The sequence below is a fragment of the Passer montanus genome, unplaced genomic scaffold, assembly GCF_014805655.1.
Source record: "Passer montanus isolate IOZ18808 unplaced genomic scaffold, ASM1480565v1 scaffold30, whole genome shotgun sequence".
NCBI classification, from domain to species: domain Eukaryota; kingdom Metazoa; phylum Chordata; class Aves; order Passeriformes; family Passeridae; genus Passer; species Passer montanus.
The window spans coordinates 4224636-4296724 of NW_024367708.1; the positions used below are offsets into that span (position 1 = coordinate 4224636).

The 72089-nt window shown below is 36.5% G+C and overlaps 2 pseudogenes; both read right to left on the bottom strand.

Annotated features, from left to right (window-relative positions):
• Nucleotides 1-19750: 19750 nt before the first annotated feature.
• LOC120504776 lies at nucleotides 19751-28826 on the bottom strand (annotated as a pseudogene).
• A 579-nt stretch (nucleotides 28827-29405) lies between these two features.
• On the bottom strand, nucleotides 29406-60427 carry LOC120504777 (annotated as a pseudogene).
• Between the last annotated feature and the right edge of the window lie 11662 nt (nucleotides 60428-72089).

The following is a 72089-nucleotide window of genomic DNA, read 5'->3' on the forward strand; positions in this document are numbered from 1 at the left end:
TCCTGGAAAGACAGAGAACCTGCCTGCCCATGGGAAGTGGTGAATGAACTTGTTTTGCTTTGCTTGCGTGCACGGCTTTTGATTTACGTATTAAACTGTCTTTACCTCATGAGTTGTCTCATTATTTCTCTTCCACTTCTCTCCCCTGTGCTGCCACAGGAGAGTGAGCGAGTGGCTGTGTGGGGCTGAGTTGCTGGGCAGGGTTAAATCATGGCACCCAAAGTGTTTCTGTTTCACCTCTTTTCTTTCTGTTAGTAAGAACAAACATACTTGAAAAATCTGTCTTCCAAATAAGAGTTTTTCATGGTGCCCCAAAAGGACATTTTGTGTTTTATACTGGTACCTCCTGGCAACCATGTACATTGTAGCAGACTAATCATAAATGCTTTATCTCAAATGTTTTTTAACTTTTCCCTGCAAAAAATGTGTGTCACTAAGGACTTCAGCTGTGCATCATAGGTGAAGATCAGGCAGATGGTAATGTTGAGTGTTGCAGACTTGCAAGCAGGTTTTGATGGTGGGACCATATTATGAAGTGTTTCCATTACAACAAAAACAGGCCCATGAGGAAGGGCTGTTATTAGGTACTGAATATATTAAAAATTATGAATCACAGAACTGAGTTTAGATGCTATTCCTTTCCCTCCTACTTATTTCTGCTACTTTTTCATCGCAATAGCTTTTTCAGTGGTCTCATAAGATGGCCTCTGAGATGTGGTTGTCTCAGAACAGTCACATGCTTTGTGAAAAAATGAAGTACTTCAAGTTCTGAATTTCAAAATATTTAAGAGATTATGTCATTGGGCCTAGGGGAAGTGGAGATGACTCAACATGATAAGCAATCTTTTCCTGACTTTAAAATTTATTTTTTTTTTTTGTTTAGTAGACTCACAAGTCTCTGAGTCAGTGTAATTTAAGCTAATGAAGAGTTCAAGAGGATAGCAACAAAATGAACAGGGCATCAACAAATAGCAATAAAAATTATTAAGTCAGTTTAGTCTCAAGAAAACACAAAGCCATGATGACAACTGTACTTTATACAACCTATACAATATGCCAGATACAGGACATGTCATGGGGCAAGTTCAAAGGCAAAATATGAAGCACATAGATGCAGTTCTGATGTGAGTTTTGCTTCCCAAAGTATTACAGTTCTCTAGAAGTATTACATACATTGCTATCAGTTGAGATATCAGCTGAGGTACTTGAAGGAGCCCTCGTCTACAAGACAGAAAAAATATATTTAAAAATCAAAAAGAAAGATTGATCTCTTTTGTCTTTTTTTTTTTTAGATTTAATCTTGTTTTAACTTAGGGAATAAAAATGAAAGACAAATAGTCATCTTCAATCCAAAATATCTTATTAAGGATTGAGAAGCTGCTCCAGCTTGGAGATCTGTGAGTGGTTTTTTTTGTTTTACTTGAGCAACTGTATCTTAGGGCCTAAGCAATTAAACTTTTCATAGCTTTGGTTTCTTGATCTGAAAAAATTGGATGCCACTTGTGAGAGGAGGTGTAGGCGTTCATATCTTCTTGGATCTTATTTCAGACTTCTTAAGGTAACCATCTAAAATAATTTGAATGAATCATGGGGTTTTTTGCAACTATTTTTCTCTATTGTTTATACAGGGAGCCTAGGAAACTGGCTTAGGCTACGTGACTACATTTAGACAGTGGAAGAGATATGTCAGGATAGATGCTTAGCTTTAAATGGCCAAAGATATATGAAAGGAATATGTGCCTAAATGTTCATTTAGTCAGCAAGTTGGTGAGGGGAGTAATCTCTTTAGCTGGAAAATAAAGACATGTTACTTTTAAGTCCAGAAGCTTATTGACACAAGACTTTAAGCAGAGGAAGATACTGTAAATAATAACTATGGAGATATGCAGTTCTGTAACGTCTAGCAGTTGTAGAAATAAATTTATTTGTTGGACAGCAATAAATACAAATGGAATTGGGAGGAGATAAAATTATGCAAATGGCCTCCATAAGCAGCAACTGTATCTAATGTGAAACTTGGCAAGAACCATTATCAAAGAGATTGTTTCTAAAGCCAAACACTTTAAATTAGGTACTATTTTGTTAAATCTCCTAAGTAATTCTTGTCTTTTCCAGAGGTCATTTAATTTAGAAGCTTAAGATATAATAGACAATATATCTTGTATTTTTTCTAAGTATTGTCTCAGAGTATCTAATTCTTTTCCTGAGGGCAGAGTCCCAACAGCTCGGCTATCTGGTCTTACTGACTTGCATACCATCCCAGTGCACTATTTTAGACACTAACACACTTTAACAGGAGTGATAAGGGGACCCTGTTCTGAAATACGAAGCTTGAATTCCTTTTACAGGAGGCAGCTCAGGTTGTCACAGTTGTGCTGAACCTGAGTTAAAGGGAGTAATGAAGCAGAGTCTCTGCTAAATAGAAGTCAGCCTGGGAATGACCCATGGACCAGGCTGAAGGGATCTGCTGTGGTAATGTTCCTGAAGGCTGACTCCACCTTAGACACACTTTTTTTGAAATGGACAAGGTGAAGCCCTCTGAAAAAAATCCAGGGAATAAACTAGCAATTAAACAATATAAATAAACAGGGACCAGTGCTTCAGAATGCTCTCCAGTCTTCTTTTATTTTATCAGTGTAGACATACAAAGTAAGCTCTCATCAACATTAATAAATTATTAGCAGTGCATCACTCTCCTTTCTACCTCTAATTTTGGGATCACAGTACTGAAACATCCATTCTGGCTAGCACAGGATCAGCTGAAATGATACGAGCTTGTTTCATTTCTCTGTCATATGAAGGATACTTGACTCTTTTTGGACCTAAGCTGGCTTTGGCAGCAGCATAATCATATTTGCGTTTGCGCCTGAGCTAATAAATCCAGCCAGATCCATGCTGTCCCTGAGCAGAGTCAGCCAGAGTTGTGGCAGTTCACAGCAGGGCTAGTCCATAAAGCAGATACCTGAACCATGGCTGTGAGTGTAAGAAAAAAAATGCTTGTGCCTTCTGGACTTGCATTGCATTATTACTTTACAGGCTGCAATTTTTGCTTGCAAAGGACAAAAGAGCCCCACCCTGAGATGAGAACACTTGATTTCCGAGAATAAACATAATTACTGCTGTGTATTTTAGACAACAGTAAATTAAAAACAGCACATTTATATCTCACAGGAGAATTCTGTCTTTTACAGTACAAATGATGATTATGTACACCCCAGGTATTTAAAAACATAGTTTGTATAGTGTGAAAGAAAAAACCATTTCTATACTTAGCAGAGTGGGCTGCACACTACATTAAGGAGTTGTATGATTTCACTCTTGAGTCTTTGATAATCTCCAGATAAACTTATTTTACAAAGTGGCAGAGTATATTGCCATGGGGGTATCTAAAAACTTCATAATACAGTTATTATATAAATAGTAGCTATGAGAAATCAGTCAAGTTTCCAGAGTGACACATGAGATTCAGCAGGCTTATGGTCCACAGAATTTAAATTAAGGCAATTCAAATTCTGGCCTTTGTGCTAGTTCCACAAAAGGATGACAGGGATTTTTATTTGTCTTGGGACTTTCCCCAGCTTTGCCTTGTGTCCAGTCACAAAAAACTTTTTCAGGTAAAGTCTACCTTTAGCAGATCTAAACTGAAAGCAGAGCATTGGCATCTGCAGGAGCAAGAAAGAAAAGGAGCAAGGGCAGCTGAAGGACAGTTTGGAATTGGAAGCAACAAGTTGACAGGGATGAAAAAGGAAAAGTGCCTGAAATTGACTCCAAAGGTGAGCACAAACCCTGGCAGTGCCCAAGTAAACCTTCTTGCACTGGCAGTCTCTGGCTGCAGTGGTTAGAGGTGAGAAGGTGCCAGTGTGTTCTGGCAGAGAGGGCAGACACTGCTCAGCAAAAAGGCCATGATCCTGCCTTGCTGTGTTTTCTCTTGTGTGTTACTTCTTTCAGTAAAGACCTGCTGTTTTGGCTATGGCTTTAAAAATGTCAGCAGGTCCCCGAAATTCCTTGTTTTCCACTGATAGTCTTACCTGACTTCAGGGAAAGAGATCAAGCTCTGCTGGAGACCAAAAACTTCTTAAATTCCTTAAAAAGAAAATACATGAAATTATGTGAATCCTGATATAAGGTGTGAGAGGGGAAAACAGGGCAAAATTTATAAAAAAAGCACAAAACAAGAAAACTACATATAAAGATAAGAATTATTACTTATTTAACAAAGCATTGTTTTTTCCCTGTCTCTCCTTCTGTGAAGTAAGAATGGTTAGTTCAATTAACATGAATAAAGAAGTGAAAAGAGAGAGCTAAAAATGTTGCGGGTATATAATGTAGGTCCCTGTACTGCATAAGGAAAATGGAAATTTCTTTTCAGATGGTGATTTTTCCTCTCTTGAAAGACTTCTGCAAAGCAAAATCAAAATCACACATTGAACAAGAACATTGAAACTCACAGCATTTCTTATAATTAATAATTACCAAAACATACAAAGTACAGAGTGCACTGTGTCTCTTACAGTAGAAAATAGAGTTTCATAAAAAGGGAAATTTCAATAACAATCTCAAAACTTTAAAATTTTACAGTGCTACTTTCCTCAGGAATTCAAGCCATTATGTTGTCTCAACTCTAAACTCCAACAAAATCACTTTAATTTAAACTTCGATCTTGTGAATGACAAACATGTAAGATTGGTAAGGCACACACAGAGAGATACTAATGAGAGTGTTAAAGTTTCCAGCAAATTATCCTAAAGATATTTTATTATACATGGAAGCATTCTGCTAACATGTAATGATATCTTGGAAGAGCACTTTTTAGATTCCTGAAAACAAAACAGCAGCTGAAAAACTAGAAAGCCTAAAAAGTATTACAGTTCATCATAAAGCAGACTTGGATAAAATAGGTTAGCTCGTAAATCAGAGTTATAGAATTGACTGCAGTATAACTAAAACAGCGGAAGCAGTACTATTTGCAAAGGAACTACAACTCCAAACAATGCATCTAACCAATAGAAAACAAACACATTAAAAGAAAGGAAATTAGTGAAGTCATTACACAAACCCAGCTGGGAACCCAGCTGTTTAAAGATGAAGCAAGCACTCCAATTCTTGATCTTTGGGAGTGTCTAATTAGAAAACAAACTAAAAAGTTTTTCTCCAAGACAGTATTAAAATAAAAATAAAAAGAAAGCTTCCTTTCAGAATCAATCTGCTGTGACAGTGTGCAGGATTTTGGAAAGCTGAATAACCAAGCAAAAGATCACCTTACTACTGCAGAGTTATGGAATCAGTCATGCTTAAATAAGGGCTTCAATCTCCTCAAGCATAATTCCATGACGTACTTATGAGCAGCATTTGTTTTGCAACTTACCTGTTGTGCTTTTAGTCCACTGATTAAAATATTAAATTAATAATTTGGAAGCATACAGTGTTAATCACTCTGCTTGAACAAACCAATCAGGGAAGTACTGCACTGCAGAGGACACAATGGCAAATTGTACTCCAGACCCCAGGCCATGCACCTCTGTCCAGAGCCACCGTTCCTGCAGGAGATGCAGCAAAGCATGTTTGTTTTATTATAGAATTACAATCCCAACTTTGCACTCCATTTTCATGACTCTACTGCATTGATGTTGATGAACTTTAACACACAAAGGAATAAGAAGGTTATTGCAAGCATGGGGATTGACCGAAACAGGCAACAGAGGATAAAGGAGACTGGATTTGAAATAGTACAGATAAGGATAAGTGTAACATTACTTCTGACCATATGCATCTAGCAGCTTTAAGATTTCCAAGAAGATTAATGTGAAGATAAAGAGATTTTCTGAAAGAGATGACCTATGTAATCACTCTTCTATTTTGAGATAATTGCCATTAGACTCAGTGAGAAAACGGAAGGAATTTGAGACCCTTTTCTCAGCTGATTTAAAAACATACCTCAATTTGTCTTCACAATTCTCTGAAACAGAATTTTCTTTAACTTTCTTTTTTCCAAATTATTACATCACTACTTATGATCCTTACAACTTCAACATGTCTTCACTGTTGTTAGCACTCTTACCTACTGTTGTTATTACCTTATCTACTATAATTTATGTCAATGTAATGGTCGTGTTTTAGCTGCAGTAATAAAACAATTTCCCCAGTATAATTTAGTTCTAGGGTACCATCCACAGAAATGCTAATACTGTCAGCCAGAATCCAGTAGCAGACAGGTGAGGTTTAAATTTTCTGAGGATTTAGTGCAAGGAAAGGGTCTTGAGGCATCAAGAATGGTATAAAAAATTACATGAAGCAAGACTGTGCAGTGAAATTGTTTTAATGTGTACTGACTTTTTAAGAATGTTATGCGTATGCTGAATATTAAGCCAATACTTGAAGTTATTGGTGTTAATTTTTTGAAGAGTACCTCTATTTATATTAATAAAACTTTAAATTGCTATAATAAAAGAAGCATGTGGGTTCATTTTTACAAAAATGTATTGTCCATCACTAACCAGTTATTCTGCAGGCTAAATTAATTGAAGCTATTTTATTAAAAATACCTTACCAGTATGGAGTATTTTCATCCCTCCATTGGTTCAGCCGTTCATTAAATTAAAATCTATCTTCCTTCTGAGTTTTCAGCCTACCCTCTCATCTGGATTGCAGCCTCATGACAAAGATTTAAGTCTGGAGAAAGTCTTCTAGCATCCAAAGATGTGACAGTGTGCTACTTTCCTTTTCTGTAATATCTGCAGTGTTTAAGTTGTTTAGCTTGCTTTTTCAGTTCACCCCTGAGCAGATGCCTGGTCATCTTCCCTGTCAGGAGACATGATACACAAATAACCTTCCTAGCAGTTAGACAGATGCCTATGATTGTGTAGTGGCTATTTTCCAAATTTCAAGATGAATAATTACGAGCAAGAAAGACATTTTGGAAGAACTCAGGCAAAATCTCTCCTGAGATGTCCCATCACAGAACAGTCTGCCTGAAGGTCCTCCAGAAGCAGTTCAGTCAAGGAAGGTTTCACTCTGAGCCTTACCTTTTCAAATCTCTCCTGAGCAATCCTGTTAAATGCACAGATTTAGAAATATTGACATTACGATGTAGAGGATTGCTACTTGGGGGTTTTAAAAAGTGTTGGTCATTAACTAAAATTAATTAACATCACTTACAATAAGCAGTGAACTTGGTGAACAGCTGATAGGAGACCTATCTTGACAATGTTCTAGCAAAGAGCTGTGTTTCTGTTTTGAATCCATTCACCTCTTCTTTGAAAGAACTCAATGGTCCACAGAAAAAACAATTTGGAATGTAAACCCACATATAAATATTTAGTATGTACACAGACAATGACTGCTCAAGTATTTGATATTTTATTTGGATGAAGATCAGCTCTTCTTGTAAGCTTTCAATCAACTTTTTAAGATAACTGATTCCACCAGGTGGAAAATAAAATATGTCATCTCAAAATATTTTGTAAACTTTAATGTGTTGTTAAAAAATTAATTTTCTTAGCAATTATGTAGTTCAAGGGACACAAGTGCACTTGGAATTTAGGCAACGTGTACAGGGTTTCAGTACAATTCTGCACAAGCAAGCAATCTTGTGACTGAATATGATTCCCAGATTATACCTTCAACTTGCTATTCCATCTTTTCCCCCCACCTTTACAGTCTTTGGTTTTAAATACCTCAGCTTTTCTATTTTCTTTCCTTCTACCTGTTTTAACTTGCCTTGCATTTGTTTGTCATGTCTTATTAAGAATGAAATCTCTCCAGGACAGGGAACTTGTCTTATTTATTTCTATAGAATTCAGAACAAATATATGGTATTATGTAAATTATTTTAATTAAAAATGAATAATAGTTTCCTATCAAGTCTCATTTTGAGGTCTGTGCTCAATTTTTCTCTAACATGCTTCTTATATTTTTGCCAAGTTAAGTATTTTCTCATGCATATTTAAATACTTACCTTTCCTTATTGAGTGCCAGAATTAATTTACTTTACTTAAGCAGCTGGTTTTCCTATGAGAAATCCCAGTTTCAGGGGGCAAATTCATAGACCCACTGGAGGTAATAAGAATTTTAGCATTTATCTCACTGGTGACAAGATTTCCACTAAACCTCAGCTGGCAGGGTTCCCTGCACCATGAACTGCTTTTAAACTGACTGCAAGGTAAACTCTGATTCCAGCTGCAACTGAATGGGGGAGAAAATACAAATTATTTCCCCTTTCACTCATTTCATTGTGTAAAACACTTTCTGAGTGATACTCAGTATCATTTTCTTTGACTTTTATTTTCCTTTATGGTATCCTCCCTCGACTTTGGTTGTGCTCACTCGAAGGTTGTTTTTGCATGATGTTCACCCTTCAGCAAATGAACATATATTGATGCTCTGAGCTCCACTTTTCTTATGCCTTCTTTACCCTCTGTTTTTTTTGGGTTGTGTTTCCCCTTCCTTTTTAGTGAGCTTTTCCCCTTTTAGTGAGCTCACTCTTTTCCAAAATTTTTCTTTTTTTCCAGTCTAGCTCTTCCATGTCTACTGGCTCCACATTGTCTAATAATAGCATACTCTTTCTTTACATTCACTAGTGAAAAGCAAAATCTCATCTACTGAAGAAGCTAAATATTGTTATTATTATTATTACCCTTACTTTCCAAACAGGAAAGCAAAACAGAAAGGCACTGAATAGACAAAAAACAAGAGAATGATTCCGTGTTTAGGTGTGGGATTAGCACACAGAAAGCAATATGCAATTTGTCTCATGGTTGAGATTTTCTCCCAGTATTGAGATATTCATCTCGTGGCCTGCTAAACTGAAGCAGGCAACAGCCACACTGTCATTTTGCAGCAGCTTGGGCTGCTTCCACTGTTTGCAGCTCACAGAAGAGCCCCTGTGAAATTGAGAATTAAGTATAAATTACACTGAATAGGCTGAATTTAGTTTTGGGAGTCACAGCATCCTGAAACTCCAGAGGGCCCAAGCTTTACAGACATAGGAATGTGTCTTTGATAGATAGATCTAACACTTAATGTGCCCTGGAAGCCTCTGCACACACTGTATTGTGTCATTCTTTGAGAGAAAAAAACCAACTCCAACCTCAAGCAGAAATAAATAACAAAAATAAAACCATTCTCCTAAGCAATTTCTTAGTGAGTGATTGCTTATGAGAATATTTTCACTCTGTTTTGTTAATTCTTGAAATGAGTGCTAAAGTACTTCTACTGGCAATGGATTTACTTTATACTAGCACAAGGAAAAAGAAAGGTGAATTTTAATAAAACTGCAGAATAATCAGTGAATGTGTTTGTTTCTTTTAAACATTTACAACAGCTGTTGCAAAGTTGGCAAAGATGCATGCCAGAGAGCTACATATCTGATACTACAAACTGTTTGTTTCACACTTTATTCAGTAACAGCTGGTAAAATGGTATTTAAGAAGAGTTTTGATTTAATCTAATGAGAAACTATGTTGCAATGTACTGTTCTGCCTGCGGAAAATAATAGGGCAAACATTGATTTTTATGTTGCTATAATAGTTTCGTTTTCGATAAATAGGAATTTATATGCATAGTTATTTGCTATCATTTCTCTCTCCATATACAGGCTACCAAACGAAACCAAACAGTCTTGGAATGAAGTTTAGCCACTTGAGAACTGCCAGAACAGGAAAAGATCTCCCTTAAAATTTGTTTTATGTTCCACTGACATAAGACCAAGCTGGTGTCAAAGGGAACCAGACGGTGGGACCTAGAGAGAGGCAGAAAGGAATTGGGGCACACCAATACCAACACCAACATGAAAGGAGCATAAACAGAAAACAGAGCCTGGATAGTAGCATACACTTAAGTCCAGTTTCGTATATACACCAATATTTGAATTATTAAATATCTTATTTATGTATTTTAAGAATGACATAGTTCTTAAATACACTAAGACAAGACAGCAGACAAAATGTAGCATCTACAAGAGCTCTGACTCAAAGCAGCTTTTTTCTTCCATTAATATGAATACTATTAGAATTTTGCTCATTTTACATCAGTGTTAATCAAGGTCACAATCAGGTCTAAAAGTATGTGTTTATGGTAAAATGAAGCAAGCAATGAGCTGGACACCCAATAATTTACACTAATTAAGTGTTACTTACCTTATCATTTTGCACTACAACTACCTCTGTCAGAGGCAGGGCACATATCTGAAAGTAAGTCACTCAGCAGACCTTACCTCAATGTCCAAACCACACAAGATATTATCCCTTCTCCCCCAACAGCCTCCTACTTTGTCCCAAGAGACTTTTAATTCCTGAACACCCTCACTATCTTCAGCCACACAATTCCCCTCAGCTTTATGTTATTAGATTATACATCTTTAATCTTGTAAATGGAAACACAAGCCCTCACATCAATTCAGACCCTTAGAACTGAAAATACACACACACACAAATTAAAATATAGTATAAGAGTCACAGAGAGACCTTCTAGGGAAGAAATGTGGCCAGCCAATTGGGCGCCATCAGAGAAACGGGCCCAAAGCAATGTGGTGGTGAATCAGTATGTATCTCTTGAGCTGGTTGTCAAGGGTCACTCTGTAGATCCTTGCCATGTAGGCATGGGTGCCACCAAGAAGACAAAGTTCTCCTTTGAGTTCTAAATGGAAGTGCAATTGCCAATGAAGCAGTCATTGGCCTGAGAAGACCAGGGTGTTATGTGGTTCATCTGAGACTGATTTAAACCTGTTCATATTCCAGAATTTCTTGGAAGTTATTTTGCAGAGGCTGGATTAATGATGCACACCATCAGCCATTTCTAAACAGTTTTACATATTTCCAAGCAGAATTTTTTTCCACATATTAAGAATGAGCCCTGTCAAGTAGACATCCTTTGGATGATTACAACTTCAATTTAAGTTTATTGGGACTTTTGAGTATGACTTTAATACAGGATGAAAAGCACTCATGACATCTGATACCTATTAATTTGGGAATTCACAATTTAATACCTTCAGTGGTATGAGTGTCTTACTTATTTGCAAATACATTTCAAAGTGTGTTTACTTGTGCTTATAATGACATTATGCTGAGAATATTTCCTCCTCAAAGGAATTTATCATATTTTGTTTGCTATTACTAACATGTTTTTTGAGCTGTTAGTCTGAAACAAATATTTAGACAAGTGAAGGAAGTAGTATTATTATTTCTCCCACTGCACATTAGTAAAATGTAAAGTACTGTGCACCTAGATTGTTATCTGTTTCTGATGAAGCTTGTGATTATATTTTCTGGGTTTAGTTTGAAAGCTAAGACATCTGTTTATCTGGTGCATACAGAATAACTCTCATGTCTCTTCATCTCTTAAATTTTCAAAGGCTTTCATTCTGTTTTAAATCCTTTGAAGAAGCAGTAATCAAAGACAAAAATTATCAGAGGTACATTTTTGTTTTCCAAACAATGAAAATAACAACGCTCATCATACTCCGATTTCAGGCACTTGCAATGAAACTTCAAACCTGGAGATTTGCCACAGAAATCAAAAGTAATATGGGTAGCAGCAAACTCCAAAGTGCTGGCTGGATTACAGTTAATATGGGTATACCCCCCCTAGACTTCAATTCATCATATAAATTTAAACCAGGCATTTAAATAATAAAGACCAATAAGGCAATGCAAAGACATCAAAAAGCATATCCCATCACAGCATGACAATGCATCAAAGTTTTTTTCTTCTCCTTTTTTTATTCAGATAAAGAAACCAGGGAGAATAACGGTGAAATGCCTTTGTAGCACAAAAGCATACTGAAAACAGAACATTGAACAAACAATATTTTGCCATTCAAAACTGATTTTGAGTTTCAGAACTTAGATTGAAGCAATATTTTACAAAGAGGAATCAATATATCTCTGTGAAGAAATTGGCATTGCAGTTGAACACTTTTCTTGCCAAATCTATCCAAATTACAGTTTTACTTAGCACTTGAGAGGAAAACTAATAGAGGTCTTTCCTAAAAACCTGGAAAGTTTTCTATGTATTCATTTATTTATTACCTCCACATACACCTCCACTATGATCATGTCATTTGGAATAATCTTTGGGCAGAAGAATTAGCAGATTTAGTCAAGTTAAGAATAGAGGGAATATGGGAAATGGTTTTTTCAAAAACTTTAATTAATTTGTGGCAGATTTGAATGCCAGGGGTAAGCCCGCACAAACTTGAAGTCAAACATGGTCTTTAAAGATTTGCCTATTATCTTTTGTTTTATTAGAGATTAGCATGATGAAGATGATTGTTAAGAACGAATTCTGTACTCAGTGATAGCATTCCTGCTGCCCAGATTTAGATCCCTGTGCTGTAACTGCCGACTTTATTAATCATCCTTTACAACCAATGCAAAGAAACACATTTTGCTGGTGTCCCACTCACCTGACCTATCATGGACTTCTGCTTCAATATGAAGTGAATTGCAGCCCAGAAACATCTAATAACAGGAGCTTGAATGACCAATTCACTGGATACATATCCGTGTTTGGTGAAAAGGATTTCATGCATTTCCTTCCCTTTGTGACAAGTCCTTGGTCGTCCCACATATGAACTGCAGGGAAGGAAGGAAGTGGCAGAAGGAAGGAAGGAAGTGGCGGAAGGAAGGAAGGAAGGAATTAACTTTTCTGAACTGGGCATAATTTTCACCTTAAAAACATATTCCTCATCTGACTCATCAGTATTCCTACAGCTGCCCCGCCCCTGAAATTGGGCTGAAGACATATGGGAAGAAGAGAAAGAATGTAATACAGTCTCATTCTGGTCCTCAGCCTTCACTCTGGAGTGTGGAGCAGACATCACACAGGGTCAGAATCCTGCAGGTTCCTCAGGTTCAGCTCTGCACTCTACTCAGTGGCATGTAATGGGACTCTGGTGGGTTAGTGTGCCAAGACTGTGCAGCTTTGTCATGCCTCTCACTATTTTGAACACCAGTTGTACAAATAGCATGCAAATTCTCTCTTCACAGATGCATTGAACAGGAGGAGATAACTGAAGGTATTTTTTGCTGTGCTGGAAAGCAGAGATGAACTTTCAAAATGACAAGGTTTTTGACAAGGGATGTTTGCTTGGTTTGTTACTGATGTTTAGCACACAGATACCTAGCATGGAGAAAAAAAACCACAATTGTCTATCACTCAAAAGTAGATAGGAAACTATATTCATGTATATTTCTTTTGACAACATTGGTTTCCCTTATCCCTACACTCTCTTTTTAAACAAGTGTAGTTTGATTAGATCAGTAATGATCAAAATAAGCTTCAACAGAAGCAACTTTCTGTTCCTTTAATAACTATGACACCTGAGTCCTTTGCCCCTCAAAACACACAGACACACAAACACACAAACATAAAAAAGAAAGACTAAAATTGAAAAAAACATGGGATTTTTCTAATTTTAATAAATTGAAATAGTTGTTCTCATTTGTTTTAAAAGCCCCTTTTGCTGTCACAATTAATCATTGAGATTACAATTTAGTTTATATTAGTTTGACTAGTCTTAAAATAACTGCAGCAAGTGCTAAAAGTGGAAGCTTTCCTCCATGTTATACTAGGACTACATATTTGCTGTCTGTGAAGAGCAGTGCTGGCTTTCAGTCCTGTTGGCTCAGGGCTGCACTCACAGCCCCGTGAGCAACTCAGACTGAGTTGCAATGGCTTTGAGATGACTTAAACCCAAACTACTACTGAAAGTGCTAATTCCCCCAGTTCTTCCTCTGCCCACATGTTCCACTCCCACACTTCCCATTAGCATTTATGCAAAAGGAACTGGTCCAAGTGAAAAGTTTTAGTACTTTGGAAGCTGGGTGTTGGACCAATTCCCAGATCTCTCTAACAAGGTAGCCATCAGATCTCACGTGCTGGCACAAAGGAAATGGTGGGAACAGGGAGACAGAGAGGAGAGGTTGGAGAGAGCATCTTCTTTCGCTGCCTTTTTTTACTTAAGTTAAATTAAAGTGTTCATGAAAGCACAGCCTAATTTAATTCACATTTCCAAGTTACTCAGTATTTCCAAGATAGATGAGTGACTGTCACACTCTCTGATTCTCAGTTCTACCTCCCTCCCCTCCATCTGGGAGCAACCTCAAGGTGCTATCATCACAGCAGCAAAAGAGCCCTCAAAAGCATATTTGGCTGTCAGCTGGGTAGTTGACTTCAATTAGAAGTGTGAGGACTTTTGTTCTGTAGGTCGCAGGTAGATTTTCCTAGCCAGATTGGGTTGCTTAACAAATCTATTCGGGTCCTTTGCCTTCACCTGCATGGCTTGATTTTTTGGCAAAGGGAAATAACAATAGGGTCAGCTATATATGTCTTATGATCTTGATCGAAATGGAAAACACAGAATTAAAGTAAAAACCTAAGCAATTATTATGAGGAAAATTAAGATTTTCAAACTGTATTAAAAAAAACCCGATCAGTAGAAAAGGTGAGAGAAATCAAAAGTAAAGAAAGAAAGAAAGAAAACTAAATATATAGTAATTTTGATAAACTAGCATAGTGAAAATGGTGTAATGAAACATTGAAAATATATTGGCCTTCTGTCTCAAATGGACAGATATTCTTTTAAAACCCATGAATATTGTGTCTTAATAAAACTCATTTCAATGTAAATTTCAAAAATATTAAGAGAGCAACTTTTGAAATATTGAAAGCCCATCTGTTGTAAACCAATATGCTATGAAGCATTTCAAAAGTGACACAGAAAAAGACCCAAACAACTGATGCCTTTGTTGAATATAAGTCTAAGATGGTACATGGCTTAATGATTTTCTTTTTACACAGAAAATTATCATATTGCCTCTTGGTTTTCAGCAGGTCTTGCTCCCCCTTCTGCCCTGGATATTTGCTCTCCTCCCCAGCTGGAAGAATACATCCCACTGCTCAGTGACAATGCACGTGTATAAATCATTGCCCCGAATACCAAGTCAGGTGTACTTGGCCACTCTTTAAGGAACAGAATGCCTGGACTGTAAGATAAGGTAAGACAGGTATTTTTAAAAATTATTTTTAAAAAGTAGAAGGGGTTGTGTAGAAGACAGAGTTAACAAGCAATATCTAGAACAGATTTAGGACCCTACACCTGAGAGAACTTTGAAGTGTAATCTATCCTGCCTCTTATCCTCTCTACCAATTCTAAATGAGCCTTCTCAGGAAGGGAAAGCCCAATTTGTTTAAGCATCCCCCAGTGTTAATCATTTGGTGTTAATAAATCATCTCATTGCATACAGTGTCTGTCAGCAGCAGGCTTTCCTGAAATGCTACTGAACAACACTGAACTGCGTATGGAGGTCAAGAAAAGGCATTTTCAGCAATGGGCTTGCATGCATATGGGGTTAAATCCTATTCTGAAGCAGGCAGATGAAAATGAAGAAAGAATTCAACTCCTTAATGTATCTGGTGTAATTTTAAATGCCTTAGGCTCTGTCTGCATCAGGAGGTCCTGAAGTCCAAGAGGAGCACTCTTGCAGTGCTCAAGACTCCATGTCCACACCACTTTCATCTCACATTTTTTAATTTTGGACTATTTGTAGTCTGGTCTGGGAGGGTGAACTTGGTGTGTTCACGTGGAAAGCATTCTCCAGTTTAGTTTAGACTCCCCCAAACCTGGTTCACTGGCTTTGGAACCACTTTCTAATGTGAACCACAGCTTAGAAAAAGGAACTTGTCAGAGATGTTTCAGAAATGCACTCCTGATGCAAACATCTGCAAGGCATCTGAGGCATTTAGCCAATCAGATAGACCAGAGATTGTGGAAGGCCTGTGCCTTTTTGGAGGAATATTTTGAAGGTAGGCAAGACACTACTTTGTCTAAAACAGCAGTAATACCTCTGGCACTCCCTAAGGGGAAAGAGAATTGGATTAATACCTCTCATGGCAAAATGAAAGCAAATATGAGCCCTGTACATATTCTGACCAAAGCAAACAATCCCCTTAATTTTCCCATCTGTGAACACAGACCTCTGTGACAGTAAATGAGGTATTTATATATATTTGCACAGAATCTTTTTCTTTTATCTTCTCTGTTTGTATAGTGCTATGAACCTCTGACAATTATCTGTATTTATCTGCCTGATTCCTCCCATTTGGTTTTGTATCTCTTCGGTTCTATCTTTTCTTTATTTCCAGAAGTCCACATGGCAGCTTTCCAATTGTATTTATCCACTCCAACTAATTGAGTCACATAAATGTAAGTAATTTGAAATATTATTGTGAGAGATTTCTGTTTGCCTCTTTAATTAAGCAGTTGTTCACAGGTGCATACAGTTACAACAAAATTAATTGATAGCTTTATATTGCAGTTCTTGAGTCTGCTGCTCTATGGTGTTTGCAAACAGTGCCATTACATATGTCTTACATTGTTCATTTCTCATTTTCCTTCAGAAAAGGTTAGGACAGATTGACCTATATATTGGAAAATCTATGCAAGCAGTAAAGGTAATTTTCCTAAGAAGGAAACTGAGCAAATGTTTATTTGTGGAATAGTTTATTACCAATGTGAAGAGCTGCAACCCTGCCCTATTTTTCTGCAACCTTAGAAAGTATCTTGAATGCCAAAAATCGTTGCTAGGGGCAGCTAATCACTTGTTGTGGAATTGTGGGCACCTTATTTATTGTTTCCATAGACTTCATTACCTTAATCATACAGGATTATTACAGGACTATTAATAAAATTTATTTTAAGTGGTCCATAAACATTAAAATCAGTACATGCAAAAGGATTTTAGCAACAATGTGGGAAAACTTTAGAAGAGTAAGCAAGTCAGTCTGATCATGTATAACTCTCAGACCTAACTTCAGGCTACCAGTAGTCTAAATAGAAAAATATGGGCATAACTTCAATAGCAATTAATAGAATAATAGGATCTTGGAATATCTCAGGTTGAAAAGGACCAATAAGGATCACTGGGTCCAACTCCCTGCTCCTTGCAGGAGCATAACTGCACATAATTTTATGAAACTGCAAAAGATTTCAGTTTGCTTTTAAATAACCTTAATTTTTAAATTATAGAATCTAAATTTTTTAATTATGACAGTAGATTGGAACAGTCAATGTGGTGCTGAGAAGCTGTGCACAACAAGCAGACATGAAAGCTGTTTCCCAATGCATCTGCTGAATCTCCTATGATCCGGGGTTGTGGATTTCAGTTTTTTTGGATTCCAACAAATCTTTTGCTTAATTTATTTTTGTTGCTAAGTAAGGTGATCTGTCACAATTGTGATGATTCAAAAGCATTATTTCGTTTGGGCTGACTTTGGACTTGCCAGCAGATGGACTTACACCTAAAATATAACTAACTTCTCACTTACTCATTTTCTGTTCAAATCCTTCTTTTTAGTTTGTCAAAAGACTAGAAGTTGAAATCCCTTTGCTGTCTCTGTAATTGCCTACTCCAATGGTTTCCAAATGTGGAAAGCATAATGACCTCGCTTTCTTCTTAATGCCTTCTGTTACCTTCTTACTTTTGTTGCCACTTATTTTTTGCCAACTGCCATTAATTATTCAGCTCAACCAGCAGAAGAAATTCTAAGGACATTCCTCTTCTGCTTCTGTAAATACAACAGTTCAGCTTATCTAAAGTTAGAATTGCCATGTGGAAGTAACTACTTCTTTCTCTTTGTCTACATGCTTAGTATCAAGTCACCTGGAATGAATTTAGGTTACAGGATTGTTTTTTTAACATACGGTTTCCTGAAATATCTTTATTTTCTATTTTCTATCACGGTCTTAATATAAGACCAAAATACATGTTCAAGTTGCTAGGCAAATACTCTTGTTTAGGGTGAATAAGTATGTAGACAAGAGTCTGTCCCTCTGTTTAAACTCTTTTTGGCAGGATTCTTATTCCTTGCAACAAAAATAAGATGAAGTAATAAAAGAGTAATGAATAAACAAATAATAATTTACCATTAACTGAGATGAGAGCAATAAAAAGAGCATATTTTCTTCTACATTTAGATAAACACAAACTATTACCATATGCTTTTCCTATAGGCTATACCAGTGACAGCAATTATATAAGCTCTCCCCTAAAGTTATTTAGTATATAATAATTTCATACAGAGCAAATGATGCTTAGTAGAGACGAATACAAATTTATTCCATCTAGAAACAGAGCAGAAATGTCCCACTTAAATGAAAACAAATTGTGCCCTGTGACTGAAAAAGTATTAGAGGTTAGAGTGGGGAGTTGGACTTGCTAATCCTTATGGGTCTCTTCCAGCTTGAGTTATTCTATTCAATTCTGTGAATTTCTGCCTTCCATTGTGATAATTTGAGAGCTAATCGGGAGAGTCCTCATATAATTTTCATTACACTCTTGGAGCAGCTGATGTATTGTTGTGCCTGGGCCAGAAGACAGTAATTGGCAGCCTTATTTTACTCCATACACAAAACAGGATCGTGAGTATGATAGACAGCTGTGTTTCAGGAACAGGAGGCAGAAGCTTCCAGCTGAAGGATAGAGGATGTCATGAGGTTCATCTGAGCATGAAATCCTGAAGCATTTCAGAAGTAGGGTGCTGAGAAGCAAGTGTGAATCTTTTAGCTACATTGAAAAAAAAAATGTAATAGAGGGATACTGTGCCCAGTTTTTCTGTCACACTTGACAGTTGCAAGAGAAATCTGAGAGAAGTTCTCAAAGGAGCTACAAAGGAGATTAAGTTGAAGAATGGTAAACTTAAAGAGCTCAAGTTGTTTCATTTTCCTTGAAGAGAAATACTCAATGTAATGAACATGTATCTCATTATAAGAGAAGGCTTTTGCAAGTAGAAAAGATTCTTAATACAGCCAAAAAGGAAAGAGAACAGAGAGAAAAAAGATCCAATGGCAGAAATCTGAAGGTAGTGAAATTAGTTGTGAAACACAGTGTCCTTGACTAAGGGACAACTTCACAGGGATCTTTTGTATTTCCATTATCACTTCAGTTCTCTGTATTAGTTTTGGGTATCCTTATTAAAATCTATTCTGCAGGTCATTTAGAAATTATGAAATTGCTCCCACAATAGTTGACTGAAAATCTATGTTTGAGTAGTCTAGACACTAAACAGTTACAACAGTTGAGATGTGAATGTATTAGTAGTGAGCCTGTAGGTAACTGACTGAATAGCATATAAACCAGGAGATGGCATGATTTTCCTTCCCCTCACAAACTCAAATACAGTTCAAATACTGCTGTAAAACTGTCCATATCACTCTCATTCTCTGTAAGATGAATCTGAACACTGGTGCCCACCATTTAGTTGGGACATCCTTTAGGGCTTATCAAGGTTGTCAAGATTGCGCCCTGTGGCACTTATGCAAAATTGCATATATACAAGAAATTCTGTTCAGTGTGGTCTAAACTGTTAGGTAGAAGAATGCCACGCAGAAGTTAATGCTGCTGGTGTTCTGTCTTGAACTTTTACATAGCATCCATCACTGCATTATGTATGGACTTCTAGCAGAGCTAGGCAAGAAAACTGAGCAAGTAATCTTCATTCAAGAAAAAATCTGCCCTGATTTGTTACCATAATTGTATACTGGAATAGAACATTATGAATGTTTTCTCATCTGTCATTATGCCTAGATTTGTTCTTTCATTGGGCAAAGACAATTTCCTTGATGCAAATACAGCAGCACGTTCCCTACCTGTCTTCAGACTCTTTAGGAAGCTTACCAGACTCTTCAGAAAGTTTCCTTAAGCCTATTACAAATCACGGAATTGCAGAATTATTTATGTTGTAAAAGCTGAGATCAAATCCAACTTTTAATTGATCCCCACATTATCAAACAAACCATGGCACTTAGTGCCATGTCCAGCTGTTTCTTGAACACCTCCAGGGATGATGACTCCACCATCTTGCTGTGCAGTCCATGACAATGTTTAATAACCTTTCTGTGAAGAAATCCCTCCTGATGTCCAGCCTGAACCTCCACTGATGCAACTACATACAATTTCCACTTGTCCTGTAGCTACTTGCTTGGGAGTAGAGACCGACCCCTGACCTCCTTTCAGGCAGTGGTAGAGAGTGATAAAGTAACTCCTAAGTCTCCTCTTCTCCAGGCTAAAAAGCCCCAGCTCACTCAGCCATTATGCATAGGACTTGTGTTCCAGACCCTTCTCCAGTTTTATTGACCTTCTCTGGACTCCTCAGTGTCCTTCTTGCAGAACTGTCACAGGATTTGAGGTGTGGCCTCACCAGTGCTGAGCACAGGGGGACAATCCCTGCCCTAGTCCTGCTGGCCACACCATTGCTGATACAGGCCAGGATACCACAGGCCCTCTTGGACACCTGGGCACAGACTGGCTCCTGTCAGCAATGTCCACCAACACCCCCAGGTCCCTTCCTACCGGACAGCTCTCCAGTCACTCTGCCCCCAGACAGTAGAGCTGCATGAGGTTGTTGTGACCTCATAGAGTTCATCTGGGCCCATTGATCCAGCCTGTCCAGCTCCGTCTGCAGAGTCTTCCTCAAAGATTTGCGTATCATCATGTGGCTAATGATCATCCTGGACTGATTTTTATAGAGCTGCTTCCGTTGATGAGGAGGAAACTAGTTCTGAAATGAAGTATTGCAAAAATGCATGGTAGAATTCTCTGTTTGCTCTGTCTCTGAATTTGCATAAGTTTTACTCAGACCAGGCATAAAAATGTTTTTCTTTTTAAGTGCCAGCAGTGAAAACCCTGTATGGGGATCTGAAAACCACTGTCAACAATAAAGTTTTCTCAGGCCAAATTGTTACAATTGAGTAGACACCTTGTCTCCAGCAGGTTTGTGAAAGCACAAATAAGGGAAGCATTTGGCATTCCAGAGGGGAACTTGGAGATAGAATAACTTTACTGATGACATATGAGATTGACTAGCATCCAGCTTACTCCTCCAGAGCTGTTGGGTCTGGTAATAAAAAAAAAGAAAAGAGTTACAAATCAAAGTCAAAGCATACAAAGCATTGTTTCTGAAGCAGACAGATATGACTCACAGGCAACCTATCAGTTGAGCATGAAGCTGCCTTTCCTTTGAGTCACTTTAAGCATGTGTCCATTTGACATAGCCTAGCATTTGCAACCGAACAGAATATAAAAAGTAAGTATATGCAGCCAGGTACAACAAACCATTAGAAAATTTACAGGGCTGGTGAGTTGCAATTAGGAGCTTGCTTGCACACAAATGACTTCCCCAGCCTGCTTAGGCACCTGTGCAGCTTTGGGGTCAGGAGTCACAGAGGCATTTAGCATGGCTCTTCAGATGGTAAGGATGTCACCCATTGTGAGCTCCAGTTCAGGTGCTAATCTCCTTTGGATGCCGAAATCAGCCTGATAAACTTTGCCCTTTATCCCTTCAGTCCCTGCCTTTTTGTCTTTCCCATTCCCTATTTCTCCCTACCTCAGACTGGATGTCAGTCTGTCGGCAACTATTTTCCATTTGTTACATCTCCAGTTACTACCATTCCAGCTGAGCTTATTTCATGTTCTGGGATAAAAACAACTGCAGCATTTCATAAGCTGCAACTTTGGGAAATAAATGATGATTTTCAGGTTTTAGCAACAACAACCAAGTAACAAGAATTTGCTCCCAGATGAGCCTGGAGGGAAAAAAAAAACCCCAAACCTGATTGAATTACTGTCCTGTTTAAAGCCCAGTGTTATATGCAATATTGGCCATGCAAAATGGGCTCATCACTTGTAGAATGAGGTACAGCAAGAGAGAAATTATGGTCAGCTTCCCCAGGGAGGTACAGATTCAAGTGCAGGGGTGAAAAGATTTATTTTTAATCAAGTGGATAATCCTCTTCACTGTGCAATGGGAATTACCTCAGGTATAAACATTAACCATTGTAACTATTAAGTATGAGGGAATATTAGATTAATTATTCGGTAGATGTGAAATAAACTGCTGCAGCTTTTGCAGTATGTAAAAAGGACAACGAGTCGAGAGTCTAAATTGGGTATTTAGCTCAATACACAGAAAGATACTTTGATTTAGTGATCATGTGATTTAGTGATAACAGTTACAAATTCAAGGTCTAGGGTATTGAATCATGTTGAATAATACTCACTTGTTCCATTTAACAATATTTAATGCAGTGATTGGAAATTCCATAGTGGGCAAAGGGAGCTGGGCTGACATCTCAGTGGTTTTTATTAAGATTTGTCTTACCTAACTCCTCTGGAATAATTTAAAAGTACCAATACCATTGTTTTCAGTAATAACTACATGACATTTCTGTTCAATATTTTTATTTTGATAAAGTTTTTTGTTGTTGTTTGTTGTGGTGTTTTTTTGGGCTTTTTTGTACTTGTTTGGTGGAAAATAATGAAAAATGGCCATATATGAACATGGAGATAAATATCTGATTATAAAGTCAACTTTTGCCAGACCAAAAAAAATTTCTTTTTTCTTCCTTTACAAAAAATAGTAACAATAAAACAAATAAGTTTTAATATATTAATTTAATTTGAGTTAGAATACCAGAACATCACAAGGACAGTAGTTTTTAAAAGATAATTTGCAAATTCTTCAGTACATACTGCAGTGATGTCTCTGTATTATAAGTTAACAAGAGAAAATTATATATAATACTTCACTATTAATCAGTTGCAGTTCCCTGGAACAAAATTCTGGTTTTTATACCATATCAACTGGTTTCCACAGGATTTCCACAAATATTAAGAGATCAAAACAACATATCTCTTACACAGGTTAAACATTTTTCAGAATGTTCAGTATTATATTGTGTCTCTACTCAGATTAAGGTTCATATTGTTGAAATATCTACATCTGTTTTTCTTCTCACCTAATAAAAATGCTGAAGTTACTGAGGAAAGATGTTTAATTTGTTCTTGCTGCTCAGTTGCATGTTGCATCCTATTTTGTAGTAAATGGCACAAAGTCCCAAGTGGGCTGCCATACTGTCAGATACATTATTTATACATAACATTACTGGTTAATCAATGAACAAAAATGCAGGATTCCTTTTTCCCCTCTTTTCCTGTGACATCTTTAAAGCTACAGTAGAGAAAAATAATTTTGCAATGTATTACACTGTTACTCACTTTTAAATATAATTTCAGGAGCTTCCTGGCACAGTTTACACCATGCATCTGATTAAATTGAGTGTGATTGTTAGACAAATGCAGTAACAATTTGTGCAGTGCAGAAGAGTAATTTAGTTAACTATGTAGGCTATCCTTTCCAGTTAAAACTGAGAAAGAATATTCCAGCAAATGTTTTTAACAGATCTTTTTAAAATTCAAAATGAAAACTGAATATCCAGCCCATCATGATTTTTCATGTGTATTTCAGAGAGATAGAATTTTAAAAGTCACTTGAAAACTCAGCAGTTTTAGAAATTCACCCGACATTAAATGGAAAACAGACTTTATAAGTGAACAAAAAACTGAAATATGAAAACATATTTGTGCAAATGAGAAACACAGCTGTACTGTGTCACAGTACTTCAGGGGATTTTTGTTTCTACTTCAGCTTATTCTGTTGTATTTTGTTCATAGACATTTCAGATCAATACAAAATATTCAGCTCTGTTCCAGTGATTGAATATGAATACATTATGTGCATACAAAAATAGTGATAATCTATGTTGATACAATAGTTCATTTTGCATTAGTGTCCTAGATGGGACAATGTTAAGAAGCAATTTAAATGAAATTCATTTAAATGTCAGCTCTCATGCTTGCGATTTTTCTATAATTGGTTATTTAATTAAAATAATTCTCATAGTCATTAATTTAGACTAAAACTTGCTGTGCACTGACATGTTTTAATTACATGGTATTAACAAAATTGATATGCTTTAAAAAAGCATGGTTAAATTTTAAACAAGAATAAATTAGAAATCTCATAGATCATCCTACTTAGAGTATTAGTAGAGAAAAAGTCAGTCATTTAAAATGTTTATTATAAACAAAGTCCCAGCATTATTGTGCATGCATCATATTTGGTTCCTGCTTCAGTGTGAGGAGACTTTTATGTTAACACAGCACCTCCATCTTCGAATTCCTTTAACTAACACACAATAAATAAGGTAATGAACCAAATTAAATATTAATAGAAATCCACATAAACCACGGAAGACAGACACAGAACTGACGTTTGAATTATACTATACCTTTGATATCATTAGGACAACATATTAATGAAGTTTTAAAGGGTTGAATCTTTATCTACTGTTCATGAAGACAAAAAGGATTATATGAGCTTCCTTATAAAATGCAGATAAGGAATGAAAAAAATTAAGTATTCTAGTGAAACTCCCTGAACAGTATAGAAGAACTAAAGTCTTAGACACTGATCGTGCAAGGCAATTCATAGACAAGGAGCCACATGCCTTTATGAAGTACCCTGATTCAAAGGAACTACTTCCATAAATAAAGTAGGTACTTTGTTTTCAGGACTGGACTATACTGAAAAATGAGAATTAGAATTTTATCTCATTGTCTATTAATTAGGCTAGGTCTATATTACTTTGACCTTTTTAATATTCTATGATTTAATTGGATGATCAGTCTACCTCAGCCTATGATTGCCAATCATTCTGCATAATATACTTCTATTCTTACCTTGGCATGCACAGGTTCAGACTCTTATTAACATGAAATAATGATTATATTGTGAATTGAAGTGGCCAAAAAGGATGTATACCAAAATGTAGAACTTTATTAATTCCATAACAACATAAATTAACACTGTTGTATTTTCTGGCAGCCAACATGTAAAGGATTTATACCTCTTCCAGACCTTTCCCTTTTGATTCTCAAATTCCATACTGCACATCCCAGAGCCTAAAATGCTGCTTAAGACTGAGGCCTTATCCAGAAAACACATTGTAGTAAAAAAATGTTGCTGAAAAGCAGCTCTTGCATGTGGAGATTGCTCCATATTCTCTTCCAGTCTGAGGACTGGATCCAACCAAGTGTGGATGTGAGAGGTGTGTGTAGAGCTAAGCTAATGATTGTAGGCTCTTTATAGTCAGTGGAGAGCGATACAGCAGAACATCTTATTCCAAAGGAGACTTTGTGTTTGGTTCTGTGTTTGGTTGAACTGTACTCTAGTTTTCCATTCACTATAAAGAAGTTAGGACAAGGTCAGAGATTTGAAGTTTAGCTGGCTGAATTCCAGCCATTCTGACTGTATAAATTAATTTGCTTTAATATTTTTTCTTTGGTTCTGATTTACACATAGTAGATTATCCTTCTATATATTTTATGAAGATAAATTCTGCTCTGCAGAATAATAAATTCTTTGTTTCTCTCTGTCTGTATAGTCCTTGTACTCCTTTTCATGTGAGCTGATGGGAATTCTGACTTCTCAGTTGGATCATCCTGTCCTACAGCCCTTGCAATGGGGCTGGCCACAGGATACCTCTCTTATAGCAGATTAAAGTGTGACTGTAGCATGTGTTAACTAAATGTGACTAACACAATTACACCATCAGCAGAAACCAGGAGAGTGGTTTATGGTATGCCAGTCATCTGAATGTTGATGTATATTGTAATGATCCTTAGTCAGTTGTATTCCAACTTCCAGCATGTAAAAATACTACCTTTTCTTTTCTGCTGTTCTCTGCATGAAGCAGATCAGCTACAAGGTAATATAGAATCTCTGATTATCATATTTTCTTTTCTCACTGTTAACATGCTTCCTGAAGTGTTAGTAACCCATATTTATATTGTAGAAAATCATAGAGTCATTTAATTCAGGAATGATCTGCTCTCACCCCTCTTCAGCAATGCAATTCTTGGGATATAGGATCCAATTGTGCACTTATTAACTCATTTTCAGGGTAAATGAAACTTGTGAAAGAAAAGTTTGCTGATGTAAACTCATTTACCCTCAGACTTTTTTCCCAGGACTTCTTCAATGTGAAAGTATTTTCAAGTGTATATAAACATAATTTACTGATGGCCTCGCTGGAAGGTTTCCATCAGAGGTATCTTCAAGACTAAGAGCAGTACATTTCCAGTTTAAAATTTATTTGCAACTTTAAAAGTGAAGCTTGAAATTCAAGAATTCTTGAATAAGATCGACTCCCTCAGATTCTAGAGTACTTCATTGCTTAATATATTGCTTTAATTGAGGAAAAGCAAAAAAAAAGGCAAAAAAGGAAAAAAAAATAGCAAAAAAGCAAAAGTAGCAGTAACTTGCAGCTTTGTTGCACGGATTGTTAAAGACAAAAATCTTCCTCCTGAGACAGCAAATAGTTTCTGCCTTTACAATAGAAGGACAGAATAAAATCTGCAGCATTTGCAAGACAATGTAACTTGTAGCATCAGAGCTGTGGATCAGATCTACATTTGGGCTTGGTAATTTGTTCTAAACTATGACCAAAAAAAGAGAGAAAGAGAGAAAAGATGGATAGATCAATTAACAACACCCCTCAGCCCCTCTGATAATTAAGTGTATGCCAAAAAAACCTTGGGGCTTTTAAAATTATTTTTTTTCTCATTGTATTTTATCACACCCTCTGTATTGATACCAAAGTCCTAAATCACATGCCTAATTTTCAAAGCTGTAGCCTATGGAGATGCTAAACACACTGGTGTATTTTAGGAAATGCATAAATGTAAAGACAAGATATGTGATATCACACATCCTGTAATTCCATCACAATTTGTTGATGTGTTGCCAACAAATCTGTTTCAATTTCAGGTTCAGAACTGATGTTTTCTCTTGGAAGTTGGTCACTGCTATACAAATGTGTTAGCCCCACTTCAGGCTTAATGCTGAAAAGAATTCAGAAATAACCCTGGGAACATTTAGTATTTCCTTGAAAAAGCTGTGGATTGTCATTAACTGACAAACAGTCCGCTGCCAAGTTCTTGCAAGAATTGTATTTGTTGTCTGATGCCAAACAGCCTCTTTAAATGCTAATGAACAAAGTATGGCACGCATTCTGTTCTTGATGGATTATGCCTATACCTTCTGTGGTCAACAGAAGGGGAATTCCCGGCCCATATGATTTCCATTCTGGCACGCAACTCTTTTCTCTGCTTACAAGGCAGTAAGCACTCAAATAGATTAGTCAATCTTATTTTTAAATTAAGTATAGCCTCCGCACCCTAATTCTCATGTATGAAATCTGGAGGAACCGTGCCAGGCTGCCTACGCACTGTATGAGTTTTGTTTTCTTTAGAGGATTAAGCTTCTGACTTAGTATCAGTGGTGCTCACAGTATACTGATATGCCTTTTAAATTCAAACATGAATGTTTCATAAACAGCTGATTTACATGTTTGTCTTTAGCTCTTTGGAGACAGATTTAAGGAATTAGATTTTTAAATTGTCTTCTTTAGTGGTTTTCATAATTTCCTGCAACAGAAAGAGCTGGCTTCATATAGGAATACATTAAAGAACAGTACCTTACTACCATGTGTACGTGAAGTCTTACAGCCAGTAGGAGGTCCAGATTTGTATATATCAATATCTTTGATTACACCTTCAAGCCCAGCTTTCCAAGAATACGAAATTATGCAGGAAGTAGCAAGCTCAGGAGTTGTGCACTGAATAATTTTTGTGTGATATGGTAATTTAATTTGTTTTAATTATCATTTGGTAACTGCTGTTAGTCAGATGATCCTCTATAACTAGTCTATGATCTGCTGAAAAGAAAGAAAAAGCTCTTGTAGGACAACAGCAACCTTCAAGCTATGGACACAATACAATTCATCTTTAGTTAAAATGCATGTCTACAAGGTATAAAATATGCTATTAATAGAAATAAAGAGTTATAAAAGTGGATATGAAAAAATTACAACAGTATGTTTTTTGACCCACCATGCAGGAATTTTTCCTTTTACATGAGCCACTGTTCATTTCTCTAAAACTGACCTTTGAGGCTGAATCCAGGTGATTCCGATACGGAACTAACTTAACTGTTTCTGGTCTTCCTGCAACTTTACAAATCATTTTGCTAGATAATATGAAATAAAAATTTAATTATCTCATCTGGAAGTAGAGCTTTCAATAAAATATGAGTTTGCAGGGGGAAAAAAAGCTTCTACATACACATACACATAGGAGGAATATTTATTTTTCTCTATTATGTATGGACCCATCAAGACCAGGTTGGATGAGTCTTTGAGCAGCCTGGTCTAGTGGAAGTTGTTCTTGCCAAAGGCAGAGAACTGGAACTAGATGATCTTTAAAGTCCCTTCCAACCCAAACCATTCTATGATTCCATGAGCTCTGGAAATTGTGCTTCTGCATGGAGAAAGCATGCTTCTGAGTTTCTGAGAATTTTGGTCAAAACTTGTCCCTCTCTGTGGAGAAAAAAAGACCTCAACGGTTTTGAATGAAATTCCTATGGAGAAAAAGAGAAACAAATAAAAAAGAAGGAAAAAAAGGTAGCAAAAGTATCCTGTGTCCTGTGTCTCTAATTTACCGGAAGAGCTGGAAAATCAAGATCTCCTGTCGTCCTATATTCAGAATAATTTTTTTAATGGATAACCATACCTATAGGTATTAATTTTACAAGAAAACATTTTTTAATGGCCTCACTCTCTTTTGAAATGAGCAATTTCTTCTGGTCTTCCAGCTATTTATAGTAAGACCTTTATAAGCTCAAACTAATTAATAAACGAGATCAATTTCAAGATTTTTTTTCCCTTGTTCAAAACCACATAATCATTCATTTCAGTAACATTTTAAAGGCCATGTCTAAAATAGATTTGCACCCATGTCCCCAATGTGAATTTTTCACTCTTTGGCAGCATGCAATAGGTAGTGTATAATGACCTTTTCTCTGTTTGGAACAGGGATTAGAATAATATATTTGACCCTTTTTACTCACCTGGGAGTGATGCTAGTCTCCATGTTCAATGAAGTAAAATATGTCTCTAGTGTCCAAAGGTTAAGGCCATGACTTTAAACTATTTAACACAAGCTATCAGGCTGATTCACCTCAGACTCTACAGAGTGGCTGGTTTTAGTTTTTCTATTTTATTTTTTTTCTTTTTTTCTCTTTTCTATTAGGCTGCATTATATATACTTCATCACAACTATTTCTTATCCACAATGCAATTAAGGGAAATATTTTGCATTACAAACAAAGCAAGTTAACCTGGTCACATTGTGCATTATAACAAAATTTATGGCTGCATAAATGGCAGTGTAAACTTACAGAAAGACTGGTAATTATAGTGCCATTGATGGTCTTTGTTGCTTTAATTCTGAAGCAGCCAGAATGATTAAACTGAATCTTAATCGACTTCTCCATTAAAAATGCTGGCAGAGAAGCTCCCTTAACCTTTCTCATTGATTGAACACAACAATCACCATTCAATTATAATGCAAAAGGACATTTGTTATAATGTACGAAAGATGCATGAGCCATTTCCTTTTACTCAAGACAATCAATGAGATGACTCCTACCTCAAAGAAGGTAAGGTGAAGTTACTGTACCTGGAAGAGCATTAAAGTCAAAGCAGAACTCAAATAACTGCAAACACTACAGTTTTCAGGGAATGGCAGATTACCTAAGTGAAAATAAAGCAAGCAGTTCCTTGCACTATGAAAAATAAATATCGTCTATAAAAGAGAGACAAGAATAGAGAATTGCAAGTAAATTCCTATTTTATAAAACTAAGTGAAACTCTTATGTGAAAGTAACTAGAAGTCAGGCATGGATGTTTAGTTTTAATGATTTTTTAGTATCTTAATTTGTTGCTTAGGAGGAATATTTTGTGTATTTAAGTGGTTACAACTGAGAATTAATAGAGCACAGGAATCACAGAATCACAGAATGGGTTGGAAGGACCACAGTGGGTCATCTTGTCCAACCTCCCTGCTCAAGCAGGGTCATCCTAGACACTATTGCCCAGGGTTGCATCCAGATGGTTCGTGAATATTTCCAGTCAGGGAGACTCTACAACCTCTACAACCTCTCTAGACAATCTGTCCTAGTCCATGGGCAGTTGCACAGCAAAGTTCCTCCTCATATTCAGGGGGAACAACCTCTGCATCAGTTTCTGCCTTTTGTCCTATTGCTTATCACCACTGAGAAGAGTCTGGCGCCATCCTCTTGACACCCTCCCTACAGATAGTTAATCCCCTGTCTGCCAGGCCCAGCTCACTCAGCCTTTCCTCATAGGAGTTTTTCAATTATCTTTGTTGCACTCTGCTGGACATGCTTCAGGAGCTCCTGTACTGGGGAGTCCAGATTGGACACAGCACTCCAGGTGAGGCCTCACCAGGGCTGAGCAGAGGGGCAGGATCACCTCCATTGACCTGCTGGCAATGCTCTTCCTAATGCACCCCTGGATGCCTTTGGCCTCCTTGGCCCCCAGGATAGTCTGCTGGCTCATGGATGGCTTGCTGTACACCCGGACTGCCAGATCCTTCTCTGCAGAGCTGCTTTCCAATGGATCAGTCCCCAGGCTGTGCTGGTTCATAGGGTTATTCTTCCCCAGGTGCAGGATGCTGCATCTGCCTTTGTTGAATTTCAGACAGCTGCTCTCCACCTCTGTCTCCAGCCTGCCAAGATCTCTCTGAAAGGCCCTCTGGCCCATTCCTCCCAGCTTTGTGTCACCAGTGAACTTGCTGAGGAGTCATCTGTCCCTTTATCCAAGCCATTGATGGGAAAGTCAAACAGTTCTGGGCCAAGTATTGAACCTTGGGGGCCACCACTGGTGACAGGCCTCCAGTTAGATGTTGTGTCACTGTTTATGACCATTTGAGATCCTCTGTAGTATCACATGCTGAATATAAACATTGCAATTACTAAGAAAAAACACTGCTTCTGCACTTGGAAGCTAAGACACAATATTTCGGAAAGCTTGTGGTTTTCACTGGAACAATTGCCTTCATTAGACCTTTTTTTGCCTCAAGTGAACTAGAAGAAAATGGACACTAGATAGCACCTCAAACACATTTGGGACGATTGCTCTTAAAGAGGTTTTATAAGTTTTCCAGTGAGATCAACTTTTTAAATCTGGCATATGCTATTCTAAAGATGTTTTTCACTTCCTTTCAAAAAAGGTGTAATTTCAGAGTTGGTGTGGAAGCTCTTATGCCATTTTTTGATATCATTGAGAGCCATGGTGGATAGAAAGAGGAGCACTCAGGCTACTGGGGAGCACTCATTACTACTGCTAATGCCAGTGGCAGAGGTGGAGTTGCCTCTGCTTCAGATTGCACCAAGTCAGATCAGCCCCATAGCTGCTGGAACTCATCAGAATGACCTCCACTATCAAAGCAAAATGTGCAGGAGCTGGGGGCTCAATACTATGTTTTCATCTGTAGTCCCTAAACTGGACTTGGGGTTGTGTCCATCATTAGATTTCACGTGGGAGAAATCCATTCAAATACTTCCTTTCACCTCTTGATCATTTTGCAGCATTTCTTTGCCTTCTCCAGCAAGTCTTTGTGCTCAGAGTGTTTGATGGACAGGGTGAGTACTATTTCAAAGTTATCCATACACTGTTCATTGTTTTCTATTTTGCTGTTCTGTCATTGAGATACAGTTCAACATCCATTTTCTGAGAGATGTTGATGCTGCCATTGGATTTTAAAAGCCCCATAATACAGTACTCATTCTCTGAATCCTTATGTGCATTTCCCAGTAGAAATCACCATATGTTGTTATCTGCCTGGGAAATTATTTCTTCTTCTGTTTAGCCTTTTTTTCATTACTCCAGCTTGTTCTTTAATGTAAAACACATCTTTTTTACAGGCTGTTAAGTCAATTGATAGGTATCTGTAATGTTCACCAGGATCAAGAACAGACAAAGGTTCAGAGAGCTGGGAAAACTATCCTGTATAATCTAAAACCCTGAAGTTTTAGATTATACAGGATAGTCTCTAAAACTTGTGACACTCACTCTTCTAATCTAAAATTACTAATAAAGAAACCAAAATAACAACAGGAAATTAAGGCAAAGGAAATATGCTGTAATGGTTATGGACTGGATTATCCAGGGAATGTTGGTTTTCCTGTATCTTTTTAGCCTTACAGGACAGATCCCATATCCTACTATTTCTTATAGATTGATAAGCAGTTTTCTGACATCACATCAATTAATTGTTAATAACAACCAGGAGATGAGTACTTTCTGCTTGAATATCATAGTTCTGCTTATAAGAAATACTCTCCTCCAAATTTTCTGTGATGTTGTGATGACCACATTTATGGCATAAATTCCTGTATAAGATACAAATGTGTTCTTGATAACTGACATGGCAAGAAACATTAATTTTGAATTTTTCTAAATTTCTGTCAGCTTCTATAAAATTTTATTGTGAAGAACATAATTTTCTCAGTGTTGACTATATTTGTACATTCAAAATATAAATAAAAATCAAATCAAATCAATTTTTCTGAATGATGGAAAGTTGAATATTTACTCCCAACATAAAATATTGTACAAGACAATGTACTGTGATTGCACTGTAATTTACAATACATAATATGCTGAAACTCTGGACATATCTAAAATCCATGTAGTACTTCAGCAGAGCCCTATTCCCACTATTAAGGCGGTTTTATCAATCTCCTCCTCCTCAAGCTTTACATACTCTTACATAGGATGTGAGAAATTGAAGAATATGAGATGTGAACTCCCCTTCTCCATTGTGGAATATTTATTCCCTTTAAAGCAGTAGGTTCAAATACTGTTGTTCAAACTGAGGGAGACTAGAACTCTCTGTCCTTTAAGGCTGAAGGAATTGCTACTTCCAAGAGTAACAACCGTGATATCTTTGCCAGTCTCAGCCTGTCTGTTCCTTTTTTTCCACCTACTTTCCTTTCTTTCCTTTAATTTGATCATAGTCAAATAGGGAATTGATTCACTATTTCTCACATTCGGTAATCCAAAGCAAAGTTGAGGGAACAAAAGGACTGACACAATGAAGTACAAACACGCTCAAACATATCAGCCCCTAGCAGAATAGCCCTCTGTTTTGACAAAAGCATGTCAGCTTTAGAGCAATGCAGCTGACAGCTGCTTGTTTCTGTATCTGCTGCTTTATCCACTCATTTATACAGAACCAGCTGTTGGTGTGCCATCCTTTCTTGGGAAAGAAATCTCCAGCTTTAGGGCAGAAATAGAGATCTTTCTAAGTTTTCAAATATTGATTACTGATTTTATTTGCAAGACAGTAACCAGCAAGCTCGTTGCTAGCTGACAGGCAATGATGCACAGGGAAGTGAGCTCCTTGGCTGCCATCTGTCCATCTGTCCTGGTTGTTCACAAGTAGCCACAGAGCCCTGAGCTGCCAGCACTACCTCTGCCCCCTCAGCAGCACAGAGGAGAGGAAAGCTCATGAACAGGCAGCCTGCTTTTGTGGACATCTGCACAGGCAGGGTTTGGAAATGAAACTACTGGTACAAGACTGCATTTTCATCTAAAGGCATTATTTTTGCTTCTCCTAACATAGGCAAGAGTGTACTTGTGGTAAAAGGCAGCCCTGTTCTGATGGAATTAAACCTCACAAAGAAAATATAACTCTTGGGGAAAGTAAATATATTTGAGGGGTTAGACAACAAATCAGAAACATGCAGCATAAATTTTATGTCAGTCAAAATTATCTCATTCCTTCATGTACCCTGTAGAATTTTACTTGCTTTCTATTGCTCAGAATGAGAATCTGTTAGTTTGATTGGTCCTGCCCAGCATTACTGACAACTGCATTTACAGCTTTATTAAATTTTCTTTGGAGTCAGATCCACTGCAGAGAACTCATCTGGTGTGTCCTAGGACAGCAAAATTTCTTGACACTACAAAGGGGAAAGGAAAAGTCAAACATTTGTTTTCATAAACTGGATATCAAAAGTAATCTAAAATTCACAATGTGAAAGAGACCTCATAAAAATTATTTCCATGTTTAAGGTGAGGTGCTTTGTAAATATAACTTGTCCTATACTGTAAAAGCTGTTACTAAGAAGTAAGTTATTCCTAGTAAATGTCATATTTTATATCCAGAGGCTTCACCTTATCCTCAATGTTATACAAGCTTTTATTTTTTTTTTTTTTGTAAGTAGGTTTCTCTTGTCCATTGTAACAGAAAGCAAACACACTGAAAAGTGCTGCCACAGAGAGCTAGGGTTAATATGGTGGTGACTAAATTCAACTGTTCAAGCACTTTAGCAGTGCTCACTGACAGACAAATTGTAGGATATTCATGTGAGTACATTGGGACCAAAAATACTGAGCTGGAAGTCTTGCTAGAATAGTCTTTCAAACTACTTGGAGCGTCTACATTCTACTTGGGCCAAAATTTAATGTGATAGATGTGCTTATGGTATGTTGGTACCCCTGTTTTCTTTCCTTGCCGGCTGTAAATATTCATGTGGAAAAGAAAAAAATAAGCGAAGCTGTTAAGAAATTCACATATGTTTCAATCGCTAAATATAAATTTTGGGAAATTTTATTTCTCCCTTGTCCCTTCTCCCCTTCTTTGGGATATGACAATAATGCAAAACTAAAACGTAACCCTTAATATAACATTTGTGTATTTAATGTCTATAATACACCATTGAAATATCCTTGGGATCTTCCAGTTTGTTACATTTAGTACTAGAATATACTAGTAATAAACTGCTGAAAATGTCTGAATGAGAGCTAAAGAGGACCAAGAGTGAAATTATATGACATAATTTTTTTAAGTTGAAGAAATTTAACAGAAAGGTGTTTCAGTTTTACTTTAAACAAAGACAGGTTTCATATGCAAGTAGAATTTATTGGAATTTCTGCCAGTTAATCTACAAATATTATGTTCTTACCTTCCTATCACAAGAAACAAGAAGAAGAATGTAATTTACGAATTTTCATCTTACTTATTTGGGCATAGCTTTATCTCTACTGAGATCCCTGGCTATCATTAGCACCTAGAAGCAAATTATTTATTAGCTAGTGAAAACAAAAGAAGCAGAAGTATACAAATGTCTTGAATAATTTAAGGAAATATTGCAATAAAATGAATTATGGTAAAACTAAAACAAATACACATTGCCTGCGCTGAGACTATATTTTCACTCAGTCGCCCATAAGTGACTGAAATATAACATAGAAATATCTGAGTTAATTTTAAAAAAGCTTAGTTAATAATGATAACAATCCAGGATTTCATGAAGACTGAGAAGAAGAGCAAATTAAACTTGAAGATTTCTAGTTTATTGTGGTTAGCTGCCTCTGGTACTCAGGGTAGCTGGTGTGAGGTAGCCAGAACTCTGTGCTAGTCCCACCTCTGTTATTTGATGTCTGCTGCTATGCCATTTAATCTGTTTATGAGTGGATAACATGAGGGGAATAAGGCCTCCAAAGAAGAATAAAAATGAGTGATCCAAAGTGACTCAAAAAAAAAAAAAAAAAAAAAGAGAAGGGAAATGAATTGATATCCTCATTTATGACCGTACTAATCTTAAAACTGAATGTGATGTCAAAGAAGATTTTTAAGGAGTATCACATTGATGGTTTGACTGAAGAAAACAATGTCACACATAAAAATTGCCTCTGTGGGAAGACCATGTAGAGAAGAAAGGTGCAATTTTCGTTTGCAGTTAGGTAGAAAGAGTTTGAGTGAGTCTGAAAATCATCTAGAGCTCTCCTCAAATTCTAGGAAATAAAAATCTTCCAAACAGAAATGGGAATGGGAAAAAAGGAGAGGGGGGCAGAAAAGCAAATTCTGAAGGAGGCAATATTTTACAGGAAGAATATCTTGTCTGGATAAAGTGTGGAGCACTGCTTGAGATAAAGTTATTAGCCTTCAGTAGGGCATCCCTTCTGCACAGGGCTGACATTGCAGTCTGGTTATACTGTTGCAATGCACTGTAATCCAACCAGTGAGAGATCATTATTTGTCTATTAACTAGAACCAGACAAAGAAAACCTATCTGTATAGAAAACATATCTATGTATCTTAGAACTCCTTAACTATCACTTTGAAACACTGAAATTATTTTATCATGCTTACAGGCAGAAAAAGTTTCATCATTTGTGATAAAGTAGAATGGCAATTGGTTGAGATAAAGTGGAGTGCAATAAAATAAAATGTATTAGATCCATGTACAAGCTCCTTTATTATAGCATGTATTCAATCATTATTGAAGAGCCGTTCAAGAAAAGTGCATAAGAAACACCTGCACTGCACTTATTAAAACACACTTTTGCCTCAAACTCACAAAATTATTCAACCAACCTGAGACATTGTGGTTATCTTAGTTGACTTTTAAGTCTCACTTCAGCCTCCAAACTCCTTTTATAGGAGTTTCTTTTTCTTTAATAAAACAGTTGTTTTTACTAACAACTAATCATTTTTCATAAGAACATCAACATGTGTGTGGCATTCTATAGAGAAAATGTCGTGGTGGTAATTGAGTAATATTATACCAGACAATAGTCACATAAGACCAGTTGAAGCTATTTGAGAAATTAAAAAAAACTCTGTTGCAGTACCATTTTACACCTCATTTCTAGGGGAAAATTAGAAAAAAATATTTGTAAATAAATTGCCAAATATTCAATAATATGTGTGCTTTAACTGGTTCGTGAATGAGGCCTCTAATTCAGGTGCTGGATTCATCATGACCACAAAATTTAGCTTATAGTGCAAAACTTCTGGATACTGTTTATGAGCTATGAAGTTTTTATGTGAACTGTACTGTCATTGTTATCAAGAACAACAATTTAATGCAGCAGAAGATAGATTAGATATTTCTCTGTAGTGGTGATACAAGAACACTGTCAATTTAGAGTGATGTAAACATTTGTTCAAATTTAAAACAAAAAATACCTATTCTAACTTTCACTACAATCAAAGCTACTCATACATTACATTTCTGATTAAATGTATCTCAACATGATGTAGAATCCATTAAAAGTCACACAGAGAGGTTTATGGAAGTGGATAAACGTTAATAATTGCATGTGTCTTAATCAGATAGTCATTGGGGTCAGGTTGATAATGCTGAACATTGGATAGAAAAGTTGCATTTCTGTCATGTCAGGTAGTACTTTAAAAGTACGAAACAAGAACAATTTCAAGTTTTGACTCAGTATCTACTTCCTCAAGTAAGTGACTCAAGCAATGTCATAATTCACATAGTCGGTTTTGCTCATGTGCTCATACTGAAGTATACTATATTCCCATTTTCTCCTGAAGGTCTCCAGGTATCATACCCACTCTGTTGCTGAAGCTCTCTGATTTCTGCATGCCTTTATTTCTGATTTTGTGGGCAAAATATGGGTGTTTGTTTTACTAAAAGATAAGGTTTACCCTAAATTTGTATTTTGGTTCTTGTTCTAAGAAAAAAATGTTCCTGGAACCCTAGGTTACAGGAGGGAAAACATTTAATCTGTTAATGTTAATCTGTTAAATAAACATATTTATCTCCTTGTTCTGCCTTATAGATAGGTAAGGTGTTTCAGAGAAAGTAGCTTGTCAACCTGAGGGGGAAAACAAAGGAAAAAAAAAGATATGGCATGGTTAATATTTAAACACTAAAATGCTGAAGATGAAACTGCCTGCTCCATACCCACTGTCTGTGTATACATCTGTACTGTATTGCAGTCTCCAGCTGTGTAACAATTGAACTTTATAAAGATCCTAATTCTGTTATTTACTTAATTTCTTTCTTCCTCTATTTTAACTTCTAATTATGGATTATTTTAACTTACTTATAATTACGGATAAAATGACTGACTGCAAACCATTCCTTTGACTGCACACCTTGTAGCTCATATGTGCATTATAGTACTCACAGGAGCTGACTGCTTGTACTGAAATGTTGCTGAAATGTCTATGGACTACTTCTGCTTAACTCAGAATGTTTATTGAAACAAAATTGGTGAAGAACTTTATATGCTGATACCTTTCAGCCAGACTTTAACTTCAAACAAATTCCCACTTATTTTTCTATCATTAAAATTTGGCCCTTGGAAGAGTTCTCCTGCCCTTCTCTTTCAATTCTATCAGTAGTGGTACTCTGTCTTTCTAGCCGGAGATCTCACCTAACTGTCTGTGTTTTCTAGAAACATTTTGAGGAAGTTAACTGAAGGCTACAAAATGGCTATTTAAAAAAAAATATAATCCTGAACCTGTAGACTTTGTACAGGCTATTTCAACCTGAAAAGTTACATTTAAAAATATCATTATTTTATTTGATACAAGGACTATGTCTATTTCAGCATTGTGCCATCAATCCATCAAAAAATTGTCAAATGATGATGTCTGGATTCATATGTATTTAGTTAAAAGTTTATCATTTATGTTTATCCTTATTTTGTCCAGTTGCAGACTCCTTTCTTGGACTTCAGTTTTGCTAATTTACTCTTTGTTTTTCCCAGACGTATTCTCATTACTGTAACCATCTGGAAAAACTTCCTTTTCTATAAATGTACATAACCTCTGTGATGGAATTGATATTAACCAAGGACCTTATCTGTATTTTTAAAATAAATGCCTGCTTTGCTCAAGTCCAAAATAGCAACAAGTGACCTTGGCAGGAGAAACTCCGAAACAAACAGTTTGATTAATGGTTGAAAAATTAATCACTGGGAATAAGAAGAGGATTTTATGCCATGTTATTTCTAGAATGAACAGCATATGCAGAACATGAGCTGTGATTTATAGAACTAGATAAATTCCTTTCGAATCAATGAGAGATTAAACTAGGATATATCTGGAAGACATTACATTAGGACATATAACATTGAACGAAGTTATTTGATATCATGCATTAATGATTAATCATTGCTTAAATAGATATTTTTTGGCATTGGACATGTTCCTCTCAATTATACCAAGACCAAATGACAGTGCATCATACACACACACACAAAAAAATAAATCTGTGAAACAATGGTTAACAAGAAGGTGAGGAGAAGAACTGATATTGATTCAGATAGTCACATAAATGTTTAAGATACTCAGAAGAAAGGAAGAGAAGAGAAGAGAAGAGAAGAGAGAGAAGAAAAGAAAAAAGAAAAAAGAAAAGAAAAGAAAAGAAAAGAAAAGAAAAGAAAAGAAAAGAAAAGAAAAGAAAAGAAAAGAAAAGAAAAGAAAAGAAAAGAAAAGAAAAGAAGAGAAAAGAAAAGGAGGGATTTAAATTTGGCAGGATTTTTCAACTTAAGTACTTAATACCTAAAACCTCCTAAATTTAACCAATCCTAAATCAGAAAGATTTGTCAGATCATAGAAAACATCAAGATATGTTCAAATACCCACAGACTTGGTGAATCCCAGTTTTAGGAGTGCTTCATAGAGCTCCAGCAGGGTAAGTGAGGCAGTGCTTCCTTTGCAGCCTTTGACAGTATTTCACACATAGCAATGCTAAAACTTCTTTGCAGGGACCAGGACATCATCAGTGCTTCTGTAGTACTCCAAAGCAGACACCTAAACATTGGAAACACTACAAATCTACTGCTCTTCAATGTCAACATAGGCAGTGACTCTTAAAATATAATTCTAGAATAGCCATGAATTTAAAGACAAGGATCCCACAAATGCCAGTTTATAATGACATCTCTCTTAATCCATCCTTAACAATTTACGCAAATTTACAATTTAAGAATCCCTTTGGCCATTGTTTTAATCTGCAAGAAGGCAAATAAATAACTGAGACCAAATAAAAAGGAGAGCATCCCAGCCCTGGAGAATGTAACAAGTTGAATCAACAACACTTGTATCACCCTTAGCAGCTGATTATTTCATTCTACTTTTTTTCCATATTCTTCTTTTTGGCTTCCACAAGAAGACTGTAAGTAGCTGGGCTACTGGGGTATAAGCTACTATTAGGTTTCTAAATCAGTGTAGGTGGATCTCTGTGAAACTTCATCACAGTTAAAATTGTCAAGTCCATTGATGACTGTATTTAGATCCTTACTAGGAAGGAAAACACACAACAGAGTGCTGCTGCAACTGTAAATGCCAGGCTAGTGATAAATTCAGCAACAATTTAAATTTCTCTCTGAATTGTTATTGATAATTGTTAAAGTAACAAAAATGAAAACAGAGGCCAGGTTCCCTGAACTTTTAAATTTTCTGTGTAGTACCAGACAGCAAGTATCCTCCAGACAGATCAGCTGCATTGTCACTAAAATAACATGGAATCTTTCTTAAACATTAAATGGCTGTCTCTATGTGCTGGCATCTACTGTCATCAAACCCATATTGCTCATCTTCAAAAGAACCTAGAGAATATCTCTGAACTATATGTAAAAACTCATTTGTTTCACCTTCCTTTAAAACTTTGTAGTAGTTCATCACTTTTCTGGTGATCTTTATTCATTACTTAAAGAAATTGAAGGTGCTGTTAGCTGACATCACACCTTGAGTTCAATAACTGAAAGAGAAAATATTTGCTCTGCAAGTAAAACATTGGAAAGAACTCACTAAGTTCGATATTATTAACATGAAAGACAAGACACTTAAAGGTTGCTTCTCTTTCCTATTCCAGCTACCCAGTGCTTAGCCTTGCCTCTGATGCACTCTACATGGTGTTTTAAAAACTAACTTCTAATTTATATAAAGTTTATTGGAGAAAGGTGGTTTTCACACTTTCATTTCTGAACATTTCATCATACAGTGTGAATAAGGAGAAATAATCTGGTTTTCATCATGTTCTGTGTTAATAGAGAAGACTCAGGTATAGCCTAGGTTACAGCTGAGTTAAATCTTAAGCCAAATCCTTAATATCTGAACATTTCCAAATGCAATGAAAACATCTCAGATTGTTCTAATGCTATTTGTTTTTAGTGTGAGAAACAATTTGAAGTTTTAGATACCTAACCTGACCTACTGAGGCTGATTTGTTGTAAAACCCTGGTCTATAACCCAAGTTCTTAGTTGAACTGAAGACTACTTTTAATACTATTAGATACTGCAATTATAAAAAAAACCAACTCATTGAAGATAAAATTTTGCTCCTTTTTTTTCCAATACAAAACTATGATGCTTTTTACATATTAAAGCTGATGAATAACAGCATCATTGTCTTCTTCCTGAAGATAGCTGTTACTCTGTGCATCCATTTATATTTGTGGAACAGATTTTCTCTCCTTATTCCAAAACACATAGTGATTAGGAGATATTTTTAATTAAAATAATGGCTGTTGTGGTTATGTTATTGAGCAATATTTTGGGATAAATACATTCACTGTTAGAAGTGTAATTCTACTTTTCATCTTCATGCTAAGTAATATTTATATAGTTCTTCTTTAAATTGTGTAAAGTTGGATTTGATCCCAACTGCTAGAAGGTGTTGTTTTTAAAACAAGGCTAAGCAAGCACAAAAGTTTTTATGAAGATAGAGATTTGATTACCATTCAGACAAAACAAGTTCAGCCAGGTCGGCTTGTGCAGTTATTCCAGTCTGACTCCAGTGACTTTCCACTGTGTTGACCTTTTAAAGAGGGACTGTATTTTGTTACAACCTATAGTGCTTTTGAAAGGAAGAAATACTTAGGGTGGCAGGATACAGAGCAGGTCACAATGGTTAATAACATGCATTCAGCAATCTCTCATAGACATCTGCATTAGAGCCAATTTATTAACGGTCACAACAGAGTTTATTAGAGATAAAGAAAAGCATTAACAATCACACCCCTGTGAGGTTGTCTCTTGTGCAACACCAGCCTCTAGAAATGTTCAGAATATTCAATTTAGTAACTTCCTTTTTGAAAGACAGCATGCTAAAGCAGTGACACAGGAATTCATATAAATCTCTACTGGGTCAAAGATTATGCAATGAGTCGTATTTGTAACATTATTTTGGCATTTTCATAATAGTCCGAAATCTCTGTTTCAACAGAAAAACAGCCTGCAGAATACTGCAGATCCCGCTATTAATATATCAACATATAGAGAAACTACATGGACACAGACAACTGGGCAAATGAAATATACATAACTCAGTGGATGCTGAAAAAAACTTCAACAATGTTCCTTTCAAAAATAATGAAGTGAGTCTCACAATATACCACTTGAAAAAAGCCCAAACCATTTAAAACCCAGAACGTTAAGTTGCCTGTCAAGGGTGCAGAAAGCCACCTGTGCCAGCTTCTCATCTGTTTGAGATTAATCACTACAATTGTCAGGGTCTAATCTTACCAGATATTGCAATGGAGCATCAGACAGCACATACTGTCTTAGGGTGATTCAAAAGGACTTCTTTGCCTGGAAAGAGCCATTCTAATGTAAAACAATAACTGGGTGGGGTTTTTTTGTCAGAGTCCAAATGAAAACTACAGAGAATTATGCCATTGTACTCTTTGATAAGTTCAAACTGGCAGAATAAAAGATAAATTTCAATAATGATTACTGCAAGGATCTCACCCAGAGGTAAAAAGACATAGAAGAGATGAATCCATGATTTTCTTTTCATCTGTCAACTACTGCCTTTTCTTCCCACCTGGCCTTTCAAAAGTCTGTGGCAAACAATGCTTTCCTAACTCATTACTTTGACCTTGCCATTGATTTGTTGGCCTGTTGAATTCTCTTCAGTTAGATGAATTGCACAAGGCCCAGAAGCCCTGAGAACACATAAGAACTGCACTGTTAGTCCTAAAGAAATATAAACGAGGGACTTGACTGGATTTTATCTTTCTAATTTAGGCATTTAAGATCTAAACTTGTTATGTCTACCTTGGTCAACTGTCATGATCAAAGGAGAGAAAGTATGCTGAAACAGGATCTCATATTTTAGACATTACTTCAAAATACCTTGTTGACTAAATTTGCTAATTTCTCACAATTTACTGGAAACCAGAATACACCCCTTTATTACAGGTGTTTGCACTTAGTTGTCTTTATAGTCTCTTCTCTCAAAGAGCTCATAACATATGCACCACCCCCAAAAAAGTAAAGAGGATACACTAAGGGAATGAATGGAGGAACACAAGATGACTTTCTAGAACTAGTATTAAACTTAGTTGTATTTATAGTCTCTTCTCTCAAAGAGCTCATAACATATGCATCACCCCCAAAAAAGTAAAGAGGGTACACTAAGGGAATGAATGGAGGAACACAAGATGACTTTCTAGAACAAAAATCACTTCAGGTGCACATTGCCCACTTTTGAAAATTTTATTTCTTTTATTCTGCTAGTAATATTTCCTGCAGAGATGGCAGGTTGTTGCATCAGTTACATAATAACATTTATTTCCAATGACTAGCTTGATAGGTGGGGTGATGGTTTGATAGGTTCTTTTTTTCTGGAATTTGGGATCACAACTGACTACTGTCCATATGTCTTTGTGAATAGTCGTTATTGCATAATTTACTAATTAGGTGTACAGTAGATGCTATCTATGCAATTCTGGTACTTGTTTCTTTCTGATTTGAGAGGCTTGTGACTTTCAAAGTTCTTCCATTTTTCCCCTAAACAAAGCTTCCATATTTTGATATTTAATATTTCACATTTACAGCATACTGTATCCAATCACTGGTCTAAAACTTCCTTAGCATCTGACTGAAAGGGACCATTTCTAGTCTCAGTCATGCCAGTTTTAGTAGAATGTTGATATTGCTCTTCCCCCTACATGTTGATTTTAATGGGTTAACACTACTAATATCTAAGTTTTTTTTCTCTTGGATTCTTATTGTTGATACTTGCCTCTCCATAATCCTTTGCATCTTTCTCTTCACTGTCTGTGTTTCATTTGTTTTGCTGCTTCCTAGAAAATCCAGTTGTATTTCTCCTGTCAGCTTTCTTCATCTCTGTGTAAATTTCTTGTAAGTCTTTCATTATCAACAGAGGCACAAGCTCTAGGGTTGGTTTAAAAGTTTGTTCAGGAATGTTGCATGATCCAGTAGACTGTATGAAATAGTCTTTCTTTCTTCCTTTCTTTCTTTCTTTCTTTCTTTCTTTCTCTCTCTCTCTCTCTCTCTCTCTCTCTCTCTCTCTCTCTCTCTTTCTTTTATGTTTATCATGACTTGACCATGTCGTTTCTGCATAAAATCACAGAAGTAGTGAGTAAGTCAGATGGGGACTGCTGAGATGTTCTATACATTTGTGACACTTCTTTTCTTCTTTTCTGTATCGACCTTTATTTGCATATTTAGAGCCATGTCTTGCATCCTGTTGACTTTAATTGCTCCTGGTTGACGGTGGTACAAAAAGACTTGTTCAGCTCTCACTGCCATGGTTTGCTGTGGGTGCATAGACCTTTGCATATCTAGAGAGCAAATAAAACTTCATACCCTCACAGATCCTTTTACTGAAATCCTTGTTCTTCCTGTCTTCTGAGTTTTTTATAATCTGCAATGTTGCCATGAAATCAGAGGAAAATGTTAATTGTTCCTTGAGAGCAAGTCATGAATATCAATAAAATATCCATGGTAAGCTCTAGATATTTTTTTCTGTGGTTCATCAATAAAAAGTTGTTCCAGTCCACAACAGTACAGCACAACCACCTACAATCTGTCTACTGCCTTTTTGAGTTTGTATAGGCAAGAAACAAATTTAGATCAATACCCACCACTTGGCATCAATATTCCAATTTCTATCAAGACATCAGCAGTAAGAATCTTACTGTGCAGAGCTTTCAAAATATTCTCTCCAAAAGCACTATTGACAAAAGAGTGGGACACAACAAGAATTCAAATGAAGCTGAATAAATATTTGCATTGAAAGTTTGTTATCAAGAATGCATTATTTCAAACAATAAGCAAAAGAAACAAAAATATGTTTGGCCAACCACCTTAGCAAGTTTTATGGTTGTATCATTAATTTGTGTGCCTTGGGTGCTGCAGTGCTAAACATGTAGAAAGGCACTAGGTCTTACAACTCTGGAAATGGGAGGGGGAAATGGGATACCCAACTTGTGTCATTGTTAGATTGTCTAATTTTTGCATGGACATTTTGTCTGTTTTAAAGGACTACAAATTCAGCATTTAGCACAATGCCTATTGTGACTGGGATTTTCCAAATTTTGTGTGTTCTAGTTCTAGCTTTTTTAAAAAAAGAAAAAGGTCAAGGACTTCTGGGCACCAAGAGGAAGAGATTAGATGAGCTAAGAACAGAGTAGCATCAGAGAATTAAAACAGTTTGAGTTTCACAATTATCCATTAGGCTATGCTGAGGATGCTGGTTGAGTAGGCAGATTGACTGGATTTTAAAATAATTTCCTGAGGTACGTGTGCTGAGATAAATACATTTTGTTACTGTAGAAATGCAAATTGAAATGAAGAAATAAATCCTACAAAGGCTTGAGCAGTGGCAAATTGCAGTCATTAGCCCGACGTCATTCCTTTGTGCTTCCTTGTTCTAAGCTTTCTTATGATCATCATTATTTAAATTTCATGTTGTGCATTGCTAAGGGGCATCACTTTGCAACACTTATAACTATAAATATCTGCTGTTGTATGTTTTAAGATACTTTTTAACCTTTTTTTTTCCTCTTTATGCAGAAAAACTACAGGTGTGTAAGACATTATAAGAACAGGAATAAAGCTGTTGTAACAGGGAGGGGAGTACCACCATACCACCATTCTGAGGTTATCATGTATTTATTTTAATGAGCACTTCTAATGTTAGGAGTTCCTTACCTGGATTTCTTCTCTATGTGGGAGTGTTCTCTGTTTAAAAATCAAAGCAGTGTATAGTCAGATGGTAAAGAGCTGAAGTCTGCATATTACAGGCCTGATTCATTTGTACTGTTCCAACCCATGCTCCAGGGTTCCAACAAGAGAACTAACCACAATTGACCTTGTGAGAGTAAAAGCTTTTAAATTGCAATGCTTGGCAGGCAGGTGTGAATCTATGGGGTAGCTATACAAACAATTACTCAGCTTCCCAGTTTGGTGGTTGTATTATGATCACTTAGTAAGACTGCTTGGGCCCCTGGTGTCTCCTTTTAAGCTTGGATCTTTGGAGCAAAACAGATTTATATTTTTTTTCATGGCAGTGTCTCTGCATTTGTGTATTCCATTAGTCTACCCAAAGTATGGACACATACCCCAGTTCCCTAATAGTTTTCTGTCTCAGAAAAATTAAGTACGGGGAGCAACAGAGTCCCTTCCCTAGCCCTTCCCTGCTTGACCAGCACAGTGGAATTTCAAATATTATTTTAAATATAATATTTGTAGAAAAATGCCTTTAAGTAGATGGAGGAAGACACTAGAGACCAGAACAGGATGAACTGCTAAATTAAATAAAGCTTCTGGGTTTAGAGAATGTAAATCAACAGCTTGTTGCAAGAACATTCCTCAAGTCAGCAATTTTGTGCTTGCCTACATCTCTTATTCTCCACTGTTGCTTCTAAGCCATTTCTAAACTTTTTACTAATTATATAATTCTTCTAATCTTAAATACATTTTTTTATTCCCAAATTTTATAGTATTCTCAACTCCTTGTATTATCATCATATACACTGATGATGGCATTTATCTCATTCATCTTAGGCATGTACAGTTTAGTTGCTTAAGTCTAAACTGATCAGTTTACAGTCCACGGAGAATAATGGAAGCCAGAATTAGTAACTTAGGCCAGTGCTATATGTAGATCTAACAAGATCTTTGTCTGCTCCTGAGGACTCTGTTAGTGACTGCATTTATTCTGTCATTGTCTTTCAGGAGAATTCAGTCATTCACATTTCTCGTGGGTAGACTCACTTAAAGCAGCTGGTTTTCATCCACAATGCACTTTGTAACAGGTGACCCCTATCCCCGTCTATTACCCCCACGAAACTAGAACATTATTGTTGTATTTTAGTTTCATCTATTTCAAAGAGTTTGAAATTATGTGAAACTTGTGTTGCAGGTTACTATGATGATGTATTTATAACACAAAACTGAGGGTACATTTCATACCCTGAGGCCTGACTGGAGGATGTAAAGCAGTGTTTGAGAAAAAGTTTTGGAGTTGTGTATGGCAGAGAAGGGCAAGGCTGGCTCAGTTTTGCCTATCCTATCTTTTGGGAATGACTACTGGAACAAACCATCAACAAAACCAAGCCTGTTTTATTTTGGGGGGAACAAAGAAACCAATCAAACAGACTAGGAGTGAAGCAATAAATAGGCTATGGAACTGAGAATGAACTAAAAAACTAAGTTATTTGATTGTGTACATTTATTTAAAGAAAATAAATTTTAACTGTCTAAGGTAGAGTTAGGCAAATCCCATTCTTGATTTCTTATCTACTTTCACAGGATGAGAAGACATAAACTTCCTTTAGTCTAGATAAATCTTCACCAGTAAGAGCACCAATAGCAGCACCTTCAGCGTTATACTTTTATGCTGTTAATTCTGGGGTTTGATTCTACATTTAGCAATGTGATGCACGTTTGTACCTTGTGAAAAAATATTGGAGGGATGTAAATATTCTTGTGGACAAATAAGTTGAGGTAGTATTTTGGGATTGTGAGGACCAAACTGGTCATCTATGTCCAAAAATTTACTGGCAAAATTTTTTCTTTATTTTTCATTCCATTTTCATTTAAGCCCAATAGGAAACCTTAGACTTCCTAGGTAACATGAAAAGACTTATTACTTGAACTATTTAATACTTTAAATAATGATATCATGTTTAAATAATTTGGGTGTTTTTAAAATATTATCCATGGTTTTTGACCCAGAGATTAGACACAATGCCTGTAAAAATCAGAAAATTAAAAGAGCTGGTTTTCTAAGAGCCACACCAGCACTCTTAAGAATAATTTTTTTTTTTTTTTTACATTTGCATCCAGTCATTCCTTCATGTCCTGGCATATACAGAGATATAATGCTGTACACAAAGATAAAATTCAGATAATGTCTTAACATCCCGAGCTGCTATTTTGTTTCACCACTATCTGAATAGTCATTATTTATTTTCTAGTTCCGTACTTCTGACAAATTTCTGCTTGATGGGTGCCTTTAGGGTATAGATTTATAATTTTCACTCTCTTGATGAAAATAACTTTCTCATATTGAATGAGGTTGTGATTGCTTTGCTTTTCTAAGTATTTCCTCTCATAAGAGGTAACTCACATGGCTTGGCCCATAAATGCTAACCATATATTCATTGCTATTTCTATATATACATGTTTTTCTTAGATTGCAAGCTCCTTGGGATAAAATTGTGCGATCTTACTCAGAAGTTCAAGATTAAAATGACCCTAGTTAGTACTCTTAGCCACTAATGTACCAATTGCAATAGTAGATTCTGAAAAATAGATGGTGTAGGCACTGTTTTGAAGCAAAAAGTCCCTGCATCAAGACCTGAGACTGACACAGTTTGACCTCATCACAGCTGACCCTGTTTTGAGAAGAAGATTGGACTAAGTGATCTCCTGAATTCCCCTGAAACATGAATTATCCTATGACATTATGAACTGCTACATGCACTGTTACTTTATTTCTCCTGGCAACAAAACCAGAAAAATATAATTTCTGCTGTAAAATTTTTATGCATAGATGTGTGTTTCATGTATATATGTGTGTATATATATATAAATGTAGATGTACTAATACTGGCCTCTTGCTATTCTTACAGATCTCTAAAATGAAATCATGCCCTTTTCAAAGTTATTTGGTACTTCTAGTCTCATGGAAATAAGTTTACTTTGTTTTAGTGAGGGAAACCAAAATGAAACTCACTGAAAATGTTGCTTTAAGAAGCCAGTCAATGCATTCATGGGAAAATATTATCCATCCCTCAGCAGAATATTTTTAATCTATGATTGTTGTTGCTGCTTTTTAGAGAGGTTCAGTTCTTCTAGGTCATATATTTTTCAGTGATAACAAGGGCTGCAAGGTGTATTTTCAATTTAGATTCACATTCTTACTCTAGCATCAGTTAAAACATTCAAACTCCCTCTTCTTTTCCATTCCATTCCTTTCTGTGTCAAAACTAGATCATATTTTGTGTACATTTTCCTGTAGGATTGAAGAGAACAATTTTATGTTTGAAATATAAAATCAATCTTGATGCTAAAATTGAGCTATATGGGCTTTTTTAATATTTGAGAGCAATCATATTCTCTGAGGAATCTGTGTACAAACTCAGACCCGAAAGAAAATGGTGGTGTTTTTACAGTATGTGAACACAACCATCTGATTTATAGTTCAATCTGTTAATGCACTCTGTTATTAGGCCACCTGGCAGTTTTATGCATTGTGAATTTAAAGAGGAGCTCAATGTAACATAAGCTTTACAAGCTGGGGAAATATTATTGAAATGAAACATGAATGAGAACCATTTAAACAATAAAATAATGTGTGTAGACTATATATTTTTTCATTTTAGTAAATGCACAGCCGAGGTTTTATTTGCTGAAGTTAGATGAGTTTCTGAGAGACTCCAACGATGAAAGTTTGAACAAGCTTCTTATAATACTGACAGGTCTGTAGTTTTTGATGCTCACATCAGTAAAACCAAACACACATCTCTCTATTGCACCAGGAAAATGCAATCTGGAGAACTGTTTTCACAGCTTTCTTAAGGTAACATTTAATTATTATATGGGTTGCAGTTCATTCCTCAAGAGAGAAAAAAAATGTTTACCAGAAAAAAATTGATAGACACAATTTTACCATCCCACACTGTAAATGGTCATGAGCAAAGGCCTTAAAGAAAACCAGGACCATCTTTATAAGGTGGAATTAATGTTAGCTATGTGTGTGTGTATACATGTATATGTAAGTAATTTACACATGCATACAAATATTAATTCTATCTCTCTTTTTGCTTTGGTTTTATGTCTTTAAAATTCTTGTTTTCAACTTTCTGTTAAATTCCAGAAACTTCCTTTTTGTATTTAAAATGAAATCTGAGCACATTCATATGACCTCAGGGCCAGCAAGAAGAGTTGGCAGAACTGCAAATACAAGCATTCTATTATTCTATGTTATAACCCCTCCTCACCTGGCACAGAACCCTGGAGGCACATAAATTTTCCTAGGTGCTATGGGCACGTCTACATTCTGAGCTGTGTTTCAATTAAATGTTTGCTAATTTGCCCAGTACCCACAGGAGACCATTTTCATTGGAGTTAAGAATCAAAATGAAACCTTATCTGTCATTTGTTTCTTTCTTTGCAATGTTAAAATAAAGAGATATTTTGCATGCAGTGGAAACACACAGTGAATAAAATGGGCAGAGTGCCTTTTTAATCTTGCCTGGGTAGTCACTTAGGCACTTCAGAACTCCTACTTCTTTATTTGCCCTCAACTACAGGGACAGGATTGGAATTATTTGGGAATTTGTCTTCTCAGGACTTTACTAGTCATGAGCTGGGAAGGCTGGTTTAAGCTCTAAAAAAAGAACAACAAAAGGCAAATTCAAGGGAATGATTACAAACTTGAGTCACAGTCCTTTCCCCATGGCAGTGCAGATAAGCACCTTCCCTTTACTCAATACAAGAAGCGAAGCAAAGCACTTTATGTAGGAAATCTGAGTGTGTTTATTAATATAAATTTATTAGCACCTCCATGCTTCAAAAGGCACAGAGTAAAGAGGTGTGATTCAACAAGGAAATAGTGCACTGTTAAAAGACCTGTGTGTGTCTCCCTGCAACCTTGGCCATGGTATTTAAAGCATATACAAGGCTTTGTAACTAACCCTGAAACAGAGAACCTCAAAGTCTTGCCTAGATAGGAGTTTATTCACAAGTGGAACATCTAACTTCCTTGTTTGACATCAGAGAGGAAGACTTGAATCCAAGTTGTTCACATCTTTGATAAATGCCCTAATCACAGAACTGTAGAATTGTTGAGGTTGGAAGGTTGCTCTGAAGGTCATCTTGCCCAAACCCTCTGCTCAAGCAGGGACATCTAGAGCCAGTTGCCCAGAAATTTGTCCAGAGGGCTTCTGATTATCTCTAAAGATAGAGACTCCACAACTTCTCTGGGCAGCCTGTGCCAAGACTCAGTCACCATGAAAGTAAAAAACATTTCCCAGTGTTCAGATAGAACCTCCTGTGTTTCAGTTTGTGCTCATTGTCTCTTGTCAGGAGGCGCACCACTGTAAAGAGGCTGGATCCTTCCTCTTTATACCTCTTTCACATATTTATACACATTGGTAAGATCCCCCTGGAGCTCTCTCTGCATCAGGCTAAACAGTCTCAGCTCCCTAAACCTTTCCTCATGGATGAGATGCTTCATCTAAGTGCATCTTCACTAGACTGTCTCCATGTTTCTCTTGTATTGAGGGGCTCAGAAATGGACACAGCATTCCAGGCATGGCCTCACCAGTGCTGAGTAGAGGGAAAGGATCGCCTCACTCAACTGCTGGGAATTCTTAGCCTAAAACAGCCCAAGACATCATTCAAATTTGCACTAAGGGCATACTGCTAGTTCACATGAACTTGGTGTCCAGTAGGACACCCTGGTCCTTTTCTGCCTTTTCATTCCAGGTGGATGGCTCTCAGCACACACTGATGCATAGGGTTATTTCTCCCCAGACACAGATGCAGGGCTTTGCACTTTCCCTTTGCTGAACTTTTGTAAGGTTCCTGTCCTGAACATTCCACCACTCTGCTGAGGTCCCTCTGGATGTTAGCATGGCCCTCTTGTGTAACAGCTGCTGCTCTCAGTTCTGTGTCATCTGAAAGCTTGCTGAAGGTACAGTCTGATGCCTCACCCAGACCATTAATGATGATGGGGTTGGACAAGACTGGAACCAATATTGATTACTGGCATACATTGCTAGTTACTGGCTTCCAATTAGACTTGTGCCTCTGATCACCACCCTCCAGGCTCAGTTCACTCAGTTTTCAACTCACCTCACTGCTGATGCAGCCCATATATCAATGGCTTCTCTGTGAGGCTTTAGTGAGAGACTGTCAAAGGCCTTACTGAAGCCCAGGTATCAATCATAAGGTATTAGGAAAAGATGTTATTACTAATTATCTAAATTTGTCATAGGATGGGGAGAAGTAGACAGGTGTTCAATGCTTCTACAAAAAGAATAATTTTTTGCACTACCTGTATCACCTTCACTGACTATAGATGGAGTATGGGATTACTCAGTCTGATGCAGAGAGCAAACAATGGCCATAAGTTTCACTTTTGTGAGTCCTTAGGTGAGATAGAAATCTTATTTTATGCTATGGCCAGGGAACTAAGGTGAGAGGCTGTGTTATGCATCTCAACATTTCATTATATCTAGTTCAAGAAAGCATATTTGCTAAGTGGGCCCAGAAATTATTCTAAACTTCTTGTAGATCATCACTGGATGATTTTCCGATGGTGTACATCTGGATTTATTTGTCTAAAGGTAGGTGCCATTATTTAAGAGATCTGATTTTTTTCTTCTAGGGAATGGAGAGCTACTCAAAGAGATCTCAAAATGGCTCAATTCTGTACCAAACCAGAAACAACTAGTACCATTTGAAATTACTTGACCTCACCATCCAATGTCTGATACTCCAAGAAAGTGTGTTTGCCACAGGTTCTTTGCCTTGCATAACAGCATATGAGACTGTCTCAAATAGTCTGAGGCATCTTAAAGAGTACTAGACACTAATGTTTTGTCAGCTTTTGCTTTTGGCCACTTTTAAAATTCTATCAATTGTTTTGGCAGACATTTAGCTCACACATAATCATGTATTTTTGCGCACCTAAATATAAGTGTTACAGGTGTGAGCTAAATCTGGTTTTAGTGAAAGTTCTACATAACAAAATATTTGTAAAAACATATATTTTGAGGAGAAATACACCACATATATATTTTCAGAAGTTTCTCACCACAGCTCATAAGCTGTCTAGTGCTCTTTGAAGAGCACTAGTACACTGTAAGGTTGCAAACAGCCAGTGTTAAAAAATCAGGGATTTAATCAGTAAGTTTTGAAAGTACTTGAATGCCATCTGAATCCAAAGTGTCGGAGCATGGAGTAAAAATGAAGCTGTTTCTATTCTGCTTCATTTTTGTTAATCATGATGATTACAACAAGAAATCTATATTCTTATTTTTTTTAAATGAACAACATTAAAATATCTTTTAGCAGTATTGGGAAATGTCATTAATTTGAGGGTTTTTAATAAGTCTCCAGGCTTAGTCTAATGTGTAGTGACTTTCACCCTACAAGTCAGCGCAGCAGGAGAATAATTTGTTTGTGTTAGTTCTGAGTATATTTTTGCACAGATGGAAGGCTTGGCAGATTAATTTCTACTCTATTTCTACTTATTTCTAGTCTGCTTCAGTTTTGTTAATTGTGATGATCACAACAAGAAAACTATATTATTATTTCTTTAAAATAAAAATATATTGAAAAATCTTTTATCTTAACAAATATCATTAATTTGGGACTTTTTATAAGTCTCCAGACTTAGTCTAATGTAAAGAAACTTTCATCCCAGGAATGACCCTACAAGATCAAGTCTGAAGTAGATATGAAAACATGAGTAAGAAGGCAATGAACAGTCAGTGTAATACTGAAAGAAGGAATGAAAAGGTACAGCATCTTCTCTGTGAAAACAGAGCAATACAGTCTCTGCAGTTGTCAGCTAGTCACCTTTCACAAGCAGAAAATTCACTCCACAAGGCTTTTTAAAACTCTTCTTTGCTTGTAACAAAGCTGAGCTTAGAAGTTTGAAATCAATGCCTTGTAAAAAGAAACCAAGTGGGTGGCATTTTCCAACCATGAGACATGTCATTACCATTGACCTCACCACTCTTCTTAAATAGCCAGAGAAGGGCAACAAAATTGTCAATTAGATTTGCAGTGAGCAGGAGTCAGCTTTACTTAACTTGTGCTTGCCTGCATAATCATGCATATCTCTCCTCTATATCAGGAGTTGTTCAAGCCTATAATAACTAGGGTTCAACAAGTCTGAACCACCTTCCTTTGCTGATGATATGGAAGTCGTTGATTTGCTACAGATTATTGGGGATTTTTTGTAGCCTTGACTGATTGTCATATTTTAAATTCCACCTCTAAGAGTTTCTGCTGCAGCTACCAAATAGGAAATAGTGAAAGGAAATGCAATATTAGGCAAAACATGATTTGTTTTTACTTTTTCGAAGACTGAAGCAGTTTTCTCTGTTACTCTTCACATCATAAAGCAAGCACATTAAATTTGTCCCATCATCGGACAGGGTAAGGGACAGACAGTGCTGAAGGTGAGAGCTAAGCACCATTTTCAGAGTTATATGCAGACTCTGGTGAAATGTGGCAGCATTAAGATTTCCTTAGCCACAAATTCTACTGTCATAAAAGCAAAATATTTACTCAAATATTTTTAAAAATTTTTATCAGGTTAGATTTAAAGCTGATGAATATGCATGTCAGCAGTAATAGCTATGCAATGTTTCTTCAGTTGGCAGGGTCCACTGTAGAAAGGGTGTTTTTTAAAAATTAGTAATTCTTCCTGCAAGTTTGGTATTTAATTTTTCTCCAGAAGAGAAACTCTCTTTTGACAATACATTCTTCCAAGATTTCCATTGCATAATATAGCTTGTCTCTTCACCTAATTGTGGCACTGAACTTCCCTGTTTTATAAAAGTAGCCTAAAGCTACGCTGCTCTAACAAATTTGCACTGACTCACGTTTGAGTCTGTGGTTTCCCATCCCAAGTTACACGCTGGATGCACCAAGTAGAAAGCTTTTGTGTGCTGAAAACAGGCACACAGTAGTCCTGGTACACAGCAGCAGATATGCTTTTCAGCCATTTGTAAAATGACAATCATCTTGGCTACCTTTGTCACATGCACACACATTGTATGGGATGGGGCTTTCATGCAGATCAAATATACCATTCATCAGCAATTCTATGCAGCCACTAGATTAGGTACTCATCAGGGACACATAATATTCCACTTTACTTCGGTGTTGTAAAGATTCCATGGGTTAGAGATGTGACTAGTCTTGAGCAGGATTTCCCCTTTCCCATATACTTGTTTTTCCCTTAACATCCATCCTGGAGGTTTTCTACCTTATCCATTTTTCAGGTAGTTGATAGTCCTGATATACACTGGTCTCCATCTCCACATAAAACATGTTGCTTCCTGCTTTATTTCATGGCACACCTTATGCATGTGAGGGCCTTGCCAGGAACATCCACAAAGACACCTCAGAGATCTCTCCTCTTGCCCTGCACGATATGTACATGGTGGATGCTCTGTATCTGATGCTTGTTAACTTACGCGCCCCATTTGTTTGCTTCCCCTTTTTTTGACATGCAAAGGTTCAGAAGACATTGATCTACATTCAAAACTGAATTCTGGACCCTTCTTCCCCTAAAAAACCCCATAATTTAGACATTTCATACACAGAAAAATATGAGACAATCTTCTCCTTTCCTCTAACACTACTGTTTTCAGTTTACACATTTCTACCATATCTCCTTCAATTATGCCATGCCTGCCCTGGAATTTTTAATGCTGTAAGGCCTGATTTGCAACAGACATGAACATTTTTCAAGTGTTATTCCACTCAATTCATCACATTTACTTAAAATACATATAGGAAAACATAAACCATAACAAAATTAGTCTTAGTTATTTAAAAGTGTAGAGCTGTAAACTACTACATCACTGGAAGAATTCTCAATTAAGCAGAATTGCCATCCACATTAAGCAGTAGTCATTGCCATTAAGTATCATTGGACTTAAATTGTTCCCAGAGAGACGTCCTGATTAAGCGGACTTCCTAGTCTAAGTGTATCTCAATTAAATAGAATGTGCTGCATCAGCATTTCATTTTATGAATGCTCTGAGAAGACATTTGATTAGGATTTTGAAATGGTTTGTCTGATTGCTATCATTATTGAAAATTTAGATGGGACTGTGAAAAGAACTTAAGGGAATCAGTATTTATGGCAATTAGACACCTAGCTCTTGGCCCTTTTAACAACGACCAGCTAAAGGCTTTTGGGTGGGTTGTACAGAATAGTTTGGTTCTGTGTTGACATTTGTTAGTTGTGCTTAATGGGATTAAACAGTAAATGTAGGGGTAAGCATGTGCCTGGTCTTGAAGGCTTAAAAACTTTTACTTTCCTTTCTAAAATATTTTGGCTCCAAGGAGCTGTTTTTCTGCACACATATGTTTAGGATTGTAATGCTTATTTAGAACTTGTCAGGGCTTCTTAGTCCTTATATCTGATCTCTCTCATATTTAAATATCAGATGGAAACATTCTGTATTGTAAGCCTGATGTGAAGTAAAGCCATAATCCAGAAGGTTTCATTTGCATCCAATCAACCCATATTTCCAGAATAGGACTAGGTTTCTCTTCTGAATTTTTATAGACATTTCTTTAAAATACCTAGGTTCTTATTGAAATAATTATTATCTACCTGAGCCAAATAAATACGGATCCAGTGTAACAGAACAACCAAATGAGGGAAACAGAATCATTCTTTTAGGAAAGAAAAATTATTATATGGATATTCCAGTGGTATAAATGACTGTAACTTCTATTTCCTGAGATTTTATTCTGAAATAGTTATTTTATTATAATAGAAGTCAAAAGAAACACATTTTTAATAATATTGTTAATATGTGAAAGAAATGAGGAAAACTGGAAGTCATAAATGTCTGTAGGTACATCATCTAGCTGGAAAAGATCGCGCAACTTAACAATGCTTGCTCATGAGTTTGTGTAACCCTAACAATCTTTGAAAGCTACTGACGGTTTATTCCGATGAGATAATCAGAATAAAAGTTATAACATACTATCATAATAAATATAATATCTATAATATCAGCATAAAACCCCCCAGAAATATTTTATTCTTCTCCTCTGTATTTGGGTGCTTCTCTGATCTTGCCATGTGCAGCCATGTCCCAGCTGCACAGATGAAGTCTCTATCACCTTCAAAAATGGAAGTCCACTTATCCACAAGGCAAGAAGGTATTTATCTGCTTAATTCCCATTAGCATTAATGGGAGTTACAAGCCTAATGCTGCTCAACATTGGTGAGAAATGCACCTTCAATTTTCAGCTGCTTGAAACAGCAACCTCTGCAACCACACATAAGAGATTATAAATAAAGAAACAGTAGAAACAAAGCAGACTCCTAAGAGGTACCAGCAGCATATAGATAGAAACAGACAATTTTCCCCTCAACAAGATTTTCTGCTTAAATCATTTTAGTAAATAAATATTTAACAAGTGACAGAACTTAATTGATGTTTATATTTACACGGCAGTTAATTTATATTCTGCTAAAGCTGAATCCTCCATCCACAATAATGCTTTATATCCCTCTGTGGTGGCAGACACCCAAACAGCACAGTTGTGTTTTTGAAGAAAAACATAACAACAACAAAAAAATACACTACTCAAATACTATATAAGTCATTACATTTTTTTCCCTCTCTTCAGCTGTCAGATGCATTGCATTATATTATCAGATTGATAGATCTAGTGTTATTTCAACATTTACCATTTTACAACAACAAATAGAAAACATATAAGGAAGCTTTGGTAACAAATCTTTCTTAATATGTATGTGAAGTAGACAGTTAGTCCAAGAAAAAAATATAACTGATGACAGATTTTATTTCAATCTGCTGGCACTTATTAAGATGTCTACAAAGAAAAAAGCTGCATATGAATACATCTCTTTGTGCAAACAAAGGAAACTTTTAATTGCTTTAATCAGCATTTGCTTTGTCTTTGCAGTGACATAGAAAAACAAGTCAGGTACAATCAGTAAATGTTTTCTAAAGGAAACTTGTAAGCAGAGACTTCAGATGATTTTTATTATTTGTGTTTAGAACATGGTTAAGTCTATGTTACAGGTGCAACATCTTAAATTTGCTTTATAAAACAGATTTGTACAAGATTTTATTTTATATCATTTTAGCACGTGGAAAAGAAGCTGACATAAATCTGATCAAAACTCTCTCCCACAAAACCCTACAGCAAGAGCTGTAGAAGCTATATCAGATTTTAGAAATCAGAGCACAGCCCAAGGAAATAAGCTGCATGTTGACAAAGATGTGCAGCTCAAAAGATAATAATTTGACAAAATCCATGTCAGCCAACAGGGTTTGGAGAAAGCGATCCATTACTCCTTTCAGCTCATAAGCTCTTGATTTTATATCCTGATGGGCCCGTAGCTCAGTCCTTCTCAACAGAAAAAAGGGCCAAAAATTCTCTTCCTTCTGTTAAAAAAAGGAATAAAAGGAACCACAACACCCAAATCTCTCTTGAGTAGAAAATGGGAGTTAGTGCTTACATGCAGAAAATACTCAGCACTTTCTAGATCAGGTCCCACAAGGGAATTAGTTTTTTAAATTTCTAAACTGGTTGGACAAAGTCATGGTCCTGCTGAAGGGATGGACCATTCACCTATCCAGAGGAATCTCAGAATCATAAAATTAATGAGGATGGAAGAGACCACAGTAGGTTATCTGGTTCAGCCTCCCTGCTCAAGCAGGGCCATTCTAGACCCTGTGGCAGAGGATTGTGTCCAGATGGTCTTGAATACCTTCAGTGAGGGAGACTCCAAGGCCGTTCTGGGCAATCCGACCCAAGATTCAGTCAATTGCACAGTAAAGAAGTTCTTCCTTATATTCAGGTGACACTTCTTGTGCGTCATGGTCTGTCAACACCACCAAGAAGAGCCTGGCTCTCTCCTCTGGACACCCTCCCTTCAGATACTTGTATACATTGATGAGATCCCTTCTCCATTGTTGCTTCTGGAGGGTGGCCTGGCTGCGCTCTCTCAGCTTTTCCTCATAACAGAGATGATCGAGTTTTTCAATCATCTTGGTCTCTGCTCGACCTGCTCCAGGATCTCCATGTCTCTCTTGCTCTGAAGAGCCCTGACTGGACACAGCACTCCAGGTGAGGCCTCACCAGGGCTGAGTAGAGGGGCAGGATCACCTCCATTGACCTGCTGGAAATGCTCTTGCTAATGCATCCCAGGATACCTTAGGCCTTCTTGGCCCCCAGGACACACTGCTGGTTCAGGGATGGCTTGTTGTCCACCTGGAGTGTCAGATCCTTCTCTGCAGAGCTGCCTTCCAATGGATCAGTCCCCAGGCTGTGCTGGTTCATAGGGTTATTCTTCCCCAGGTGCAGGATGCTGCATTTGTCTATGTTGAGTTTCAGTTCAACTGTTCTTCTCTGCCCATCTCTCCAGCCTGTCAAGATCCCTCTGAAGAATTGTACAGACCTCTGGACCATTCCTCCCAGCTTTGTGTCACCAGTGAACTTGCTGAGGAGTCATTTGTCCCTTTATCCAAGCCATTGATGGATGAGTCAAACAGTACTGGACCAACTATTGAACTTTGGGGGCCATCATTAGTGGTGTGTCCTGTGGTGTAAATCTTGTGCCACTGATGACAACCTTCTGGGATCTGCTTTTCAGCCAGTTCTCAACCCACTTCACTGTCCACTCATCCAGTCCACACTTCCTGACTTAGCCTATGAGGCTATTGTGAGGGACAGTGTTAAAAGTCGTGCTGGAGACACTTACATAATAATACACACATACATAATATTGAAGACAATATTACTGTGCTTCTCTCATCCACCCAGTTAGTTGTTTCATCATAGAAGGCAATCAACTTGATCAAGCATGTTTTACCTTTAGTGAATCCATGCTGTCAACTCCTGATTACATTTTTTTCCTTCCTAAGATTAGGGATGACATGCAGGTAGTTTCCTGGGTCCTCCTTCTTGCCTTTGTTGAAGACTCACTGAGTAACATTTGCTTTCTTACAGTCCTCAGGCACCTCTCCTAATCACCATGACCTTCCAAAGATGATCATGAGTGACTTTGCTATGGTATCCACCAGCTCTCTCAGCACTCATGAATGCATCCTGTCAGGGCTTATGGACTTGCGGATGTCTGTTTTGCCTGGGTGTTCTCTAAACCAAACTTCCTTGACCATGGGAAAGTCTTTCAACATTGCTTTACCCTGGTCTCCTGGGCCAGTTACTCCTGAGGACTGGTCTAGTCAGTGAAGATGAGAAGAAAGTGTTAAGTAACTCTGCCTTCTCTGCCATCTCTGTTACCAAGGTTCTCCCTCTATTTAATAATGGGCCCACATTATCCTTAATTTTCTAAGCATGGTTTCATTCACGTCTCTGCAATATTTTGCTCTTGTAAATACAGAACTGTTGTTTATCACAGATGAAGAGTGATGGAGAGAGATGAATCTTGCTTTTGTCCTTTGCTGCAAATAAAATAGGATTGTTCAGTGTTGAGATCCTTATGAGTGGCCCTTAATGTGGTCCCATGGAACAATCTCAGATGTTTCAAGCATTGTCAGTATCTGAAAGCCTCTGTCCGGTTATGTCTCCTACTGCACAAAGGTTGCATTTGCAGAGATACACGTTTTAAATTAATACTGATTTTAAGTGCCTCTGGGCATTGAATACCTTCAATAGGCCTCAGTATGTGCAGTGATTGTTGCACTATAGTTGTTTACTGTTTGTCAGATCAGTAGCAGGTTAAGTGAACATTTAGTTTCTGTGTAACTGGTATGACTGTGTTTCTTTAATGTAAATATAAATACATACACAAAAATGCTTTTTTTGGAATGTCTTCAATATACCATAGGAGAAGAAGCCTCACCAGCTGTTACTCTGAGCAGCTCCATGTCACGGCATCCCTTGGATTGCCAAGTAAAAAAATGGGATTAAGAAGAAACATACATTAATTTAGCTCTTCCAGGTCTTTCTTTCTCTGGTTGCAAAAATTTTCTTGAACCTTAGCTGAAAAAATTAGCTAATCCTGTTTTCATGCTGCAGCAAGGACTTGCTCATATCTTCTCTGAGAATGGATCTTTGCCTGCCTTGTGACATCCCTCAATACACAGCCAAAGTGCCCTGCCTGAGTTTGCTGTTTCTGTGGTCCAACCTCAGCATTTAGCTGAAGTCTGTGATCTTCTGAGGCTTGCTAGATGTTCAACAAACATGAAGAGAAATATGATGCTTCAGAAGAGACCTTGAAAAAAGAGATTAATGTCGGTGGTCTGAATTACCCTCTTGAGAGGACTGTGGATCCCATCTCTCTCTCCCTTATCCAAACCGAATTTAGGAAACTCACCCTGGGCCTGTCTTTTTTGCATTTAAAATTGGGAAAAGTGTGTTAGGTTGTCAGTAAATAGCTGGTCCCCCCAAAAAGCGATTATAATACAGGTTATCAGTAGATAAAATTACTAAAAAAAATTTGGTGGAAGATCAATGTCAAAGTCATACTGACTTCAACAGTGCCAGTATTTCATCCTATGTGTTTATAAACTAGCCATGAAATGGACAGTACTGTGCTACTGACATTGGAGCTATCATTTCATCCCTAATTCACACAGTAAACATTTCACTTGCTAGCTATGAGATGGACAGACTCATACAGAATAACCCTTCAAGGATAAACAGCCTTTTAAAATCACTGAAGAATTTGTGTGGGACCTTAATCACTAGCACAGACTGGCAGGTCATTTTTCTGACACTCGCACACAATTTTGAAAATCAGCCAGAACTGACAGGTGCAAAGTTTCCGCGCTCCTGTTATACACAATAATTCAGTGGTAAATGGCTATATGTGTCCTAGATATAAATATAGATATAGATTGATATAGATATATCCAGACGTGTATTGGCAGTAGCTGGTGCCCAGTAATGGAGGAATATAGTACACAATTGTGCTCAAATAAAACCGTAGAGAAAAATATAAGGTATTTAGATTTTTTAAAGTTTAGTATGTTTACTCTTTGAATTTTCCTATAATACTACATGGTTTACCATCATTGGAAGACCTAAAAATGAAGAAAAAAATTTTAAAACAGTAATGAAGGTTCCACTGTTTGTGTGAAAAAGCCATTCCTCAGAAAGCTTAATCTTGAAAACCTTTGAAAGAAAGAAACATTTATGAGATTTAGTCAGGAAGCATATAATTATATGTTGGATCACAGTCTAAATCAGCAATGTGTAATACAGAGGTCATCCAGGAAAGAGTAGTTCGAAGTAAATGTCTTCCAGGGAAACTCTCTTGTCCTCCAACCTTCACCTCCTCCTTAAACTTACTTCTGTCCCCCACAGAGTTCTTGAGAGACCATGAGTGGCACTTGTCCCCTCACCGTCCGTTTAATAAAGTACTGAAATTGTGTATTATTATTTTATTGACATTCTAACTTTTACATATCATAATTGCATGATCAACATTTTGCATGATTAATGAGAGAAGTCAAAAAGATTGGTGAATGTTTGATTTTTTTTCAGTACAAGCTGTTGACCAAATTCCCTACACATACCTGAACATACTTGCTAAATAACAGAATAAATAATCAGCAAAACAATTCAACTGAAAAAATCCCCTACTTACGCCAGTGTTTCTCACAAACACTGAATTGTTATCTGCATGCAAAACAAAGTCCAGCAAAAGTCCTTGTAAAAGTCTACCAAAGAAATCAAGGATGTTGGAAGATGCTGCTCTACTCAAGGTAGAGCTCTTGGACACAAGAGCTCCCTTGCTGAAAATATCACAGTATCAAAACCAGATCTTTGCTGCCTTTGGGCACTTGTCGGAACAACAGCTAACACATTTTTTCTCTAATATTCTGTCTCAGTTTCCCAGCCACTAAAATGGGTGAAATTAAAATGCTTTATGTTGATATTCAGAGTTCTTCTGAAAGGAAAATCAAGTTCATTCATTTAAAATATTATGTAGTGGTTACTGTTTCATACAGGGTGGGCTGTATCAGACCTTGGTTCCAGAATTTCAAGTCTCTGTTTCTAGATATAATACTTAAAGTATGTTTACATTTTAATAAAATATGATTTTTGTTGCACCAATGCCCTGTAGGATGTGCAATATGAACATTAAATCATGAAAATTGCTGCATTTTTTAATAACTTGGCAAAACAGAGAAAATAATAGAAAAATCTTTCATGTTTGTCATAAGCATGCCATTAACTCTACTTCATTTAGCAGAAATACATATTAGTTTCAACTGTGTTAAAAACATTTATCTAATCAGAAGGTTTTAATATTTTCTGTTCTAATCTAATAACTAATGTAATCATTATCCCAGCAACGATTGCATATTCTCTGATAGAGTAAATCTTATTAAAGGTGGACAGGTTATACTAAGTCTCATCTGTCACATCCCTGAATATTTGATTTTTTTTTTAAACAGAGTATTAAAGACTCTTGCATATCTGCATATTAAGTCCAGAAATACAGTTGTTCTAGTGATGTTAAATCTAAAATTCCATAAAAGATGAAATATTTTCATTAGATAAGGTTTTTTGTCAATAAACTCTGGCAACAAAGGGGAAACCAGTTCTTCAATTCCATATTTTAAGATAAAACTGAAGGATTAAAGTAAGAACAATAAGCATGTTATCATGCTATTATTGTGAAGTGTATCTGAGCTATGCTAAACTATAAGAAATAAATGACAGGAAAAATAATCTACTTAGTTGGAATAAGTGTGATACAATACTTTGTATTAAAATAAAAAAACCCAAAAACATACAGGATAGAAATCCCCACATTATTATTATGCTAAATATTTAACAGATATCACTTGAAAAATGTAAGCTATTCACTAAATAAACCAAAATATACAAAGAAAAACAAAGGAGGTTAACATTTCATACAACTCCTAATTTTATTTATTTAATCTTATCTCAGGCACCTATAATATTCAAATGTTACACAATTACCACAGTACAAAGCCCTGAAAATAAATTCAAAAAGCTGATATCTAGCCAAGACAGCATCAATCAAACCCCCTATCAAAAGAAATCAATTGCTCAGAGGTACAAAGAATAGGAAAAAAGAGAATAGCAGGAATGAATTACATAGTGGGGAGGGCAAAGAGTGGTCAAGAATAAGCCATCCCAAATGAGAATGACTTTTAGAGCATTGTAGGGGTTCACAGTACTTTAGATACCAAACCCTCTGTAACTCTGTAGCAGCAGATTTCAAGTATAAATACTGCCATGTCTGCAAGAACCGTGACAGGAGGGGACAGGATCCCCAAATAAAGTTAAGCAGAGATAACACCTCCCCCCCACCCCCCCAAATGCTAGCCCACTCTGTTTAGTATATTTACCTTTTAAGAATGAGACTATAAGCATGGAATGAGGTCAGAAAAGGATTTTCTTTTTTTTAAAGCATGACACATATAATACATAACCCAGATAATCTTCTCACAGACATTTGAGAATTGACCATAAAGTGAATAAGCCTTGCAGCACAGCAGAAGTGAATAGCTCATTGTTCTCCAGAAGTACAAATGAGAGGCAGGTTCTCCATCAGCTGCAGCTTCCAGGTCAAGGAGTTCTGTTCCAGGCCAAACTCTGACAAGGTTGAGTCTGGTAAAGGACAGAGACAGATATCATAGTTCTTAACTTTAACAATGTCCCTAGAACAGAAATTGTAACATCGTATTAGGTATCTGAGGTACTTTCCTCTTTTAAAGAGGGATGCCCAGAACAGCTAAAATTGGCTGAGTAACACCAATGACACAGGCTAGCTAAAGTCCCATGCCTTCTTTAAGCTAACATGTCTCCCTGGGACTTTGGAAAGGCACTTTGCCATTTAAGAATCCATACCACAAGAATGATTTCGAAGGAAAGCCCCTCCATACATTTTTCCCCAAAATAATTTAATAATGTTTTTACTTCAAATTAAAAGAAAAAGATATCACTGTGTAGCCACAGACTATACCAGAAAATAAAAAAGGATCAGGAATCAGTCTCTGGCTTGTTGCCACAAGGCCATATGACTGACAGATTTTATACTCCTTAGGACTAGTCTCCTATAGAGAGATTTACCCTGCAGTCAGCATAAGTGTATCAACTAAGAGTTAAGCAGTCTGGACAGCAAGGATTCAGTGCTGAAGTCTGCTCTGCTGTTGTCTTTTATTTAGAGAATTTTCCCCCCACTGCTCTAGGGAAGGAGTGTTGTTTTCTCTCCCTAAGAAATTATGCAAGAAAAAAGCAACATTTTTAAAAAAGGATTACAGAATATATTACACTGGTAATATAATTTTGACAGAAATTGGGAAAAAAATATGCTTTTGGGACACACGCTTTTTAACATTTCTGTCATAGAATCTTCAGTCTTGAAAGCTAAATACATGTTGGAAGAAATTACTCTTGTTTTAACCTGTTTATAAGATATGCCTTACTGCGACAAAGTGAATTCAATATTTGTTGGGCCATAAAGAAGAACAATCTGGGAGTAGGGCTTTCTAGTCTGGTAATGATGGCTGCTTAGGGATTCCAGGTTCTGTTTGCCAAAAATATCTGGCATTTTGGAATATAAGACAATTATTATTGAATGCAAACCTCAGCAATGTGACTGTAAGGAGGAACAAGAAACACAGGACACCCCTTCTAAAGTAGGTGCCTTAAACATTCACATTCAGTGGAGGTGTTTATAAAATGCTACTGTCCTAGTGACTAGAACCTTCTTCCAGGAGGATGTGATGGAACAGGAACTGCCTGTGTGAATGTTCTAGCCAGTAGATATGCAAAAAATAAAAAAAACACCAAAAAACCCTAAAAACCAAAAACCCCAAAAAAACCACCACCCACATTATTTTTCAGGGAGAAAGACAAAAATTTCCCTCATATTTTACAGGCAACTTGACAGTGCTGCAATGAAATCAGTCAGAAAAGCCACTGTGTGAAGTCCCACCGAAGCCTAAATAGAGAAAGGCTCAATTTCTGAAATGAAAAGGAGTATTGGGCAAGAACTAGGGCATCTTAGTGTGCCTTCTGCTGTTCTTGGAAAGTGACATATCAAGGTGCCCAGTGAACAACAAATATTTCCAAGGATGCTGTTTTGATCTAATTTTTTTCTGAGTCTCAGATTAGGTGCCTAAATCTATTCTTGGAAACAGTATTGCTCTAAAGGTATACTCACCCAGGGTGAAACCTGTCTACACATTTGCAGTGGCACACACATATCTGCATTCTTCTGTAATCTCTGTTATCAGCTTAGACAAAATCATTGAGCAAATCACATTAATGTTGTCCCCTATCATTACCTAGTTTAGGTGTTATGACTACACATCATCACTGAGAGGACAGAAAAAGTGAAGATTTGGCAGGCTGGGGTGGTAGGCAGGCTTTCTTGAATTTAGATGCTAGTCACTGTGACTGAGTAACCTGAATAATGTCTAGCTTAATTCATCATTTACAAAATAGGGAATTGATAACAAGCTCTGCAAAGAGGGGTAAAAGAGATATATGATGATGAAGCAGACAAAAAGAACTAAATTCATGTGTAATACTGTAACAACTTAATGGCAGCCAGGTACTCACTCTCACCAATCTTCTTCTTCTAGCCTTTTCTTCACCAGTCCAGAGTACCATAGTTTCTAATGAATTTAATCTAGCTTTTGATCCTGTTTTGAATCAAATTTCAGGCTCTGAATCAGAAATCTAAAAAATATACCAGCACAGATATCTTTCTACAGTGCAGTTCCTCTGGAAAATGAGACATTTTCCTCATCAATGAAAAATTAAATTTATGCAGTGGGGAAGTGTTGTCCATCTTAGCAGTGAGATTGAGTTTAGTCATGAGGATGCCAGGCCGATTTTGTCAGTAATAAACAGACAGAGAGGTGTGAAAAAGTGTATCATCTTTGTGTACTCAAGTAAGTTGAACTCTAGATCCTGAATTTCTAATTAACTCTTAAAAGTTTGTTACCATTTTTACTTTGATGTCCTGTCTAAATGCAACATCACCCAAGCAAAGAAATAAATACTGAAGACATTTAAATGACTGCAGAACAGTAAAAGGAGAAAACCCCACAACAACCATGGAAGTCAAGACTTTGTTGTATCTCTTTCTTGGAATGGATCTGAGTAAGTACAATGTTAAAAACAGTATCCCCAACAATGCTATGCATGTGAAGACTGCTTAGATTGCAGGAAGACATGGTCACAGTTGTAGAAATGCTGCTCTAACATCCCCAAATTTAAAGTACAGAGTAGTACCATATTCTTGGCAAATTCCTTCATGAGGTTAGGACTGAGGTGAGCACCTATGTTAATGCTCACCAGCTCCTTCACACAGATAATCTCTACTGGTACTTCCTTTAATATGACCTTATTACTGATTTTATGACCTTCTGAGTAATGCAACTGTGCTATGCAAAGATACAGTATAGGCTTAAAATCATACTTGTACTTTTGCTAGAGGATTTTCATTTTGTTCAGCATAAAACATGATCTTGAATCCTGAAAAGGGCGTGTTACATGATTCTACATTGTACCACAAGATTGTACCACATGTAAAATGGGATAATTTTATTTTGCCCTTCTGGTAAATGGCAGAAGAAACAGGGGCATTTATTCTGTTGGATGTTAGTCTCTGCATGAAGTCATAGTAATTATATCTTTTACTATGCCTCTATTTAAGCACACAATATATATGTATATAAATAAAATGGAATGTAAATTTGGCCTTTAAGTCTTGGCTCTGGCATGTTGTGTTACTTACTTTATGTCAGTCCTGTGTAATATGATACAGATCTGCATTCTGGTATCACTAGTTTGGTCAGAACCAGTGTTTGTTTTACCACCTTACAAAAGCAATAACTCTTACAGCTGTCTAGATAGATACAAATCTCACCTGAAATATTCAGAATGAATCCTAAGATGGTTTGCTGGCAGCTAGAGGGGAAAATGGAGTGGTCTTGCTCCTTTCTTCTACTGTGGCCTGAACACTGAGAAAAACAATATTTACAATTGAGTGAGTTTCCAAACTGCCTAACTTTTCAGATGTGTGTTTTTTATATGTTAAATATGGTTCAGAAGATTAAAGTCTTCATTTTAGGCAAAGAAAGGAAATAATGTTTCCTGTCCCATTTGCCAAGCTAAGTGAACAACTGTTCCAGCACAATTAGAATTGTTAATTGATTTGAAAACATAGGGCTTTGAAGGTGGAAAACTGCTGACATTATTTCAATGGGGAAATGCACTCCTGAGAGAGAGCACTGCAGTACAATTTCTCTCCTTGTTTTGTTGAATATACATCTATAAAAACACTGTGAATCATGCAGTAAAAACTGCTGTGCTGATATCATAAATCTCTGATAATAAAAATTTCATTGTTGAAACAATAAAATAGACTTTTATTATAACACAGAGTATCCACCTAAACATTGTCCTTTTAGCTTCTTTGAGTTAAATGTATGCACAGTTTTACAGTCTATAAACAGATCTGGAATAAAAGTTAATAAATGTCAAAATTTGCATTTCAAAAAATTCTTGCTGCATTTTAGGGAAGATCAATCTATGAACCTTTCAACATTATGTCAAATGAAATGCTAATTGTACCTTTAGGAATTTCAGAGACAGTGACAAGAAACTAAATGCTCTGTTCCTTTGCATCAGCAAGTCGAGGATAATTGTATATCTACTCTTGTGAACTTCTAAGAAAAAAAGAGAAATGCTAAGGAAAAAGGATTTTCTATTCTTTAACTCAGGAGGGTAAACTCCTTCAGCCATCCTTCATCAATCTACCTTCAAATAAATTGTGTTAACATGTTGACAATGGACAAATCACACAGAGCTACATTTATTCATTTTATAATAGGTTTGTCAAATGAACTTCAACTAGAGATTTAACAGTGAGAAACATTTCCATCCAGGAACAACTGACTTTTCCTATCCAAGTTTCTAGAACAGTTTTCAGCATAAATTTCTTTTTTTGGGAGCAACTATCTTTCTCACCCCTCCTCAAATATTAGTAAAGTACTACTTCTTCTAAGGATAAAAACACTAAATACATAAAGGAGACACGTAAGAGGGTTTTTTTATACATTCTCTAGACAAATGAGTAATGCATGCCTTGTTTTGTTTAGGAATCAATCTTAGCAGTTTATCTCTAAACCATACAAATTTTATGCCACAGTGGTAAGTGCAAGAACACACTCATGCAATAAGGAAAACTAGCTGCAAAGTAGCACCTTATTCAGGTTTGCAGTGTTTTCATTGGTATTATCATATCCTTGCTATATTGAATATATTTCCTACAGCTACACAGAGACTGTTGAAATGTTCACTTACTGTGTGAAAATTGAGAGACAGAATAAACCCGGGGAAATATTTATGCTCATGTTAAACTATTCAGTCAGCTTTATCCTGCTCAGGCCTGGACTGGGCATCTTCTAACTCTTTAAATGTTTTTACAGCAAACAGTTTGTGGTTTCCAAAAACAGAGACCAGCCTCATCATGCCTTTCTGGCTTATGGTCTATAGGCCAACATTTGTGCATTTCAGGTTGTTTGCTGTAAAAACTACATTTCAGTTAGGAGTTGCATACCTCAGGTGTACTTCAGAACTAGAATTCATATTGGAGAATATACTTCTCTTTGTGTTGCTTCCATATATCTGAAAAGCAAGCTTCAGATCCTACAGTCAGGTATTTGAGCCAAATCCTGTTTTCACTTAAGTCAAAGACAATTTTCTCTTAGGTGTGGCTAGGAATTAGGTGGAATTCCTTTTATTTAAATGTCCACAAGAATAAACAATGACTGACATATTTTTAATTTACACTAAATAAATATTAAATTATGTATTCAGAAGGGATATATTTGAGTAACTTCAGCCCTGTGTATCTCTCACTTCTACCACACAAGCTATTCAATGGTTCAAATTTGATATCTGTTAATTTTATTTCAAGAAAGCTAAACTCTATGCCATGTCCATGCCATATAATATCTAGATAATCAGGAAACATGGTAGACATGGACCTTTCTTACCTAGCACTTTTTTTTTTGTAGCAACTATTTCAAAATACATGATTCCTGACCCTGTTTGCTAATAAAATGGCATTCAGCTTCATAGTCACCATAGATATATTGGAACAAGAAGCAGCACACATTAGAAATAAAAGAATATAAGAAAGATATTTTTAAAAAGTGGTTTAATCTGCATAATTTATTACATACTCCATGCAATGAATAAATATCCCATGTAGCAAACAGCATTGTGCTACAGCTTTTTGGAATAAGTGTATTTCAGCATACAAGTCAAACTTTTAACTGTAATTTCCAATAAAATTGAAAACAATTTACTGGGGCTCTTTTTTCTCCAGTATATCTTTCACAACTACAAAGATTGCAATAAGGCAGATTTTTTTTTCTTTTATGTAGGTAGGAAGTGAAATGAAAATAAAGAACAGATAGGAAACAGATAGAACTTTCTTAACCACAGTGTTCATCTCTCTCTTTTTTTTTTTTAAGAGTCAAAACTGCAGGCTAATAAAGACCATTTAAAATAAAAGGGACCATTACTCCTCAGTTTTATATGAGCTTACATGCTTTCATTGTGCAAAGTGTGTTATTAATTTAACATGCCAGATTCATAGGTTTCTGCAATATCAGGTTTGATGTATTCATTATCGGCACTCAGTACATTAATTCACGCTGAAGTCCGGTAAATCAAAATTATACCATCTGGCTTCCTGTTCTTAATGATGAATTTGATGTAGGGGTGATTAAGATTGTTAGGCTTTTGAATTTTAATGTAAAAATTAGGGGATTAAAAAGGCATTTAGAAATGACCAATAGTTAGAATAAACTTACTGACAGGATCTAATTTGTGTACTTGCTAGTAAAGCTCCATTTTAATTAGCAGCCACAGTCTTTCAGCACAAGCTCAAAGAGACAGAAGTTTAGTGATTAAGAAGATGAAGCTGTTAAATTGATAAATTGACCTTGAAATACTTGTAACTGTGGGGGATGGCCTAGTAGTTGTATGGTTGGTATGTTGTGCTACCACATGGGGGAAAGGGTTCCATGATTGACCCTGTAATTCTGCCTTTTTAAATGATTGACCATCTGGGAATGGGACAAATCACAGAGGTGACCCCCTCAATGTCTAAATTCAATTGCTCAATTTGTAAGCAAACAAATTCCATTATTATTCAGCACTTGCTGGCAGATAGCCTGAAATACCACCTCAGTTCTTCAACATCTTACTCACTACCTTTGCCAGAGAGAGGTGCTAAAACAAGGTGGAAAAGATAATGGGGTTGAAACGACATCATAAGGTGAATGATGACCTGTCAGCTTCCATTGAGAGCAGAACAGTCAGGGACAAATTTGGCTCTCACTTGTCAAATGTTCTTGACAGTGTCCAAGCAGTCAAATCTTTGACAAGACAATTCCATTGTATCTATGATATTTTATTAATCTAAAACAAAGACATTGCACACTATTACAGCAAAATTGCTAGAAATCTTTAACAAGGGAGATAAAATATGTAAGAGCTATAGCATGCAAGGGGAGCTATAGCTCTGCTTAGGGTGTCCGAGTTTGTTAGGGCTGCATGACATCTTGTGGAATCATATTAGGGTCAACAAGCTAAGGCAACACAAATTCACACACATAGTGTAATTGAAATAACAATAATAAAAGCCATTGCTCCCATACTTTGGCAAAGTTCCAGTTATTTGTACCACCTCAGAGAAATGTGATAATGTGTTGGATCTCACATTCCCATTAAAATTCCTAAAGGTAGTCACTAATATTGGTACACTGTGGCAGGTATAACTTACAGGAGAAAACGAGTACATTTGTACATATCAACAGTTTGAAGGATTCTTATTCCTTGGCAAGTCACGGAATATTTTAAGTCTTATATTTTAGAGGAAATCGAATCTTGACTAACCACTGCAATTTATGTCATTTAAAATAAGATATATTTGAATAAGTATATTTTTCATGCCCTAAAAAGACTGATGTCTTCTTTTATAAGCTCATCCTGTGACACACTTGAGTAGGTAGGTATATTGATTTTTTTCTTTTTCTGATGGCAATGAAGTGTAAATGGAAAATATCAGACTTGGCAATCACTTAAACCATGTGAAAATTTCAGAGTGAAGGCTATTAGAGTCACTTTGTGATCTCCCTAGATGACCAAGGAAAAAAACATTTCTACATTTCTTCAGATCCTTTGTGTGACAGCTAAGGAGAATAACATTTTTTCTAATATGCCAGTTTTAGTCTCTAGTTGAGAATAACCTCAGTGCTTTCTTATGTCACTAGCTGAGAGAAGATGAAAGACCCAGCCTTGTGTAAATGGCTTTGTCTAACCATCAGTCTTTAGCTCTGCATGGCAGCTGTACTATTGACATTAGCTTGTGCACTGGGTGAAATTGAAGTGAGTTAAATGTGACCTTGGCTTAGTTGTTGAAGTAGAAATGAACTCTACTGGGAGTGAAAAAAAATAAGACCAGTTTCTCTAACTTCATTTTTTCTTTAATGAGTTTAACAGCACTCTTAGGAT